This window comes from Sinohyriopsis cumingii, chromosome 3, assembly GCF_028554795.1.
Source record: "Sinohyriopsis cumingii isolate HCF-2022 chromosome 3, ASM2855479v2, whole genome shotgun sequence".
NCBI classification, from domain to species: domain Eukaryota; kingdom Metazoa; phylum Mollusca; class Bivalvia; order Unionida; family Unionidae; genus Sinohyriopsis; species Sinohyriopsis cumingii.
In genome coordinates, this window is record NC_142963.1 from 118288667 (window position 1) to 118360755 (window position 72089).

At 35.6% G+C, this 72089-nt stretch overlaps 2 protein-coding genes across 4 annotated transcripts; both read left to right on the forward strand.

Moving 5' to 3' along the window:
• Positions 1–522: 522 nt before the first annotated feature.
• Positions 523–8856, forward strand: LOC149803672 (dual oxidase maturation factor 1-like). Of its 3 annotated transcripts, XM_089953447.1 has the most exons (10): positions 523–622; positions 838–1073; positions 1611–1668; positions 2820–2954; positions 3828–3920; positions 4324–4477; positions 4873–5087; positions 5598–5714; positions 6641–6882; positions 7694–8856. In XM_089953447.1, exons 2-10 carry the CDS (start codon positions 900–902, stop codon positions 8174–8176), a joined length of 1671 nt encoding a protein of 556 aa, XP_089809573.1. In that variant the 5' UTR covers positions 523–622; positions 838–899; the 3' UTR covers positions 8177–8856. The 3 variants fall into 3 exon arrangements, with proteins under 3 accessions (XP_089809573.1, XP_089809574.1, XP_089809572.1); XM_089953446.1 differs by lacking the exon at positions 523–622 and having other exon boundaries at positions 661–1073; XM_089953448.1 differs by lacking the exons at positions 523–622; positions 5598–5714 and having other exon boundaries at positions 658–1073.
• Positions 8857–29204: 20348 nt separating this feature from the next.
• Positions 29205–38148, forward strand: LOC149803673 (dual oxidase maturation factor 1-like). Its single transcript, XM_089953449.1, has 10 exons — positions 29205–29294; positions 29510–29745; positions 30317–30374; positions 31526–31660; positions 32932–33024; positions 33430–33583; positions 33958–34172; positions 34878–34994; positions 35922–36163; positions 36982–38148. Exons 2-10 carry the CDS (start codon positions 29572–29574, stop codon positions 37462–37464), a joined length of 1671 nt encoding a protein of 556 aa, XP_089809575.1. The 5' UTR covers positions 29205–29294; positions 29510–29571; the 3' UTR covers positions 37465–38148.
• The last annotated feature ends 33941 nt before the right edge of the window (positions 38149–72089 follow it).

Below are 72089 nucleotides of genomic sequence, written 5' to 3' on the forward strand. Positions count from 1 at the left end.
CCGAAATAGGATGGGTTGTTTCTTCAGAGAATGTTCTTAGAATTATTGCTTTAGTGTTGCGATTTAACGGCCAGAGATTGTATTGTAGGAATTCTCCTATCTTCTGGTACATGCTAATCAATTGCTCAGCAAATCCTGGAATGGCACAATAACATTTTGACTTTTGTATTTTTAGATTCCATGCAACATATGCTTCAGATATTTATAGCCTCAAATAGGTATATTTGTTGACAGACTTTATGTTAATAAGTACCAGGTAGGGTCTTTTTAAGAATAATCAAATATCACTAAGGACATCATATTTCGGTATACGCTACCGCAATGATTCTATAACTGAATGAAAAGGAAAGTAGTTGGAAACTAGGACACTTATTATTTGGAAATTTTACCATTTAATGGTATACTTGCGTAATTGCAAAACAGGAAGTCTTTGGAATATACATTGGAAAATAACTTGTTTATAAATAGCATGAGGAAGTCGATGTGCAAATACTTCATAAATTAACTCATTATTCAATAACTCACCAATAAAAACGCTTGCTCGTTTGAAAGTTGTGCATATAAGCACAGCAATTACAAGATAAGTAAACATTAAGCGAAATAGGCAAGAGAACAACTACAGGTATAGGTCCTTTTGAAACATACATATTATTTGTTGATTAGAAGTTCTGTAATCTTTGCATAGTCTTTTACTTTTTCTAGTCTCTCATTGTAAATTGTACACTTAGAACCTTCTTGAAATTTATGTACACACACCTATGAATTTATCAGTTTATACAGGAAATTCAGATGTCAAATTTTCTAACAAGTTTACTTTGATTTTTTCGATCTTTTCAGATATTTTGTAGCAACAGTGGTCTTACTTGCAACATATTTTGTTATTCATTTTTCCAACAAGAATGTCTTCATCCCCGGATCTATATTCAGCATTCCGCACGAATGGTGGCCCCACCGTGTACCCTGAAATAAGGACCGCCTGGCAGGCGGACATCTTGGGATCTGGACTCATCTTTGCGTTTTGCATTCTTGCAGTATCTTTCATTGTTATCATACCTGGCATAAGAGGAAAAGAGGTAAGTTAACCCTACTCCATTATTAATTGAAGTACATTCGTACAACTGTTACTTTGTCATGCATCCATCGTATTTTATCCATTTAAGTATGCAATTATTCAGCGTGGAGAGCGAGAGAGAGCGAGTTAAGAGAGAGAGAGAGAGAGAGAGAGAGAGAGAGAGAGAGAGAGAATGGTTATTGAAAGTAACTACTGTGAAATAGACTGTTCTTTAAATGTTGTGGAAAATGTTTTCCACTGTTTTTCACCATGATAATAAATGTCAACAATAATATTTTTCGCTGCTAATATGGATTCCCCATTTTGATTCGATATGTTTAAAATGTATACATATCGTTCAAATTATTTTGCAGGTTTCACCCAAGGTTATTCCTCCGTTTTCATGTAACGCACAACTTTTATAAAGTGTCCTCTCTCTCTCTCTCTCTCTCTCTCTCTGTGTATATATATATATATATATATATATATATATATATATATATATATATATATATATATATATATATATATATATATATATATATATATACCTTTTCAGAGTGTATTTACCATCGTCAGAGTTCTAACAACTTTGTTTATCGGAGCAGTGATACTACGTAAGTATTCAGTACAAATATTCGTGTTGACTGTATTATGTACGCATTCGTGATGACTATATTATGTACGCATTCGTGATGACTATATTATGTACGCATTCGTGATGACTGTATTATGTACGCATTCGTGTTGACTGTATTATGTACGCATTCGTGATGACTGTATTATGTACGCATTTGTGATGACTGTATTATGTACGCATTCGTGATGACTATATTATGTACGCATTCGTGATGACTGTATTATGTACGCATTCGTGATGACTATATTATGTGCATATTCTTATCAATTAAATTCCAAATACGTGTATCGGGATTGGCTTGTAACCCGGATGTGAATTTCATTGAGAAACCTTATCACGTTAAGACAAATTCACAGACGTGGTGAGATATTGTTTCTAAGAGTAACGCCAGATACCAATATTTACTCCCGGACTTTATTTAAATCATACAAACTTTTGTATTCATTTGTAGCGACGGTCATTAGCAGATAATACAATACATCATTACACTCTGCTGAAGAAACCATTGTTCCTTTAAACGTTATCGATAAATTGTTATCACGTACGACAATACTATGCATGTATTGGTCCTATTTTAATGGAAGCAAATTTCTGAATCACCATTCTGTGTTTGAAAAGAAAAGGTTAGACGTATTGTGTCATTGTGAATGTTATTTCACTGCTTATTTCTGGTGATGAGCTGAATCAACAGGCTTTTTTACATCGAATATTTGAAGTCTTCTTATCATGTGGGTTTATTTCTTCGTTATTTATGCGGTTTGTCTTGTCTGAGATCTCGATTTATTCCAGATTTTATATATATATAAATATTTCAAACAGTATCATGTTATAATGAAATGATTGGATAGCTCCTACTCCACAGTGTAATTTTGTTTTTACGTGTTAATATTTTAATGTTTTTCTAATCATCGTCGCACGAAAATCGCCATTTCAATATTGGAATTTTGTACGGCTTGCACTGAAACTATACATAAACCTGTCGTCTTTTAAATGGTATGCGTTTCTCTTGAAGCAAGAAGTGACACACTAATACAGGCCTTTCTTATAAATTTTAGTAGGTGCGAAAAGAGTTCCTCTTTTCTTAAATAAATATTTTCTTTGCCTACTGAATTTAGTCTTTATTTTCAGTGACCAACTTTGGCTTCACTTGGGATACGGCTGATATATCAACTCATACAAAATACAAGGCTGGTATTAGCGATGGAATACAGGCAGATGTAGGTGTTTTCATTGGATTGAGAGGAATAAACATCACGCTGAAAGGTACAAATTTTACGTTTTCTACCAACAGTCATCACTAGAAACACTCTAATACGACCTAAGCGCAGAATATTAGTAAGCATTTTTTTTTTTTTATTTCGCTGTCACGACAAATGTTTAAGAAATATTGTATAATGTTAGCTGGTGAAACTATCAAAGTTTCCTCAGCATTTCGTTACGCTACCCACTGTGCTACTGATAACGTCCGCGTCCAGGAAGTAGATTTACTAGATATTACAGGGATATGACGATTATTGATTTCCCAAAAAACTTGATATTAATATATATAAAAAACTAAAATTAATCTCCTCATTAGATTGGGATATAAACTAAACATGCTTATATTCATTAGCGTAAGAGAAACTTTAAGCATTGAAAAACAGATGTTTCACAGCATATCTTGCACCTCATGCTGCTAATTAGAAGATGCAGTGTTGTGGTTCTTTGATGCCTACTCTTCATACCTAGTCTGCACCAAAACCTTATCAGCAATTATTAAGTATTGAATTGAAACTTTTACTTCTGTCTAACTTTCGATCACTTCGAACGGGGAAGTCTCTCGGAAAAGGTAGAGACACGAGAATTAAATAATACTGTTGAAATATTGCAAGCCAAATATTCTCGCGACAATTACTTTAGTTCGAATTTAGCGACGAGACAATGTCTGAGGAAAGGTGATTTAATTTAACGGCGGCTAAAATATATTGAATGAGAACCAACACAAGAGAACTTGCATAACTGTGTCGCGAATATGCTGCATTTTGTCTAATCCCTCAAACGTGCTGATGCGAGAAAAATCATGTTTACTAGATTTCATTACGTAAGGATCTGCAACATTCAAGAAAAAATGAACACAAACCCATTTTTAACTTATAGGAAAACCGGAACATCAATTAAATGAGACCATCAACTACAATGAGCACTTCTCATGGGAAGGGACACAGGGTCGTTTTGGATATGGACCGTACGGTAAGACGTGTTCCTAAAGGTCATTACATGACACAGTAAAATTATCAGTCTTGGAGTAGAATAATCAGACACCGTCTTCATCTGCTGATTCTTTCAAGGTTTTCGATATTAATGATTCAATTAGCAATTAAAATTCTTACTTTAGTATGGAGCGAAAATATGTTATTTAGAGACTTAAGTCTGTACAATCTCATCCACATAGGTTACCAGTTAATACAATTTTTACATTTTAATTTCTTTGACCGACATTGATAATTATGATAATTATTCATCATTGGTCAGTCTCGTGATTTTATAAATCACGTTACTACTACCACTATAACTACTTCTACTACTCATATTATTCTTATTGAATGTGTTATTATTGTTATTATTATTTATGTATTAATTGTTTTCATTAAAGCTAGCCGCATCAATCAGGAATACCGTGCCGCACAATTCCGCGGTCTTCCTCAGCCTATCCTCTGGATCGCTGAATACTTTGTCTTCGATGAAGAGGGTGTTCGTTGGGGACGATTTTACAGAACTGCTGGGTTTTATTCAGAAATTCTGTTGTGGTAAGATAGCACAAGATATTAATGCCTTTCCATCAAGACAAATTATGAATACGTTTGCAAATCTTTAAGGCTTACATCCAGTACATATATATACAGCCGTCGGTACAATGATCAAATTATATGCACAGACACACACACACACACACACACACACATATATATATATATATATATATATATATATATATATATATATACTCTTTTCTTCGAAAGTGTTTTAATTATTATTTAAAAGAAACATAAGGTTAACATCATTACCTCGCCTTTGTCTACGTATTATTTGCTTATTAACATTTTGTTTATTATAAACCCGGAAGTAGGTACCGTTCTATGGCTACTTTCTATATATGTTTACTTCTCATTGTATGTAACAGGATCTATATTACTCATTGCAGGCTAGCTTTCGCTCTGTGGCTTCTGGCCAACATACTGTTCTTCTTGACTCTACGCTACGCTGCATATGTTCTGGGACTGTGTGGAGCGTGCATGATCGGAGCCACACTTGTCTGGTCAAACGTTCGAAATCCTTTTGAGCTCATGATTCCATTCACAGATAAAGACATCCTGAGGTTTTCCTATGGAGGCTCCTTCTGGATATGTATGGCTTCAGGTATTATATTCCACGTAACCTTCACTCAAATCATTCGCAGTATGTGGTATCGCAACGTTGTCCGGACCATGTAGCGAGTGTTTCCACCCGGATCTGAACTATTTTGGCTACCGTTTAAACTTATTTGTCTAGTTCATATTATTCTTCTCATAGCATAATGGACAAGGTATTCCCTCTTACAGGAAGAAGATGTTCGTTGCTTCGTTTTTGTATTCTGTGTAGAACTTTCATTTGGATTAGTAAGGTTTATATTTAAGTATGACATGGATAGATACTATTTTAAATTTAATGTATCTATTTGATCCACATTAAACGTCAAGCAAATATATGTACATCAAGTGTGAAATAAATTAATTCAATCACTACATAGATCGACCAATCAATTAATCAATCAACAGTACGGCTGACTGAAAATACCAACTGTATTCTCGTCACTCTTATTTTAAATCAGCTAGATTTTCAAGATAACTGAGAAGTATAAGAAATTATCAAGCATTCATTTTTTTACAGGAATCCTAAGCATTATTATCGCCATTGTCGTCTGGATTGTCAATTGGAAAGCACCTTTAACTGCAGCAGCATTTTTTAGCATAGATGCTCGGTGGGATCAAAGAAAGGATGAAAATGGTTAGTGTTGTGATACTGCTTAGCATGTGTATGAATATCTCGAGAGAGTCGATTTGGAAGCAAACAAACAAACATTATTTAAATTACACAAAGATGTGTATTGTCTGTACAAGCAACGAAACGATGAAACAAAGCAAAACAAAGCTCTAACGAACATTAACATTTCCACCAAACCACAATGTGCTTTATTGATGTTTTCATCTCTAGAATAAAAGAATCATCCATCCAAACAAAATGGGTTATATATTGAAGACTTACGCAGCTGTACGAATGAATATACCCAGTAATGCATCTCATGCTGTGTTATTAATTGCAATGTTAAATAATATCTTTCAATTTATCAATTGCACTGTGAAATAAAGTATTTCATATTTATCACATGTTTGCTTCAAATTGAGTCTTTTAATGTTCACCAATCCTTAGCGCTGACTTAGTTTTGCTCTGAGGTGACGATTCACAGAAAATTATCCAGTTAGATTACAAAAGAACTTCAAACTGGCATAAAAGTATATTTAATATGATACTATTAATTATTATATTTGGACACACCTTTTTATATGACATAATTTTGCGCTATATTGGAAGAAACCATGAACTTTCTATTCCACTCTCCCGAAGTTTTTTTTACGGCTACGGATGACATGAGTAAATATGGAAATATGTTTGATTTGTTTAATGTCACACAAAAATACAATCTGTTACTGAGAACCATACTGAATTCTGGCTTCTACATCATAAAACGTTCAAGTATTTGACTGAGAATAGCCCTTGAACATGTGACTAAAATGTCCTAAATCTAAAATTTCAAAAATTACATTAGATTTGGAGTCTAAGTTATGTATTTTGTTCAATTTTATAAGTTCAGAAACTTTATTCTGAAACTAATGTTGTTGTTATTATCACAGAAAAGTATATTCTTTTATCAGATCACAATGGAACAGTGGAAAGACCAAAACGAGAGAACCTACACCTAGAAGATCTTGATGGTCAACAGTCTGGCAAGAAATCAAACAAGGTTACAAGAAGCTTTGACGACCATGTTCACAATGACTGGGACTCAGACGTCGAGTATTACAGCGATGACGACTTGCCACCTACAGATGAAGAGAATAATGACGGCGATTATTCTTCTGACGAGGGCAATGATAAAGATCATAATCAATGCACGGTAAAAACTGGTCCTCTGTATTGATGATAAGATGATCACATTCTCACTTATTGAGACTCTCAGACTCTCAGACACTCGGACTCTCAGACTCTCAGAGTTTTCCTATTACAAAGATATGCGGTGACTTGGTACTTTAGTTCTTGGGGCCGATAAGGTACGGATTCAAATTGTACCAAATAATCAGTCTGGTCGGATACCGTAGTGTATTTTTGGGCAAGTCAGTTTGCTCCAACTGCGTTAAAGCTAAATTACCTTCATGTGTTGATGTTCGAAAAAAAAACATACCAAACCAAAAGATATTACAGCCAGAAACTCTCGGTTTGCAGGATTGAGTTTTGTATATTCTGATAAAAGACACATTATCATTGATACAAGATATGAAGTTTATACTTTTTACCGTAAACAATTCTGATGAAGGAAAATTGGCCTATTTAAGATATTAGCTTACCTGCATTATACCGTAGATCTACGAGATTGTTTTGAAACTTTCTTCATTGATTTGGTGCCAAGGAAACACGTCCGTTTTGTATTTCATTTCTCTTAGATAAATAAACCTTTGTTTCATGTTTGAGGAAATTTTTCCTCCTCTGTTAGATTATCGCATATGGATCATTGAAAAGAATTTGATATGCTCAAACGTGGATCTGACCAATGTAGACAGAAGGTACCATCAGTTAATGCAAACATAGATCACAAAAAAATCAATTACATTCTACTCATACCTTTTAAATTAATTAAGTTTTTGTATAGGAATCAAATGGATTATACATGTCCTTGAAATTTATACTTTTACTCATTTGTGTAATTTTAGGAGATGACCACGCCAAAAGTTACCCCATATGGACTCGTAATTCCAAGACCGAGGGCGGAGACAAAAATAATTCCATCTACCGGTACACTCACCGATACTTTATTAATAGGCTCGCCTTCGAATGTATCCACCGGCTCATCAGGTATTGGTTCGGAGGCCGGGTCCATATCTGGTACATCAAATGCGTCCACAGGGATCTCCATACCGATCTCAGAAGGCAGTTCATCCGGTGGCAATATAGGAATTTTCCATGATGATAATGGGATTTCGCGGAGCTGCACAGATGGTAGCATTCCACAAGATAGCACTACCTTTAGATATGTTAACGTCGGAAGAACATCGTCAGCTAAACAAGCAAGAAGTCCTAGTGCTGGAAACGTTTGGTCAACACGAGAGTCTACATGGTTTCCAAACGCAAGAAGGAAAAAAGAGAATTCTGGAGTTAGGGTATTTGACAGACATAATCAAGTCTCTCCGGTGTGAAAGCTTCATTGACTAAATTTAGGCGTCAGGACAATTACTGGAAAAACATCTTATGAAGGGAGGGATGAATGAAGAGAAAATCTACTCATCCCTCACATTACTTGCCCATACATATAGATTTAGATATGCGAAATGCATAGTTCCATTTAAGTATTTTGTAACGGTAATTTTCCTACCACAAATTCGTTGACTTGTTCACCAGCTCGTAGAGATTCGCCCTTATGATGCTTTTCTAACAAATAACATTGGATGTAGAAAAGGGCTTGTTTGTGCAGCCAGCATATCCATGGCGTTCAGATGGACAATACTAAACTTGTGTATGTACGTTTGTATTATGCTGCATTTACTTTTGTCTTCGACATACGTTTGGTAGCATACTATTTCGCATACATGGTCTATGACTTGCACAAACCTGTGTTTTCTTTTTCAAGCAGTTTGGGCAAATTGATCTCTTGTTGAGAGAGAGAGAGAGAGAGAGAGAGAGAGAAAGAGAGAGAAAGAGAGAGATATCAGAACGCATAAAAAAGAGCAAATCCCGTATAGGGGTTTTGTATCAAATGCCTAGTCGTTGTGTGCCTTTTGTTATAAATTGTTTTACATGATATTTTATTGATATCCGGTTTGTTTTGAATTATGGTGTCACAGGTAAAATACGTACGCTAATAAACATATTTAATTTACGAGTCTTGCTTTGTTGGTTCGTTACTTAACATCGATATTTTCTGAATTTGTGAAGTGCAATCAAGACTGTTTACAAGGATGAAACATATGATAATACATGTATGCATGTCTGTCTATTTATCGATCTCTTTCTTTTAAAACAAATATATATATATATATATATATATATATATATATATATATATATATATATATATATATATATATATATATATATATATATGATTGCCTGTCAATCATTGTAATTGTATGTGTATGGGTGCTTATGTACTTATTGCAAACTACTTTGAGTAGTGCATTATTTGTAAATTAATGTCGGTTCTAATCAAAACACTGGCATTATACGCAGTAACTGTACTGGCTACGTACATGAAAGTGCGATATCTCCTACAAATTTTAAATGATCCCCATTTCATTTAAAGATGCCATTGCATTGATATACCACTTCTTAATTTCTAAAGAATCTAGATCCTATGTTTATATTTGAGAACAATCTAATCCCACATGCAAATTGGCAACCTATTTGGATGTATGGTCAAAAAATAAATGAATGTTTAGTATAATTCGGATGCAGTCAAAATACAATTAGATGAGGAAAAGAAGTTAAGGATAAAGAAATTAAGGACTTGCTGGAACGTTAACGCCGGAACGCTTTCAAAATAGGCAGGCAAAGCAAAAATGTTCATACGCCTGTCATAACCCTAAAGGCTAAATATGTACACATTTTTCATTCAAATAAAAACCAGAAACTGAACTGACTATTTGCCAAAGGTAATAGAGGCATACGATGATAGTCATTAATAAAAAAAAATACAGATGACAATAGTTGAGCAAAGAATGAAGTCTACATCTCTTTTACAGAGACGAGGTGACACACCTCGCCTTCAGCGGCGACGGAAGCACAGTACTTAGATAACGGTAATTAACGCACGCGAACGCACTGAGTGTTCGAAAGATAACTTCTGGAACGTGACAGATGTAGAACAAACACAGCATTAAAAAAATAACAAGTTTATACATGCGCAATATTAGAATTTGTATTTTCGAAACATCCAGAAGGAAAAAGAAATACACCCAAAACACGAACGTTAAACGACAAAAAATGGTACCTTAGGAAAACGTAATAAGTAAAGACAATGCCCTGCTAAAAATAAAAATGATATAAAATTTAGGAACAGTCAACCAAACTGTGCAATGTGAATGGCACGATCTGTGGAATTCCCACAGGTTTACTGATGGTTAGCTTTGTATAGTAGACAACAATATCTAGTATATTTAGTGTCATTTTAGAAGGAAGTTGATCAAGAAGTAATAACTTAAATGGACCTTACGAGAACTATCCTCCTGTGTTATTCATATCCTTTAAACGCAAATTCAAATGAAATGTATGGCATTTAATGAAAACGCCAAATGGAATCCGGCACTTGCAATCAACCAAACATTGCTTTTGATGGATCTCGTGGTACTTCATTATTTATATGTAGCAAAAACAAATTCAAAGAATCAAATGTTTTGACTGTTCAGCACTTCCTACATTAAGATGGGTCAGGAACAAGATACTCTGATGCATCTTTTTATTGGATCTATGGAATGCCGTTTAATTGGATGCATGTGATGCCTTTTAATTGGATGTATGGTATGACTTTTAATTGGATGGATGGGACTCCTTTAAATTGGATGTATGGTGTTCCTTTTAACTCAGGAGTGGGTAATCTACGGTGCGCGGGCCGCATGCGGCCCGCCAAGGGCTTTCATGCGGCCTTGGAACAAGTCATCATTCGCACTGACTCTGTTTATGTTACTCTGTTTATCAAATAAATGTACTTCTTTTGAAGTTTAAGTTTAAGTTTTAAAATATTAACAACATATTAACAACTGAAAATTAATTAGATGTTATTTAGAAAAACCTTTTGTTTTTGCTATTTCAAATATTAATTATTTTACTTAATGAACTATGCGGCCCGCGACAAGGTGTAAATTTGTGTATGCGGCACTTGCACTGGAAAGTTTGCCCACCTCTGTTTTAACTGGATGTAGGGTACGACTTTTAATTGGATTTATGTCTTCCGCCAGATTTTCGTCTCACTAAAATGGAGCATGCACTGAATGGTTAATAATACCTGACAGAACAGGCTTTTAGAACATGGTGTCGGTGGTAGTCTTGAGTTCGTTCTCGTTATATTCGCATTCCATTGCAATAAGAATTAATTGTCATTGAAGTATTACGCATTATGCTTCGTGTAGTTGTTGGACCAGACATGGAGCTGTCTACAGACCTGGGACCGGTTTCAAGAAGCAACGTATTTTTACGCATAATATTTTCGTACGTTTCAAGCGGAAGAAAGCCTTACGTTATTTCTTATGTGTGTTCACGAATATATCCTTTGCAAAATCTCGCACGTCTAAGGAAAACTTTTGTGTGAGCTACTCTTTTGTATGAGAGATAGGCCGATACAATGTAAAGGGCACCTGAAAGATTCTTACAAAGGACATCAATGAAGCTGACGACAAGAATGCCTTTACCTACTGGAGATAGTGAATGATATACGGTATTATTTCTGCTTAAAGACGATAGGGTGCAACCGGGTCTGTGTGTGTGTGCGTGTGTTTTGTCACGGAATGATATAAACCTATCGTTTTATTTATGTTAAATACATGTACTCAGATTTCGTTTTTATTGTGTACAGTGTTGCCCGATGGTGATTTATGTATATCCATATTATGTCGAAACAGTGAGTTCGGTTTATACCATGCTGCACGAGCGAAGTGCATGCGTTGGGAAAAACGATATTCATCAAGAGCACAGATCGATGTAGGGCTACAAAATCGGGGTATAAGTTACCTCTCCGTAGAGCAAAATGTCATATTACGAGAAGTCTTGTCAGTGAGCAGTCTACTTTAACGACACGCGATCTCCAGATTTAGAGGTATGTAAATATATATTAGTTTCCTATTTGTATTATAGGATATAATTATTATACTACCAAATTTATTTTGTACTTTTGGTAACTCTGGCTTGTTTTGTATACTGCAATGTTATAGCCTTTTTCCTAATTTACTTGTATGTGATTTAACATAACGATTTATATTTGCAATAACGTTGCATTTATTATGGGACGTTTAGTACTATAAGAGTATTGTCATACACGGGTTCGCTTCTGATCCTGCTTGTCGCTTTGTATCGTTGTACCGATAATAAAATTTGTATATAAGATTCAGCTCAAGTTTACAGTCCATAACAAGGGGCAGACCATTGGTGGTGGCTCCTCAACCTCCCGGCAAAGCGTTAGGGCTTAGGAGATATTTTGCATTTCATGATTTGAATGAAAATTCGCAAATCATATTTCATACATTTCACTGTTTTATTGAAACGGAACATTTTACTATTTAAGTAAAGCATATCATATCTCATTGAACCATATCATTTATTATTATTTGTGTAAAAACTGTCGACGTCTACTTGAATCGTTTGATTTCATTGCGTGAAATCACTTTGCATCGTAAAAATGTAAATCTCGGTACTGTGTAATGGTCTTTTCTTACATTACATTACATTATCAGGTTCGTGCATATTATTGTCCAACATTTGGATCTTGTATGTGCACGAATCTTTTCCACTGAATCATTAATAAATAAACATTGTATTTTTGTTACCAACATTGGTTTTCGTTATAATCCTACCATGACCAGGTTATTTTGTTTGATCTCTCTCTATCTCTCTCTCTGTTTGTGTGTGTGTGTTTGTTTGTGTGTGTGTGTGTGTGTGTGTGTGTGTGTGTGTGTGTGGTGACATAGTTGTGATTTTGTTAGTCGTAGTCACTGTCACTGTGGCCTTTGCCACTGCTAAAAACAAGACCTTAAAACTAAAGCCTTTAAAGACATTTACATCCATTAATAATGGGAGAAAATTAAACATTAAAATAAATTTTACATTGAGAGATCTCGCTACTATGTACTGTAGTGTTACAATCAGTCGAACAAATTCAGCTGTACTGTGTATAGGAATAATATTTATAGGTTACTGCATTTGTATGGAAAAATATTAACGAGTTTTTCGGATGGATACTGCACGACCTTGGGAATGCAGCATATCCATCCGAAAAAAAACTAGTTCATATTTTCCCATGCAAATGCAGTTAGCAATTCATTTTATACTCATTTTCTTCTACCTAAGGCTTAATTATATAAACAACAATACACTACACTGAATTTATGCTGTATTACAAAACTAATTAACAAGGGTAGATTCATCATTACACAACAACAATATTAATGTGCATATAACTCCGCAAAGCGAAATTTGAATGTAGTCGCGCGCTCGTGATCACTTTCGAAAGAAATTGTCATTATGGCCTACTTAAAATTGAAATTTAAAGTCATATTGTGAATTAATGTGCATTGCAGCAACTTTTTTTATTTGGTCTTTAATCAAAGGAATTTGGTATTTTTTTTCAATTTCACTAAATTTTGTGATTATGAACTGGATTTATCTGTGTCATTTCTACATGAATTATCTGATTGATTTTCTGCCATTGAATGTTTGGAATCGTGCGTGAAAAATATGAACCCTTCAATTGTAAATACCAAAAGACCAAAAAGACGCTATGGAATATCAGGTTCATTTCATTTTGAGTGCAGTAAGGAGGATGTTATTGTACTTGGAATATAGTCGAAATTACAGTACAATTTCGAAATGCGTAATCAAACTTTAGAACCCATGACATGGCTGATGTAATTCGGATTTGCCTTACTAAGATGGTACATTTTGAGGAAATTCAGGATGTAAAACTGTAATTATATTTTTTGCCATTCTTATTTCGAGCTAAAGAAGACACGTTTATGCCTTGTCACTTGCATGCTCTTGGTAGGAACCCCAGCAGTGTTAATGTTAAGACATGTATGGCTTATATCGATAGCCTAAATCCGAATCATTGTATTAAACAAGTTAACGCGGAATATTGTAAAGCAGCTATTATGTGGCAGTCCACGAAACAGCTGCTTTAGATCATTCAGAAACAAAGTTAATCAACCCAAACCTAAAGCTGCTACCTCATGAGTGTACATGATTTGTTTATAAAGTAGTTCTTAATACACTAGGGCACACGTATCTTGCATGTGCGTGTAATATGAACGTGTTCAATATCATACCGTACTGCACAATTTTGACAATATAAAGCTAATGGAGACGAAAATGAGCATATAATAACATTTATTTAAATATGAAATTGCATATTATAAACTTGACCTTCAGCGTTTATATAAACAATTGTGAGCTTAGCATTATACGAAGCTGATAGTGTTGTGACAAACACTGTTGATGTAAGTACTATGCTATTGTAAAATGCTTTACGAACTCAACATTGGGGTGGTCACACACACACACACACACACACACACACACACGCACACACACATGCCTCAGGATCGAATGTGTGTAACAACCATATAGATAGATAGATATATCTAATACATAATCTTTTACACATCCAGGGAGCGGATCAAGTTAACAAATTTGTATTAATATTTGTCCACTAATTTACAAGATTAACAATATAGAAATGCAAATACCGTGGCATCTAGTTCCGTATCTTCCTTTGCCTGTCTGTCATTTTTCTCTCTACTGTATGTTGCAGACATAAGGAGGTAAAATTTATATATCCAATGCATACATACTTCCTAATTCGAACGCTATCATACTGTCTAAATGTTATATGTCTTTGTTATGCATGGATGTTGAACATAATATCTTTAAAAATAAAATTATGAATACAGTTCAATCCAACCCAGCAAAAAGAGTATCTCTGGCAAAGAAAAGAAAAGTGATATATATATATATATATATATATATATATATATATATATATATATATATATATATATATATATATATATATATATATATATATGGGGGGTAGTGTGTGTGTATAACTTGATAAATCAATGAAAGAATTAAATATTTCCCAAATATTTTATTGTTCTTTTACAAAATTAGCAGCGAAGTATCTGACGCGAATATTCATTTCAGACAAAAAGGAATGAAGTCCGAGAAAATCAATATTATGTCTTTTGAGCGTTATATTCAGTTTTAACACATCATGAATCTGGTGTATTTGTTCACATCAAGTCAAAATACCCTTAACTAATGATCACTGCTGGTAGCTGGAGGCATGGGATAATAATGCATGCAAAATCTAAGTACTTCTTGTCGGATCATTGAGATTTTTTTCTATCGTTTATAATGCAAAAGCATACTACAAAATATCGAACGTGTACAATGACATTGTAGGAGGTAAGTTATAGTCTGAAGTCTAAACATGTAAGTATCGTAAAGCACACGCACTTCCTTTTCCAGAAATCGACAACTATATTATCATTCTATATCAATTACAGGTAACTTGAGGGCAAAATGGTATTGAATACATTCGTGTGCAAGTCTTTATTTACTTTTGTCAATAATATAATCATTGAATGATTATCGACAATGTCTTAAGAACACTTCTGTGCTGAGAACTCACACAGGTCTTATTATGTTTTAATTACAGGTACAAGGGGTTCCTAGTTATAAATGTCCTTCAATGAACTAGTTTTAGTCGGAATATATCTTGCAATTTAACAGAGTTTTAAGTTAAGCCTCATCTGTATAATGGATAATAATAATAATAATAATAATAATAATAATAATAATAATAATTTTAATGGCCTTGCAAAAGAAAATTCCCTCGATTTCCATTTTAATTCGAATAAGCAGGCAAAAAACCAATGAACCCGATCACCCATTGATGATGATGATGATGGTGATGCATTATACGACAATAACAAATCAATTATAAATTAAGGATTGAATATAATCTTTAATCAATATTGATAGGTATTTGCAAGGTGTTTTTAATAGAATAGTAATTGCATCTAAACAATCTGTCTCAAGCATTGCACTACAGATCAGTCAATTTTCAACTTGCATTCGATTTGTGTCTCAAGCATTGCCCTACAGATCAGTCAGTTTTCAACTTACATTGGATTTGTGTCTCATGCATTGCTCTACATATCAGTCAATTGTCAACTTGCATTCGATTTATGAAATGTTTCTCAAGCATTGCCCTACAGATTAGTCAATTTTCAACTTCCACTCAATTTATGAAATGTGTCTCAAGCATTGATCTAAAGATCAGTCAATTTTCAACTTGCATTCGATTTGTGTCTCAAGCATTGCCCTACAGATCAGTCAATTTTCAACTTACACTCGAATTGTGAAATGTGTCTCAAGCATTGCCCTACAGATCAGTCATTTTTCAACCTGCACTCTATTTGTGTCTCAAGCGTTGCCCTTCAGATCAGTCAGTTTTCAACCTGCACTCGATTTGTAAATTATTATCTGCATGTTCGGTCTCACCTAGCCAAATTTTGCTACATGTGCACTTACAAATCTTGCTAGTGATACGTAGTACAATATATACTCTTGATCACTTGCGTATACTGTACTTATAAATATGTCATATATTATATATATATATATATATATATATATATATATATATATATATATATATATATATATATATATATATATAAAGACAGAGACACTGCATCGGCAGGTAGGTAAGTAGGTAGATAGGCAGAAGGTTAGATGCATATGTAGCTGTGTTGTTTTTGAGTCACTTTATGAGTGTGTGTGCATTTAACAAAACTTCTTTGTTATTCATGCTTTTCGTGCTGACTATATATGCACAATTTATTAATATACATGACGTAGACAGTTTCAACTCAATGACCAGTATAACTATATTTGGAAAACTTAATTGCATGCTTCCAATTATCGGTGAACACATTGTGCATGAGAATTTAATGCCATAATGGTGAATGAGCAGCTAGAAAACAATGACTTTAAAACATCTATCGCAACAAAAGTTTTTTCATGAAAGAAATTTGATGAATTCCCCTAACTAAAAGTTATTATTTACGTTTTAGTGATCCGCACCAAAAAATAGATGCGAGTTAAATTAAGTCACTTAAAACTGGCAGTGGCAGGTTGTGCCCCTTTCTATCTCTCTCTCTCTCTCTCTCTCTCTCTCTCTCTCTCTCTCTCTCTCTCTCTCTGAGGAAGATAGTGAACGAATAAGTTCATGATTTCCAAAAGTCAATATCGTTTGAATTTCCAACTGATGGATTGATTTTAATATCAAATGATATTATTATAATCCTTTAGAAATTTTTTTGAAAGAATCGATCTGACAAAGTGTCCCCTCATTCTGTGGAACCACTTCTGCATTTGTTCAGATATAAAGTGAGGGGAATCATATGATTACATTTTTTAGAGGAATTACAAATTGCTATTGGATTTCTCTGTAGAACAAGATCATTGTGAATTCATTGAAAAAAAAGTGTCATTATTATCATTGTGATGCATCAATAAGTTTGGTGCACCAACCTATTGAAGACTATTGGCACATCAGCACATTCAATACTGGAATTAATTCGGAACACGTTTGACATACCCTATAGGATTATTTTCGATTTAATTCACAATCTGTTGATTTTACTGAACGTGTTGGTATTGCTTCTTTCTGTTACATAGTTTAAGAACATAAAGACGTAGCAATAGATGTAGGCAATGGGTTAGAAGAGCAGGGCGATCAAGAAATGATATCATGGATACGTAGGTCACAAATAACGATGCAACATTCGGATGGGGATATTAAACGTAGTGGCTACGACATAAATGGAAAGTAAGAGCTGTCTAGGTGACATCCTTACACATGCTTGACAATTATCCTTTTGTCCGAGGTCTATTCACTTCCTTAGCTCTCTTATCATATGTATTGACATGTATATTAAAACCGACAGCATCTTCAGAAGCAATGGCAAATAATTCACCGTCGCCTTTCTTTTGAATGGTATCAACCATTTATAAGTAAATGGAAGGAAGGAGTGATCAGTTGATAGATAAAAAGAATTAACTGACCGACGGACATAAGGCTTGTAGAATGGAGGGACGTGTTGATAGGTAATAAGATGGATTGATAGACAGGCATATGTTCAGACAGGTACGGATAAATGACAGGAAGAAAAATGAAAAATAAAGATTGGTCGACATAGACGGACAGACGAAGATAGATTTATTGGTGACTAAGTGATCTACCTGTGCAAAGAGCGTGAGAAGTGCGTTCGAGCCAAGAATAAATGTATCAACATATTCAAACCATGGCCTTATAAACATCTTAGATCTGATGGGAAATTGAAGATATAATTCCTTTCAATTGATATCACACACATACACACACACACATCACAGCAGAAGTTTTATCAGGAAACTGTCCATTTTACGGAAGCAAAATCTTCAGTTGTAGAGATACATGGAGAAAAACAACAATTGCATTCTTTTATATGAGAATTGTTTGATACATTGGATAATCAAGTTTTATTCTAAATGCTATAGACAGTCAGACCAATTTCATATAACATGATTTTATTAGATACACTTTAGTCTGTTTTCAAGTTAGTCATTATATAACTGTACAGAAGAATTTAGCTCTTTTAGCTGTTGAATACATTAAGGGATGAGAAAATGTTTTAGTTCTTACAGTTCTGTAAGATTCGTCTTGTCGGACACTGATTCATATACGAACTTGGCTATTATGATAATAATCTTGAACAGTAGTTCCGATGAAATGATGAATTATGTAATGGTGAACTACACATGATCACATGCTTCGGCAGACTGGGAGGGGCGGTCCATGCGTGGTGACTCCTTGATCATCCGACAGAGCTGTCGGACAGAAGATAGATTGGAGTCGTCATCTGGACGCTGCATGTTATATGTCCAGGGTTTCTGTAAAAATACTCAGTATCACTATTTAAGTGAAAAGCCAAAACTGACCACATATATATTGAAAGATCATCGGCTTCACATACAAAGACCGTGTCACCAATGAAGAAATACGGCAAAGGATCAAAAAGCCATTGGGCCTCACGAAGAGCTCATAATCACAGTGAAAAACGTAAACTGCAGTGGTATGTGCATGTCTCACTATCATCAGCACTTGCCAAGACAATCCTGAAAGGCATTGTACAAGGAAGAACAAAGAGAGGCAGGCAAAGAAAGAAGTGGGAAGATAACCTTTCGAGAGTGGATAAGCATGACATTGAGCGACTCATTGAGAAAGACGGAAAATTGAGAGGAATGAATGAAGCTGGTGTTTCGGTCTTGTGCGGTGCCCCAACGGTCTACCAGACTACGGGGACCGATGATGATGATGATGATGATGATGATGAAGACGATGATGGTGATGGTGATGATGATGATATTGAAAGAACTAATTGCAATGTGAAGATCAAATTAATTCCATAAAAGCATCAATTGCCTGCATCCTTTTAAACGAAACAAAACCGAGAGACCCGAAACATTCATTTCGTTAGCATCCTTTATCTAAAGGAAATAGATTATATACTTGTGAATGTTTCCAAAACGTTTGCTGTTTAATTTGTAACTTTAACAGAATAATATCACACGCGAATTATACTTTTTTGTTTTTAAAAAAGAGACACAATAACAAGAAAACGATATATTCACTATTTTATATATGAGTTAGTTCATGCGAGTACCGGAGCTAGATGAGATTAAGCAAAAAATGTTGGGAAACTCCCAACAAAATCATGACGTCACAATATTCGTACTTCATGATTGCACGAAAGAGATTTGCCAATTTCACGAGTGACCGGTACTGGATTCAAGAGATCTCTTTCCACGTTTTTCATGCATTCTGGAAAGGAGAATATTATTAATATAAGTTAATATTAAAATAATATTTAAAAACTCACAACTTAAGAAATGTATATAATATAATTTTTCATGTATTTATCGTAACTGATCAATTTGATTATTCTTTTCTGATCGACTAATGAATCCAAACGTAAAATACCTGAATATACACGATATTTTGAGAAAAATCTCTTATATGTACTTAGTAAATTACAAATTATTAAATCTAATAAGTATTTCATATATTTGTTATCACTTATACCTTCTGTCACACTGGGAGGAGGAGCCAATCGAAGACTTTATTTCCGCGAAATAGTGCAAAGTGGGCAGAAGAGTTGTGTAAAATAAAAATGATTATGTGCAACAATTTAGGTTCTGTGGCACAACCATTAGAACTGTAAGTACACTTCATATGTTTACATGGCTGTCCGTGCGAAACCGATACAAATCCCATTATCGCATGTTTGTCCACTATTTTTCCTTATTCCTTCAACTAAATTTATATTTAGGAAAATTTACATTGTAAAAATTAGAATATGACAAAATTAACCTGTTTATCTGCGATATTATAATCAAGCCTTTATGTAATGAAAGTTTGTAGAAGTACAATCAGTCATTAAAAGATAGCGAGAAGGCTTAATTACAAGAAATGAAAAGTGTAAATTGTGTTCATTTTAATAGGAGGATAAACTTATGGAACACTTTTGGTAGGATTTCTGCACCACATCTCATTCTCTTTCGTTATTATCGAATGATAAACATAAAGACGTAAAATCCAACACTGGGGAGGAAGTGAATATGACGACGTAGTCATTGAAAACAAAACAGAACTGAGGTCAGTTCAAGGAAAGTGGACAATTTTATCAGAAAGAGGTGGCATTGCGGGGAAAATTATATTGCCAGTCGGAACCAACATGCTATTTATGACATCTTAAACATGAGACGAATGTTAAGTGATGAGAAAGAGGAGGCAAACTATTGCCAGTCTGCTGGAGATACTACATGACAGTGGAGTGACCGGAAGGGATATATCGACCAGTTTTGCAAGCACCTACTCTGCTTATCAACTTGAAGCAATCAGAAATAGCGCACCCTATTTTCTTGCAATAGGTGTACGTCGGAAGAGATAAAGATTTCTGGTGAGTCTTTTCGGACGTTTGATTCTTATTAGTTGTACTGGATTGAAATTTGTAAGTACTTGCTTGAGACTGAGTTGGTGGCTTACTATTCATCTGCTGAGAAGAAAACTTTCTGACAAATGAAACTTTGTGAGCCAAGGAATATTCGTCAGTTATACGAACAGCGTCTTCTAAAGTATCTGTCTTGTTTTCATCAAAGTGAATTTGACGTCACTATCGACGCACTTCTTTAACTCTTCGACGAATCTGAGTTTTCTAAGTTTGTTATAATCTTTGTCAATCTCTTTAGATGTACATACATGTCAGATAGTTGTTATTTTCACTAGCAAACTCGACATAGGTTTGCTATTTTCTTTTCATCAATCCCAAACCTCTGTCGAGATGCCTCAAATTCTAGCTCATAACCCTTCAAGACGCATTCTTTAACCAAACCATAATCAACACTTACTTCTTCTGACAATAAAGTATAAACCTCACGCGGTTTGCCAATAAGTACACTCTGTAAGTACCAATCTGCTATTTATGTTAACATCAAAACTGAACTTCCATGAGCGGGGTGTATTATGCTTGCCAGATGAAATTCATTTAGTTTGATAGCCTTTACATCTCTCTTTCTTCTTTTTGTATTGACAATTTCGTTTGAATAACTCCATCTTCATTTGAATCTCTCTCTCTCTCTCTCTCTCTCTCTCTCTCTCTCTCTTCCTGCACTTGTAACTGCATTTTCTTCTCTTCTCTGTTTCCGTCAAAGTCCATAACAAGTCTTATTATCAAAAGTTTTAGTAGTAATTGTCAACACATACGTAAGCATCTATTTATAGATCCTATGTTATTTTACGCTCTTAATATTTCTAAAACAGGTCCACGTCACTTAGGCAAAATCTAACTAAATCTAATGTGAAATTGCTACAATTTACAGCCATTAATAATAATAATTGCACACACAATTAAGCCGGAACTAAGTTGTCCTTTCAATGTCCGTGGTATGCCTATTTAATCATAGGTTAATCGGACTTCTGTTTTAAGAACAAGTTAGAACAGAAATTACTGCAGATTACTGTAATGTTTTTACATGGAAAAAGTCATTATTTTACTTTAGTGTGCAAAATAGTATGAATTTGATAGGGACTATTTTGGACAACTCAGTTAATCGTCAGTACTGTCACTTTTCCATTTTGTACATTTTTACTTAATCAAAGGTATGAATGTATAAACAAGAATAATATTAAATACGCATAACACGTACATTGAGAGGACAACTTAGTTCTGTCTTAATTTTGTGTTCAGATGAATTTTCCTGGGCAGTCTAAACGGTTGGCTTGGTTACCGCCATAGATGAAGCCGAGATGGACAAGTATCGATTAACCAGAAGAGGTCATTTGGCGTAAACATGAGTCTACAAATACGGGTGCAGAGAGTGTAGTGGCAGACAGTTGACAGAGTGGCAACGTATGAACAATCAGGTAGAACAGAATTGCGGCCTTATATTTAAAATCAATTCAAAAGCAGACATTATTTATCACGTACCCATTATTAAACTTTGTTTAAGACTAGAAAAGTCCAAAACTAAATCAAATTATTATCGTCAAGTAATTTTAAGTAAATTTATTACGACATTGCCGTTGAATTTACTGCCATATAATTAGTATGCAATATTCTTTATAAAACCACGGCTATATCTCACCATACTGCTGACATACACAAACACTAAAATTAATTTTATATTGACGGCTCCCGCTACAGTGTATATATGGGTTACAGTCAATACAATACATTAAGCTGGTATTGTGTATTGGAAGAATATAAACTATTCAATTTAAGATTGCTTATTATATGCATTGTCTCCGGATTTAGATGTTTGATAGTTTCTTTTCAAAACATAGAGAATTAAATCATAATTTTCTCCAGCATTGAGTGACCTGGTTATGTTAACTGTAACAAAGATAGTATTTTATTTTTCCATTAATTTGCAAGATGAACATTAAAGAAATGCAAATAACATGCTATTTCTATCTCTTCCTTTGTATGTCTGTGTCTTTTTGTCTCATTTCTGGAAGTTTCAGATATATGGAGGTCAAATTGATATACGCAATGCATAATTATTCGCTAATTCTGAATGTTCATACTTTGTAATCTATGTACGTCTTTGTTATGCATAGATGTTGAACACTATCTTTTTATATGAAAGGTAAATACATTGAACTCCAACCCGGCCTCTGTGCTCTGGCAAAGAAAAGAAAATTAAACAAATAAATATAAAAAAAAACTAACAACAAAAAATCAAACGTTTCACCAATGTTTATTCTTATTTTACAAAATTAACAATGAAATATCAGATCAGAATATTCATTTCTGAAAAAGAGGCACTAATTTAAAATAAATGAATATATTGTCTTTTAAATATCATATTCATTTTTCACATATCTGTATTTTGTATTTTCTTAACCGAGGTTCAAATACTCATAGCTAATGATCATTACTGGTAACAGTAAGACAGCAGAATAATAATGTAGCCCAACGTTAAGTACTTCTTGTATGATCATTGGTATTTATTAATATCGGATATAATGCAAAAGGATACTAGAAAACAATTTTGTATTTTAAGATATTTACATGTGAAGACTGGAGACTAAACAATGCCTGCTATGATCTATTTTTACACTTTGAAGAGTATGAACTTCCATTTTTAGAATTCAAAGACTACGTCAGAATTTTACGTCTATAATAGACTGGGACGGATTAAGGCTTTTGGAGGCTCTGGGCACAGCCAACATAGGGACCCATAGCTATCCTGTCTTGTCCATAGATATGGTTACAGTACCATTAACAAAACTCCTGTGAAATCAGACGATAATATGCGGGCCCCTTGAGCTTCGGGGGCCATGCCTGTGAAATCAGACGATAAAATGCGGGACCTCATGAGTCTCGGGGGTTCTGGGCACGTTGCCCACTTTGCCCTATGGATAATCCGGCCCTGCGAATAGGTAATTCAAGGGCAGTGATTACATTCATGTGAAAATCTTTATTTACTTTTATCAATAATCTATTCCTTGTTTCTATATCGACAACGCCTTACAGACACTTCTTTGCTTGAGAACTCCCGCGCGTGTTATTGTTTCGTTTCGATTACGTGTAAAATAAAGTGCACAGGGTTTAGAAATGTAAAACAATGTACTAATTTCGGTTAGAACATATCTTGCAATGAAGCCATGTTTCTGAGTTAATCGAACATAATAAATAATAATAATAATAATAATAATAACAATAAGTAGAGCAATTATAATAGGTTTGCAATTGCAAAATCCCTCGCTTTACTATATATTACAATCCAGCTGGCAACAAAACAAAACCCCGACCACCCAATTATTATTATTATCATTATCATTATTATTATTATTATTATTATTATTATCATCAAAGCTAAAACAAGAAATCAGTTATAAATAAAGAATTGAATAGAATCTTTCATCAGTGTTGATAGATGTTTGCAAGGTGTTGTACTTGTAATGAAAGAATGGGACCCTAGCATTGTCTACAGATCCGACAATTTTCAACTTGCACTCGATTAATTAATTTTAACACATTAATTAAAACCTACCAACTGCATATTCTGTCTAACCATTGGCATATGTGTGCATTCATACACTACTACCACTTGGGTGCACATAATATTTCGGTCAAGGGCCAGATTGCGTTTTCTAACACCCTTCGAGGGCCGCAAACACTAATTTCTTTAATATAATTACTGTTCACAGGCCAGATTTCTGTGTTGTTTTAATTTGCCATGATCGCAGGACAGAACATGTTCGCGGGCCGGATCCACGGGATATGCACTCCTGCACTAATAGGAACACTTAAGTTGTTCATTCCAACATACTCGCTCACGTACGTATACATGTATTTACAAAGAGGTATTATGTGAACGATTGACAATCGTAGTGGAATGGTAGGTACAGTATATTTAGATGTATGGGTAACAAGGCGAGCGTCTAATCCAGCTTTGTTGTTTTGAGTCACTTTATACATGCGTGCAATTAACACAACTTCCTTGTTATGCGTACGTTTAGTACTTTATGTATGATGTGTACGTTTATTAATATGGATGACGCATAGGGCTGGCGCACGGGTATGTTTACCCCCTAGGGAAAGCTTCCACCATACGAACACCCCCCCCCCGGGGTGTCGCTTACGTTACACGTTAGGCCTCAAAATTTATTATTTTCGTTATTTAGTCTACATATTTAAAGACAATACATGAATAATTTGACTTTGTACTTCGTGTATGTCTCTCTCTCTCTGTGTGATTTGGATTTTTAACGCAGCTTTTAACATTTTTGCAATCATATCGCTACGATGTATGCAGCGAGGCAGTTTATAGTAATGTCTAGAACTAGGGCATCATGCCGCAGACATGTAGCATGATGTCCCACAGAGTCACATTATCCTGACACCAGGCCGACTAGTCCTAACACTAATCTCTTAATGCTGAGCGCCAAGCGAGGCAGCTATTGTACCATTTTGATAAAATTTTGGTATGACTCGGCCGGGGTTCGAACCCACAATCTTCTGCATCCGATGCAGATGCTCTAACCACTGGGACACCGGAGCGGTTTGTACATCGTTTTTGGCGCCTCAAAATATTGGCGTCCTAGGCGGACGCCTAGTTCGCCTATTGGGTTAAACCGGCCTTGCATGATGCAAATAGTTTCAACTCAACGACTAGTATAACTATAATGTATTTGGACACGTAATTGTATGCTTCAAATTATCAGTGAACAAGGTTTAAAATCTGCATGCGAATTAGTCATGACTTTAAAAGTGATTTGCAATAAAAGTTATTTGTTGAAATAAATTTCATGAATTCCCCCAAACGAAAGTTACAGCAGACTTCTAATAATCTGTACTTAAAAATGGATGCAAACTAAATTAAGTCACTGCATTTGCCAGTGACAGGATGTGCCCCTCCTTCCATCACTCTTTCTCTTTCTCTCTCTCTCTCTCTCTCTCTCTCTCAGCAAAAAAGTGAACGAATGAATTCATGTTTTGCAAAGGCCACAGCGTTTGTGTATCCAAAGAGTAGACTGATTTTGAGATCGAAATGGAAAACACTATAGTATGCTTTTCTTTTGGTACAATAAGTGCGAAAAAAAGTCGGCTTTTTAGGCATGGCTGCACTGTTTACTTTCTCTACTGACTGTGTAATCAACATCAAGTGGCCTATGATAACCAAGTTCTTTCATGGCAACATGCTATAACCGTCTCGACTGGTTCTCCAAAATTCATATTCGACGTTGGAGGCTGCTACTTTCAATCTGTGTACATATGACCATTCGAAGTCTTAAAACACGAAAATAAACTAGAAAAGGAACTCAAGATATAAACATTAAGCGGAAATAAAACCAATTAGCCAGTTTAACCTTAAATATTACTGTACTCATTGGGGTTTAAAAAAGCCGATCAAACAAGAAATGTAATCATTGATAAAATAGTTAACATATCGAATTAACAATCGGGGTACGATATTACATATTGCGGTTAAGGCATATATGAAACGTTTATGCTGTCTTGGTGATATTCTTGTCCTTCACATGCATGTAAATTATCTTTTATTCGCTTCTTTAACTCTCTCATCATCTGTTCTGACATTGCATGTCAACACTGAGAGAATCTTCAGAAGCAACGACGAATAATTTACCTTCACTTAAATTTGGAACAGTATGAACCGTTTATAAGTATATAGAAGAAACGAGTAATGAATGGATATATCAAAACACTGACAGACGGACAGATGGCTTGGGGAATGAAGGGACTTACGAATAAAAGGAGAGAGATTGATAGATACGTATGTGTGCATATAGATATGGGGATAGACATATAAATAAAACGAAGAAAACTGAATTTTGCTCGATAAATATAGACATACCTATATGTCGATTTATTGTGTTACTAAATGATCTACATCTGCCATGCACATAAAAAATTGTTTATGCAAAGAATAAATTAAAACAGTTAAACCAAGACTTCCTGTCAGTTTTTGATTACATGCGGAATGGAAGATTATAATTCCATCAAATTGTTCGTAATCTCTCTCTCTCTCTCTCTCTCTCTCTCTCTCTCTCACACACACACACACACACACACAGCAAAGAACATCACGTCACACTCGAATTAGATGAAAATGTCAGAGTAGAGAGACTCCATAGACAATTTGTGCCATTTGAAATAAGTGTCAAAATATGAGTGTTTCCATACTATTTATTAACAAAGGCGGAAAAGAGGGAATTATATTAACTTTGATGTGCGTATTAAATTTTTGGCTGTTAGATAAAGTTAATCCTGATTGTTTAAACTAATCGAGGGGTGTGGGTTTCCCAGAAAAATTCAAGGTTTTAGGTCTTCTTCCTAGCGACATTAGTCAGTCCAAGTTTGTGAATATCTCAGTCTTATGTGATATGTATCATATATCCTTGGAATGGATTTTACTATATATTGAAATGTTAAGTCAAGGAATTGCTAGTTATCAAGTAATATACTTAAGACAAGACTTGAGGTTCATTCATTCATTAGTGTAATAAAGCTGTAAATTCTTTTCCAAGCAAGAAATCGGCACATGGCGACAGAGATAATCCAGTTATTGATTTATAGCGTATTGGGTCGCATTACTAATTACTAAGATGTCTAGTTGCGTCATGGTTCCAGTTAGAAATGCGGCCAGCAGTTAGGAAAAATACATTAATTTTATGATGATAGGGTTGTATTATACAAGTTGCTAACCTACCATATTAGCCTAAGTCAGCTGGGTTAAGATAAGGCGATATCTGACATAACAAACTTGGGAATATTGTTAGACTCCAGAAGAAAACAGAACAATGTTTATGTTGCGTTTTGTTTATTTGAAAGAAACAATAGCTCCATATGTGTACCACACAGTGGGAAATGAGAGCAGACAGCCAAGTTACGGTTGATGACCGTAAGAGGCTGGAGAGAGAGAGAGAGAGAGAGAGAGAGAGAGAGAGAAGGAATAGAAATACAGAGACTCTGACCTATTAAAAATGTTGACTTTGAGAAGACCCACAGCTAATGATCATTACTGACGTTGGAAATTCAAAACAAGAATAAAGTTGGAAGAAACGAAGTACTCCATGTATGAGCCATGGTATTGGTCACTTGCTATATGACGCAAAAATCTACTGGAAGAAAACGCCTGTATTAATTCTATACGAGTGAGTTCGAGTCTCGGGAAAGACGGATGTAGGTATGTGAGAAAGATTGCCAGTAGTTTCCCGTGCGTCGTAATCTGCCCTGGGTTTTTCACGATTGTGACGTTTCTGCATGGCAACATGAAGTGCAAACAAACAAGTTTAAACTTCCTTTTACAGAAATCAGTGCCTAGATTACAATTTCACGTCAGTGACAGGTGATTTAAGAAGCCAGTGGTAATGAATACATGCATATAACGTTGTATCTCGAATAAGCTTATGTTGCACATATATCTGCAACTGTATTGAATGGCAGAATTACATTGAAGGGCCGTAGTAAATATTTATCACGATAAATCTAAATCTTTTAAGACAACTATGTATTTCGCTTGTAAAAGTGAGTAATTTGTTTAGTACGTGTAGAAAACAAACGAGAATGCAAAATATACCTTGCTGCCCAATACCAATAAGCATAAAGCGGTACATAGAAACAAATGCGTACAAAAATCAAAATAAAATGAACTAAAATAAACTAAAGCATGTCAGGAATGAATTATATAAGTTTTTGTTATATGCATTAAATTATTGCCACACGTTATTTATGGTCTATACACATATTTTTAAAATATATTTATGTAAAGTCATTTGTAATATAAATGGCTACACGAATGAAAAAATTAATAAGCCGATTTAGGATGGGTTGTTTCTTCAGAGAATGTTCTTAGAATTATTGCTTTAGTGCTGCGATTTAACGGCCAGAGATTGTATTGATACAGTTAGAAACCGGGGTAGTTTGAAAATTAATTGCAGGAATTCTCCTATCTTCTGGTACATGCTAATCAATTGCTCAGCAAATCCTGGAATGGCACAATAACATTTTGACTTCTGTATTTTTAGATTCCATGCAACATATGCTTCAGATATTTATAGCCTCAAATAGGTATATTTGTTGACAGACTTTATGTTAATAAGTACCAGGTAGGGTCTTTTTAAGAATAATCAAATATCACTAAGGACATCATATTTCGGTATACGCTACCGCAATGATTCTATAACTGAATGAAAAGGAAAGTAGTTGGAAACTAGGACACTTATTATTTGGAAATTTTACCATTTAATGGTATACTTGCGTAATTGCAAAACAGGAAGTCTTTGGAATATACATGGAAAATAACTTGTTTATAAATAGCATGAGGAAGTCGATGTGCAAATACTTCATAAATTAACTCATTATTCAATAACTCACCAATAAAAATGCTTGCTCGTTTGAAAGTTGTGCATATAAGCAGCGCAATTACAAGATAAGTAACCATTAAGCGAAATAGGCAAGAGAGCAACTACAGGTATAGGTCCTTTTGAAACATACATATTATTTGTTGATTAGAAGTTCTGTAATCTTTGCATAGTCTTTTACTTTTTCTAGTCTCTCATTGTAAATTGTACACTTAGAACCTTCTTGAAATTTATGTACACACACCTATGAATTTATCAGTTTATACAGGAAATTCAGATGTCAAATTTTCTAACAAGTTTACTTTGATTTTTTCGATCTTTTCAGATATTTTGTAGCAACAGTGGCCTTACTTGCAACATATTTTGTTATTCATTTTTCCAACAAGAATGTCTTCATCCCCGGATCTATATTCAGCATTCCGCACGAATGGTGGCCCCACCGTGTACCCTGAAATAAGGACCGCCTGGCAGGCGGACATCTTGGGATCTGGGCTCATCTTTGCGTTTTGCATTCTTGCAGTATCTTTTATTGTTATCATACCTGGCATAAGAGGAAAAGAGGTAAGTTAACCCTACTCCATTATTATTTGAAGTACATTCAAACAACTGTTACTTTGTCATGCATCCATCGTATTTTATCCATTTAAGTATGCAATTATTCAGCGTGGAGAGCGAGAGAGAGAGCGAGTTAAGAGAGAGAGAGAGAGAGAGAGAGAGAGAGAGAGAGAGAGAGAGAGAGAGAGAGAGAGAGAATGGTTATTGAAAGTAACTACTATGAAATAGACTGTTCTTTAAAGGTTGTGGAAAATGTTTTCCACTGTTTTTCACCATGATAATAAATGTCAACAATAATATTTTTTGCTGCTAATATGGATTCCCCATTTTGATTAGATATGTTTAAAATGTATACATATCGTTCAACTTATTTTGCAGGTTTCACCCAAGGTTATTCCTCCGTTTTCATGTAACGCACAACTTTTATAAAGTGTCCTCTCTCTCTCTCTCTCTCTCTCTCTCTCTCTATCTATCTATCTATCTATCTATCTATCTATCTATCTATATATATATATATATATATATATATATATATATATATATATATATATATATATATATATATATACCTTTTCAGAGTGTATTTACCATCGTCAGAGTTCTAACAACTTTGTTTATCGGAGCAGTGATACTACGTAAGTATTCAGTACAAATATTCGTGTTGACTGTATTATGTACGCATTCGTGATGACTATATTATGAACGCATTCGTGATGACTATATTATGTACGCATTCGTGATGACTGTATTATGTACGCATTCGTGTTGACTGTATTATGTACGCATTCGTGATGACTATATTATGTACGCATTCGTGATGACTGTATTATGTACGCATTCGTGATGACTGTATTATGTACGCATTCGTGATGACTGTATTATGTACGCATTCGTGATGACTATATTATGTGCATATTCTTATCAATTAAATTCCAAATACGTGTATCGGGATTGGCTTATAATCCGGATGTGAATTTCATTGAGAAACCTTATCACGTTAAGACAGATTCACAGACGTGGTGAGATATTGTTTCTAAGAGTAACGCCAGATACCAATATTTACTCCCGGACTTTATTTAAATCATACAAACTTTTGTATTCATTTGTAGCGACGGTCATTAGCAGATAATACAATACATCATTACACTCTGCTGAAGAAACCATTGTTCCTTTAAACGTTATCGATAAATTGTTATCACGTACGACAATACTATGCATGTATTGGTCCTATTTTAATGGAAGCAAATTTCTGGATCACCATTCTGTGTTTGAAAAGAAAAGGTTAGACGTATTGTGTCATTGTGAATGTTATTTCACTGCTTATTTCTGGTGATGAGCTGAGTCAACAGGCTTTTTTACATCGAATATTTGAAGTCTTCTTATCATGTGGGTTTATTTCTTCGTCATTTATGCGGTTTGTCTTGTCTGAGATCTCGATTTATTCCAGATTTTATATATATATAAATATTTCAAACAGTATCATGTTATAATGAAATGATTAGATAGCTCCTACTCCACAGTGTAATTTTGTTTTTACGTGTTAATATTTTAATGTTTTTCTAATCATCGTCGCACGAAAATCGCCATTTCAATATTGGAATTTTGTACGGCTTGCACTGAAACTATACATAAACCTGTCGTCTTTTAAATGGTATGGGTTTCTCTTGAAGCAAGAAGTGACACACTAATACAGGCCTTTCTTATAAATTTTAGTAGGTGCGAAAAGAGTTCCTCTTTTCTTAAATAAATATTTTCTTTGCCTACTGAATTTAGTCTTTATTTTCAGTGACCAACTTTGGCTTCACTTGGGATACGGCTGATATATCAACTCATACAAAATACAAGGCTGGTATTAGCGATGGAATACAGGCAGATGTAGGTGTTTTCATTGGATTGAGAGGAATAAACATCACGCTGAAAGGTACAAATTTTACGTTTTCTACCAACAGTCATCACTAGAAACACTCTAATACGACCTAAGCGCAGAATATTAGTAAGCATTTTTTTTTTTTTTTCTGATCTCGCTGTAACGACAAATGTTTAAGAAATATTGTATAATGTTAGCTGGTGAAACTATCAAAGTTTCCTCAGCATTTCGTTACGCTACCCACTGTGCTACTGATAACGTCCGCGTCCAGGAAGTAGATTTACTAGATATTACAGGGATATGACGATTATTGATTTCCCAAAAGACTTGATATTAATATATATAAAAAACTAAAATTAATCTCCTCATTAGATTGGGATATAAACTAAACATGCTTATATTCATTAGAGTAAGAGAAACTTTAAGCATTGAAAAACAGATGTTTCACAGCATATCTTGCACCTCATGCTGCTAATTAGAAGATGCCTGGTATGCCCCTGATAGCAAAAGCGCGGTTGAAGAGTCCATATTGCTAATTTGTCATTAGGAACTTACATTCAGGATATAAAAAAGTCAATATTTTGCTGGCAACTATGTTGCATAGATTAAAGTTTACGAAATGTTAAATTGACACAATTAAAACCATTTACAAGCCAATTTTCAATTTTTGCATCTCTAAAATATTGAATACTCTGTTTTGTATTTATCCACCAATAAAGTGGTTCTCTGCCTGTAAAATAATTCGCGGTCCGATGCTTATATGTATCGTTACAACCGAAGTCAACTTTCTTGCAGTGTTGTGGTTCTTTGATTTACACGAAGATAAGTGTTGAGCCAAACACGAAGGTTCCTACGCTTTTATTTCTTATTGTAATATCACCAAATTTCTTCACGGATGCCTACTCTTCATACCTAGTCTGCACCAAAACCTTATCAGCTATTATTAAGTATTGAATTGAAACTTTTACTTCTGTCTAACTTTCGATCACTTCGAACGGGGAAGTCTCTCGGAAAAGGTAGAGACACGAGAATTAAATAATACTGTTGAAATATTGCAAGCCAAATATTCTCGCGACAATTACTTTAGTTCGAATTTAGCGACGAGACAATGTTTGAGGAAAGGTGATTTAATTTAACGGCGGCTAAAGTATATTGAATGAGAACCAACACAAGAGAACTTGCATAACTGTGTCGCGAATATGCTGCATTTTGTCTAATCCCGCAAACGTGCTGATGCGAGAAAAATCATGTTTACTAGATTTCATTACGTAAGGGATCTGCAACATTCAAGAAAAAATTAACACAAACCCATTTTTAACTTATAGGAAAACCCGAACATCAATTAAATGAGACCATCAACTACAATGAGCACTTCTCATGGGAAGGGGCACAGGGTCGTTTTGGATATGGACCGTACGGTAAGACACATGTTCCTAAAGGTCATTACATGACACAGTAAAATTATCAGTCTTGGAGTAGAATAATCAGACACCGTCTTCACCTGCTGATTCTTTCAAGGTTTTCGATATTAATGATTCAATTAGCAATTAAAATTCTTACTTTAGTATGGAGCGAAAATATGTTATTTAGAGACTTAAGTCTGTACAATCTCATCCACATAGGTTACCAATTAATACAATTTTTCCATTTTAATTTCTTTGACCGACATTGATAATTATGATAATTATTCATCATTGGTCAGTCTCGTGATTTTATAAATCACGTTACTACTACCACTATAACTACTTCTACTACTCATATTATTCTTATTGAATGTGTTATTATTGTTATTATTATTTATGTATTTATTGTTTTCATTAAAGCTAGCCGCATCAATCAGGAATACCGTGCCGCACAATTCCGCGGTCTTCCTCAGCCTATCCTCTGGATCGCTGAATACTTTGTCTTCGATGAAGAGGGTGTTCGTTGGGGACGATTTTACAGAACTGCTGGGTTTTATTCGGAAATTCTGTTGTGGTAAGATAGCACAATATATTAATACCTTTCCATCAAGACAAATTATGAAAACGTTTGCAAATCTTTAAGGCCTACATCCAGTACACATATATACAACCGTCGGTACAATGATCAAATTATATGCACACACACACACACACACACACACACACACACACACACACATATGTATATATAGTTTCCTTCGAAAGTGTTTTAATTATTATTTAAAAGAAACATAAAGGTTAACATCATTACCTCGCCTTTGTCTACGTATTATTTGCTTTTTAACATTTTGTTTATTATAAACCCGGAAGTAGGTACCGTTCTATGGCCACTTTCTATATATGTTTACTTCTCATTGTATGTAACAGGATCTATATTACTCATTGCAGGCTAGCTTTCGCTCTGTGGCTTCTGGCCAACATACTGTTCTTCTTGACTCTACGCTACGCTGCATATGTTCTGGGACTGTGTGGAGCGTGCATGATAGGAGCCACACTTGTCTGGTCAAACGTTCGAAATCCTTTTGAGCTCATGATTCCATTCACAGATAAAGACATCCTGAGGTTTTCCTATGGAGGCTCCTTCTGGATATGTATGGCTTCAGGTATTATATTCCACGTAACCTTCACTCAAATCATTCGCAGTATGTGGTATCGCAACGTTGTCCGGACCATGTAGCGAGTGTTTCAACCCGGATCTGAACTATTTTGGCTACCGTTTAAACTTATTTGTCTAGTTCATATTATTCTTATCATTATTATCCATACATGACGAGTTACCATGTAATGATTCGGAAAGAATACAAAAGAAATGTATATTATAAAGATACCAAATTTTATTATTGCCATCTGGGATCCACATATATTTTTGTTCTTGGTGCTACAAGCTATCGATGATAATGCGCTTGAGTTGTCGACATATACCTTGTATGGAAAAAACCCTTTGCCACAGCATGATTGACAAGGTATTCCCTCTTACAGGAAGAAGATGTTCGTTGCTTCGTTTTTGTATTCTGTGTAGAACTTTCATTTGGATTAGTAAGGTTTATATTTAAGTATGACATGGATAGATACTATTTTAAATTTAATGTATCTATTTGATCCACACTAAACGTCAAGCAAATATATGTACATCAAGTGTGAAATAAATTAATTCAATCACTACATAGATCGACCAATCAATTAATCAATCAACAGTACGGCTGACTGAAAATACCAACTGTATTCGCGTCACTCTTATTTTAAATCAGCTAGATTTTCAAGATAACTGAGAAGTATAAGAAACTATCAAGCATTCATTTTTTTTACAGGAATCCTAAGCATTATTATCGCCATTGTCGTCTGGATTGTCAATTGGAAAGCACCTTTAACTGCAGCAGCATTTTTTAGCATAGATGCTCGGTGGGATCAAAGAAAGGATGAAAATGGTTAGTGTTGTGATACTGCTTAGCATGTGTATGAATATCTCGAGAGAGTCGATTCGGAAGCAAACAAACAAACATTATTTAAATTACACAAAGATGCGTATTGTCTGTACAAGCAACGAAACGATGAAACAAAGCAAAACAAAGCTCTGACGAACATTAACATTTCCACCAAACCACAATGTGCTTTATTGATGTTTTCATGTCTAGAATAAAAGAATCATCCATCCAAACAAAATGGGTTATATATTCAAGACTTACGCAGCTGTATGAATGAATATACCCAGCAATGCATCTCATGCTGTGTTATTAATTGCAATGTTAAATAATATCTTTCAATTTATCAATTGCACTGTGAAATAAAGTATTTCATATTTATCACATGTTTGCTTCAAATTGAGTCTTTTAATGTTCACCAATCCTTAGCGCTGACTTAGTTTTGCTCTGAGGTGACGATTCACAGAAAATTATCCAGTTAGATTACAAAAGAACTTCAAACTGGCATAAAAGTATATTTAATATGATACTATTAATTATTATATTTGGACACACCTTTTTATATGATATAATTTTGCGCTATATTGGAAGGAAACCATGAACTTTCTATTCCACTCTCCCGAAGTTTTTTTTACGGCTACGGATGACATGAGTAAATATGGAAATATGTTTGATTTGTTTAATGTCATACAAAAATACAATCTGTTACTGAGAACCATACTGAATTCTGGCTTCTACATCATAAAACGTTCAAGTATTTGACTGAGAATAGCCCTTTAACATGTGATTAAAATGTCCTAAATCTAAAATTACAAAAATTACATTAGATTTGGAGTCTAATTTATGTATTTTGTTCAATTTTATAAGTTCAGAAACTTTATTCTAAAACTGATGTTGTTGTTATTATCACAGAAAAGTATATTCTTTTATCAGATCACAAGGGAACAGTGGAAAGACCAAAACGAGAGAACCTACACCTAGAAGATCTTGATGGTCAACAGTCTGGCAAGAAATCAAACAAGGTTACAAGAAGCTTTGACGACCATGTTCACAATGACTGGGACTCAGACGTCGAGTATTACAGCGATGACGACTTGCCACCTACAGATGAAGAGAATAATGACGGCGATTATTCTTCTGACGAGGGCAATGATAAAGATCATAATCAATGCACGGTAAAATCTGGTCCTCTGTATTGATGATAAGATGATCACATTCTCACTTATTGAGACTCTCAGACTCTCAGACACTCGGACTCTCAGACTCTCAGATCTCAGAGTTTTCCTATTACAAAGATATGCGGTGACTTGGTACTTTAGTTCTTGGGGCCCGATAAGGTACGGATTCAAATTGTACCAAATAATCAGTCTGGTCGGATACCGTAGTGTATTTTTGGGCAAGTCAGTTTGCTCCAACTGCGTTATAGCTAAATTACCTCCTTGTGTTGATGTTCGAGAAAAAACATACCAAACCAAAAGATATTACAGCCAGAAACTCTCGGTTTGCAGGATTGAGTTTTGTATATTCTGATAAAAGACACATTATCATTGATACAAGATATGAAGTTTATACTTTTTACCGTAAACAATTCTGATGAAGGAAAATTGGCCTTTTTAAGATATTAGCTTTACTGCATTATACCGTAGATCTACGAGATTGTTTTGAAACTTTCTTCATTGATTTGGTGCCAAGGAAACACGTCCGTTTTGCATTTCATTTCTCTTAGATAAATAAACCTTTGTTTCATGTTTGAGGAAATTTTTCCTCCTCTGTTAGATTATCGCATATGGATCATTGAAAAGAATTTGATATGCTCAAACGTGGATCTGACCAATGTAGACAGAAGGTACCATCAGTTAATGCAAACACAGATCACAAAAAAATCAATTACATTCTACTCATACCTTTTAAATTAATTAAGTTTTTGTATAGGAATCAAATGGATTATACATGTCCTTGAAATTTATACTTTTACTCATTTGTGTAATTTTAGGAGACGACCACGCCAAAAGTTACCCCATATGGACTCGTAATTCCAAGATCGAGGGCGGGGACAAAAATAATTCCATCTACCGGTACACTCACCGATACTTTATTAATAGGCTCGCCTTCGAATGTATCCACCGGCTCATCAGGTATTGGTTCGGAGGCCGGGTCCATATCTGGTACATCAAATGCGTCCACAGGGATCTCCATACCGATCTCAGAAGGTAGTTCATCCGGTGGCAATATAGGAATTTTCCATGATGATAATGGGATTTCGCAGAGCTGCACAGATGGTAGCATTCCACAAGATAGCACTACCTTTAGATATGTTAACGTCGGAAGAACATCTTCAGCTAAACAAGCAAGAAGTAATAGTGCTGGAAACGTTTGGTCAACACGAGAGTCTACATGGTTTCCAAACGCAAGAAGGAAAAAAGAGAATTCTGGAGTTAGGGTATTTGACAGACATAATCAAGTCTCTCCGGTGTGAAAGCTTCATTGACTAAATTTAGGCGTCAGGACAATTACTGGAAAAACATCTTATGAAGGGAGGGATGAATGAAGAGAAAATCTACTCATCCCTCACATTACTTGCCCATACATATAGATTTAGATATGCGAAATGCATAGTTCCATTTAAGTATTTTGTAACGGTAATTTTCCTACCACAAATTCGTTGACTTGTTCACCAGCTCGTAGAGATTCGCCCTTATGATGCTTTTCTAACAAATAACATTGGATGTAGAAAAGGGCTTGTTTGTGCAGCCAGCATATCGCTGGCGTTCAGATGGACAATACTAAACTTGTGTATGTACGTTTGTATTATGCTGCATTTACTTTTGTCTTCGACATACGTTTGGTAGCATACTATTTCGCATACATGGTCTATGACTTGCACAAACCTGCGTTTTCTTTTTCAAGCAGTTTGGGCAAATTGATCTCTTGTTGAGAGAGAGAGAGAGAGAGAGAGAGAGAGAGAGAAAGAGAGAGAAAGAGAGAGATATCAGAACGCATAAAAAAGAGCAAATCCCGTATAGGGGTTTTGTATCAAATGCCTAGTCGTTGTGTGCCTTTTGTGATAAATTGTTTTACATGATATTTTATTGATATCCGGTTTATTTTGAATTATGGTGTCACAGGTGAAATACGTACGCTAATAAACATATTTAATTTACGAGTCTTGCTTTGTTGGTTCGTTACTTAACATCGATATTTTCTGAATTTGTGAAGTGCAATCAAGACTGTTTACAAGGATGAAACATATGATAATACATGTATGCATGTCTGTCTATTTATCGATCTCTTTCTTTTAAAACATATATATATATATATATATATATATATATATATATATATATATATATATATATATATATTTATGATTGCCTGTCAATCATTGTAATTGTATGTGTATGGGTGCTTATGTACTTATTGCAAACTACTTTGAGTAGTGTATTATTTGTAAATTAATGTCGGTTCTAATCAAAACACTGGCATTATGCGCAGTAACTGTACTGGCTACGTACATGAAAGTGCGATAACTGCTGCAAATTTTAAATGATCCCCATTTCTTTTAAAGATGCCATTGCATTGATATGCCACTTCTTAATTTCTAAAGAATCTAGATCCTATGTTTATATTTGAGAACACTCTAATCCCACGTGCAAATTGGCAACCTATTTGGATGTATGGTCAATAAATAAATGAAGGTTTAGTATAATTCGGATGCAGTCAAAATACAATTAGATGAGGAAAAGAAGTTAAGGATAAAGAAATTAAGGACTTGCTGGAACGTTAACGCCGGAACGCTTTCAAAATAGGCAGGCAAAGCAAAAATGTTCATACGCCTGTCATAACCCTAAAGGCTAAATATGTACACATTTTTCATTCAAATAAAAACCAGAAACTGAACTGACTATTTACCAAAGGTAATAGAGGCATACGATGATAGTCATTAATAAAAAAAATACAGATGACAATAGTTGAGCAAAGAATGAAGTCTACATCTCTTTTACAGAGACGAGGTGACACACCTCGCCTTCAGCGGCGACGGAAGCACAGTACTTAGATAACGTTAATTAACGCACGCGAACGCACTGAGTGTTCGAAAGATAACTTCTGGAACGTGAGAGATGTATAACAAACACAGCATTAAAAAAAATAACAAGTTTATACATGCGCAATATTAGAATTTGTATTTTCGAAACATCCAGAAGGAAAAAGAAATACACCCAAAACACGAACGTTAAACGACAAAAAAATGGTACCTTAGAAAAACGTAATAAGTAGAGACAATGCCCTGCTAAAAATAAAAATGATATAAAATTTAGGAACAGTCAACCAAACTGTGCAATGTGAATGGCACGATCTGTGGAATTTCCACAGGTTTACTGATGGTTAGCTTTGTATAGTAGACAACAATATCTAGTATATTTAGTGTCATTTTAGAAGGAAGTTGATCAAGAAGTAATAACTTAAATGGACCTTACGAGAACTATCCTCCTGTATTATTCATATCCTTTAAACGCAAATTCAAATGAAATGTATGGCATTTAATGAAAACGCCAAATGGAATCCGGCACTTGCAATCAACCAAACATTTCTTTTGATGGATCTCGTGGTACTTCATTATTTATATGTAGCAAAAACAAATTCAAAGAATCAAATGTTTTGACTGTTCAGCACTTCCTACATTAAGATGGGTCAGGAACAAGATACTCTGATGCATCTTTTTATTGGATCTATGGAATGCCGTTTAATTGGATGCATGTGGTGCCTTTTAATTGGATGTATGGTATGACTTTTAATTGGATGCATGGGACTCCTTTAAATTGGATGTATGGTGTTCCTTTTAACTCAGGGGTGGGTAATCTACGGTGCGCGGGCCGCATGCGGCCCGCCAAGGGCTTTCATGCGGCCTAGGAACAAGTCATCATTCGCACTGACTCTGTTTATGTTACTCTGTTTATCAAATAAATGTACTTCTTTTGAAGTTTAAGTTTAAGTTTTCAAATATTAACAACATATTAACAACTGAAAATTAATTAGATGTTATTTAGAAAAACCTTTTGTTTTTGCTATTTCAAATATTAATTATTTTACTTAATGAACTATGCGGCCGCGACAAGGTGTAAATTTGTGTATGCGGCACTTGCACTGGAAAGTTTGCCCACCTCTGTTTTAACTGGATGTAGGGTACGACTTTTAATTGGATTTATGCCTTCCGCCAGATTTTCGTCTCACTAAAATGGAGCATGCACTGAATGGTTAATAATACCTGACAGAACAGGCTTTTAGAACATGGTGTCGGTGGTAGTCTTGAGTTCGTTCTCGTTATATTCGCATTCCATTGCAATAAGAATTAATTGTCATTGAAGTATTATGCATTATGCTTCGTGTAGTTGTTGGACCAGACATGGAGCTGTCTACAGACCTGGGACCGGTTTCAAGAAGCAACGTATTTTTACGCATAATATTTTCGTACGTTTCAAGCGGAAGAAAGCCTTACGTTATTTCTTATGTGTGTTCACGAATATATCCTTTGCAAAATCTCGCACGTCTAAGAAAAACTTTTGTGTGAGCTACTCTTTTGTATGAGAGATAGGTCGATACAATGTAATAGGGCACCTGAAAGATTCTTACAAAGGACATCAATGAAGCTGACGACAAGAATGCCTTTACCTACTGGAGATAGTGAATGATATACGGTATTATTTCTGCTTAAAGACGATAGGGTGCAACCGGGTCTGTGTGTGTGTGCGTGTGTTTTGTCACGGAATTATATAAACCTATCGTTTTATTTATGTTAAATACATGTACTCAGATTTCGTTTTTAGTGTGTACAGTGTTGCCCGATGGTGATTTATGTATATCCATATTATGTCGAAACAGTGAGTTCGGTTTATACCATGTTGCACCAGCGAATGCATGCGTTGGGAAAAACGATATTCATCAAGAGCACAGATCGATGTAGGGCTACAAAATCGGGGTATAAGTTACCTCTCCGTAGAGCAAAAGGTCATATTACGAGAAGTCTTGTCAGTGAGCAGTCTACTTTAACGACACGCGATCTCCAGATGTAGAGGTATGTAAATATATATTAGTTTCCTATTTGTATTATAGAATATAATTATTATACTACCAATTTTATTTTGTACTTTTGGTAACTCTGGCTTGCTTTGTATACTGCAATGTTATAGCCTTTTTCCTAATTTACTTGTATGTGATTTAACATAACGATTTATATTTGCAATAACGTTGCATTTATTATGGGACGTTTAGTACTATAAGAGTATTGTCATACACGGGTTCGCTTCTGATCCTGCTTGTCGCTTTGTATCGTTGTACCGATAATAAAATTTGTATATAAGATTCAGCTCAAGTTTACAGTCCATAACGAGGGGCAGACCATTGGTGGTGGCTCCTCAACCTCCCGACAAAGCGTTAGGGCTTAGGAGATATTTCGCATTTCATGATTTGAATGAAAATTCGCAAATCATATTTCATACATTTCACTGTTTTATTGAAACGGAACATTTTACTATTTAAGTAAAGCATATCATATCTCATTGAACCATATCATTTATTATTATTTGTGTAAAAACTGTCGACGTCTACTTGAATCGTTTGATTTCATTGCGTGAAATCACTTTGAATCGTAAAAATGTAAATCTCGGTACTGTGTAATGGTCTTTTCTTACATTACATTACATTATCAGGTTCGTGCATATTATTGTCCAACATTTGGATCTTGTATGTGCACGAATCTTTTCCACTGAATCATTAATAAATAAACATTGTATTTTTGTTACCAACGTTGGTTTTCGTTATAATCCTACAATGACCAGGTTATTTTGTTTGATCTGTCTCTATCTCTCTCTCTGTTTGTGTGTGTGTGTTTGTGTGTGTGTGTGTGTGTGTGTGTGTGTGTGTGTGTGTGGTGACATATTTGTGATTTTGTTACTCGTAGTCACTGTCAGGGATGCCGCACGCCTTTGCCACTGCTAAAAACAAGACCTTAAAACTAAAGCCTTTAAAGACATTTACATCCATTAATAATGGGAGAAAATTAAACATTAAAATAAATTTTACATTGAGCGATTTCGCTACTATGTATTGATGTGTTACAATCAGTCTAACAAATTCAGCTGTATTGTGTATAGGAATAATATTTATAGGTTACTGCATTTGTATGGAAAAATATTAACGAGTTTTTCGGATGGATACTGCACGACCTTGGGAATGCAGCATATCCATCCGAAAAAAACGAGTTCATATTTTCCCATGCAAATGCAGTTAGCAATTCATTTTATACTCATTTTCTTCTACCTAAGGCTTAATTATATAAACAACAATACACTACACTGAATTTATGCTGTATTACAAAACTAATTAACAAGGGTAGATTCATCATTACACAACAACAATATTAATGTGCACATAACTCCGCAAAGCGAAATTTGAATGTAGTCGCGCGCTCGTGATCACTTTCGAAAGAAATTGTCATTTTGGCCTACTTAAAATTGAAATTTAAAGTCATATTGTGAATTAATGCGCATTGCAGCAACTTTTTTATTTGGTCTTTAATCAAAGGAATTTGGTATTTTTTTTTCAATTTCACTAAATTTTGTGAATATGAACTGGATTTATCTGTGTCAATTCTACATGAATTATCTGATTGATTTTCTGCCATTGAATGTTTGGAATCGTGCGTGAAAAATATGAACCCTTCAATTGTAAATACCAAAAAGACCAAAAAGACGCTATGGAATATAAGGTTCATTTCATTTTGAGTGCAGTAAGGAGGATGTTATTGTACTTGGAATATAGTCGAAATTACAGTACAATTTCGAAATGCGTAATCAAACTTTAGAACCCATGACATGGCTGATGTAATTCGGATTTGCAGAACTAAGATGGTACATTTTGAGGAAATTCAGGATGTAAAACTGTAATTATATTTTTTGCCATTCTTATTGCGAGCTAAAGAAGACACGTTTATGCCTTGTCACTTGCATGCTCTTGGTAGGAACCCCAGCAGTGTTAATGTTATGACATGTATGGCTTCTATCGATAGCCTAAATCCGAATCATTGTATTAAACAAGTTAACGCGGAATATTGTAAAGCAGCTGGTATGTGGCAGTCCACGAAACAGCTGCTTTAGATCATTCAGAAACAAAGTTAATCAACTCAAACCTAAAGCTGCTACCTCATGAGTGTACATGATTTGTTTATAAAGTAGTTCTTAATACACTTGGGCACACGTATCTTGTATGTGCGTGTAATATGAACGTGTTCAATATCATACCGTACTGCACAATTTTGACAATATAAAGCTAATGGAGACGAAAATGAACATATAATAACATTTATTTCAATATGAAATTGCATATTATAAACTTGACCTTCAGCGTTTATATAAACAATTGTGAGCTTAGCATTATACGAAGCTGATAGTGTTGTGACAAACACTGTTGATGTAAGTACTATGCTGTTGTAAAATGCTTTACGAACTCAACATTGGGGTGGTCACACACACACACACACACACACACACACACACACACACACACACACACACACACACGCCTCAGGATCGAATGTTTGTAACAACCATATAGATAGATAGATATATCTAATACATAATCTTTTACACATTCAGGGAGCGGATCAAGTTAACAAATTTGTATTAATATTTGTCCACTAATTTACAAGATTAACAATATACAAATGCAAATACCGTGGCATCTAGTTCCGTATCTTCCTTTGCCTGTCTGTCATTTTTCTCTCTACTGTATGTTGTAGACATAAGGAGGTAAAATTTATATATCCAATGCATACTTACTTCCTAATTCGAACGCTTTCATACTGTCTAAATGTTATATGTCTTTGTTATGCATGGATGTTGAACATAATATCTTTAAAAATAAAATTATGAATAGAGTTCAATCCATCCCAGCAACAAGTGTCTCTGGCAAAGAAAAGAAAAGTAATATATATATATATATATATATATATATATATATATATATATATATATATATATATATATATATATATATATATATATATATATATATATATATATATATATATATATATATGGGGGTGAGTGTGTGTGTGTGTGTGTGTGTATATATAACTTGATAAATCAGTAAACGAATTAAATATTTCCCAAATATTTTATTGTTCTTTTATAAAGTTAGCAGCGAAATATCTGACACCAATATTCATTTCAGACAAAAGGCATGAAGTTCGAGAAAATCAATAGTATGTCTTTTAAATGTTACATTCAGTTTTAACGCATCATGAATCTGGTGTATTTGTTCACATGAAGTCAAAATACCCTTAATTAATAATCACTACTGGTAGCTGGAGGCATGGGATAATAATGCATGCAAAATCTAAGTACTTCTCGTCGGATCATTGAGATTTTTTGCTATCGTTTATAATGCAAAAGCATACTACAAAATATGAACGTGTACAATTACATTGTTGGAGGCAAGTTATAGGCTTGAGTCTAAACATTAAGTATCGTAAAGCACACGCACATCCTTTTCCAGAAATCGACAACTATATTATCATTCTATATCAATTACAGGTAACTTGAGGGCAAAATGGTATTAAATACATTCGTGTGCAAGTCTTTATTTACTTTTGTCAATAATATAATCCTTGAATGATTATCGACAATGTCTTAAGAACACTTCTGTGCTGAGAACTCACACAGATCTTATTATGTTTTAATTACAGGTACAAGGGGTTCCTAGGTATAAATGTTCCTCAATGAACTAGCTTTAGTCGGAACATATCTTGCAATTTAACAACGTTTCAAGTTAAGCAGCATCTGTATAATGGATACTACTATTACTACTACTACTACTACTACTAATAATAATAATAATAATAATAATAAATTTAATGGCATTGGAAGAGAAAATTTCCTCGATTTCCATTTTAATTCGACCAAGCAGGCAAAAACCAATGAACCCGATCACCCAATGATGATGATGATGATGATGATGATGATGAATTGTACGACAATAACAAATCAATTATAAATTATCAATAACAAATCGATTATAAATTAAGAGTTGAATATAATCTGTTATCAATATTGATAGGTATTTACAGGGTGTTTAATAGAATAGTAATTGCATCTAAGCAATCTGTCTGAAGCATTGCTCTACAGATCAGTCACTTTTCAACTTGCACTCGATCTGTGAAATGTGTCTCAAGCATTGCCCTACATATCTGTCAATTTTCAACTTGCACTCGATTTATGAAATGTGTCTCAAACATTGCCAATTTTCAACTTGCACTCAATTTGTGTCTCAAGCATTGCCCATACAGATCAGTCAATTTTCAACTTGCACTCGATTTGTGTCTCAAGCATTGCCCTACGGATCAGTCAATTTTCAACTTGCACTCGATTTGTGTCTCAAGCGTTGCCCTACAGATCAGCCAATTTTCAACCTGCACTCGATTTGTGTCTCAAGCGTTGCCCTACAGATCAGTCAGTTTTCAACCTGCACTCGATTTGTGAAATATTATCTGCATGTTCGGTCTCACCTAGCCAAATTTTGCTACATGTGCACTTACAAATCTTGCTAGGGATACGTAGTACAATATACACACTTGCTCACTTGCGTATACTTATAAATATGTCATATGTGATATATATATATATATATATATATATATATATATATATATATATATATATATATATATATATATATATATATATAAAGACAGAGACACTGCATCGGCAGGTATGTAAGTAGGTAGATAGGCAGAAGGTTAGATGTATATGTAGCTGAGTTGTTTTTGAGTCACTTTATGAGTGTGTGCATTTAACAAAACTTCTTTGTTATTCATGCTTTTCGTGCTGACTATATATGCACATTTTATTAATATGCATGACGTAGACAGTTTAAACTCAATGACCAGTATAACTATATTTGGAAAACTTAATTGCATGCTTCCAATTATCAGTGAACACATTGTGCATGAGAATTTAATGTCTTAATGGTGATGAGCAGCTAGAAAGCAATGACTTTAAAACATCTATCCCAACAAAAGTTTTTTGTAGAAAGAAATTTGATGAATTCCCCTAACTAAAAGTTACTATTTACGTTTTAGTGAACCGCACCTAAAAACATATGCGAGTTAATTAAGTCATTTAAAACTGGCAGTGGCAGGTTGTACCCCTACCCATCTCTCTCTCTCTCTCTCTCTCTCTCTCTCTCTCTCTCTCTCTCTCTGTGTCTCAGGAAGATAGTGAACGAATAAGTTCATGATTTCCAAAAGTCAATATCGTTTGAGTATCCAACTGATGGATTGATTTTGAGATCAAATGATATTTTTATAATCCTTTAGAAATTCTTTTGAAAGGATCGATCTGACAAAGTGTCCCCTCATTCTGTGGAACCGCTTCTGCATGTGTTCAGATATAAAGTGAGAGGAATCATATGATTACCTTTTTTAGCGGAATTACAAATTGCTATTGGATTTCTCTCTACAACAAGATTATTGTGATTTCATTGAAAGACATTTTGGTTATTATCATTGTATTGCATCAATACGTTTGGTGCACCAACCTATTGAAGACTATTGGTACATCAGCACATTCAATACTTGTATTCATTCGGAACGCGTTTGACATACCCAATAGGATTATTTTCGATTTAATTCACAATCTGTTGATTTTACTGAACGTGTTGGTTTTGCTTCTTTCTGTTACATAGTTTAAGAACATAAAGACGTAGCAACTGATGTAGGCAATGGGTTAGAAAGGCAAGGCGAACAAGAAATGTTATCATGGATACGTAGGTCAAAAACAAGGATGCAACATTCGGAGGGGGAGATTAAACGTAGTGGCTACGACATAAATGGAAAGTAAGAGCTGTCTAGGTGACATCCTTACACATCCTTGTCAATTATCCTTTTGTCCGAGGTCTATTCACTTCCTTGACTTTCTTATCATATGTATTGACATGTATATTAAAACCGACATCATTTTCAGAAGCAATGGCAAATAATTCACCGTCGCCTTTCTTCTGAATGGTATCAACCATTTATAAGTAAATGGAAGGAATGAGAGATCAGGTGATAGATAAAAAAATTAACGGACGGACGGACATAAGACTTGTAGAATGGAGGGACGTATTGATAGGTAATAAGATGGATTGATAGACAGGCATATGTACAGACACGTACGGATAAATGACAGGAAGAAAAATGAAGTTTGGTCGACATAGACGGACAGACGAAGGTATATCTATTGGGTGACTAAATGATCTACCTATGCAAAGAGCGTGAGAAGTGTGTTCGAACCAAGAATAAATGTATCAAAAAATTACAACCATGGCTTTATAAACATCTTAGATCTGATGGGGAAATTGGAGATATAATTCCTTTCAATTGATATCACACACACACACACACACATATACATACATACATATATATATATATATATATATATATATATATATATATATATATATATATATATATATATATATATATATATATATATATATATATATATATATATATATATATACACAAACAAAGGCATTCACGTAACCAAATCCAATGTCTACTCCGCCAATTAATGTACATAAGAACACAAATATTTTGTCAGTTTTATCTATAATCGTGTTGGTTCATTGGTTCATGGTGATACGCTTACATTTTGGATATCATTAGTTCAAAACAATTCTCACAGAACTGTGTGTAATCAATGTGTCTCCATTATGTCTGAACTGAAGTGTATGCCGGTTTCGTTCCGCGTACAGCGTTGCCCGAGATGGTTTTATTCACTTGTTACTTTTTCAAAACACTACTTTTAGTTCAGTCCATGCTGCATGAGCAAATGTTTGCAGTGAGAAAACCAATAAACTTACGCTCCTTGACCATGGACTGCAATATAGCCAGTGTACTTATAGACTAGACTTATATTGTAATGTCTCATCACAGCAGAAGTTTTATCAGGAAACTGTCCATTTTACGGAAGCAAAATCTTCAGTTGTAGAGGTACATGAAAAAAAAAAAAAAACCACAATTGCATTATTTTATATGAGAATTGTTTGATACATTGGATAATCAAGTTTTATTCTAAATGCTACAGACAGTCAGACCAATTTCATATAACATCATTTTATCAGATACACTTTAGTCTGTTTTTAAGTTAGTCATTATATAACTGTACAGAAGAATTTAGCTCTTTTAGCTGTTGAATACATTAAGGGATGAGAAAATGTTTTAGTTCTTACAGTTCTGTAAGATTCGTCTTGTCGGATACTGATTCACATACAAACTTGGCTATTATGATAATAATCTTGAACAGTAGTTCCGATGAAATGATCAATTATGTAATGATGAACCACACATGAGCACATGCTTCGGCAGATTGGGAGGGGCGGTCCATGCGTGGTGACTCCTTGATCATCCGACAGAGCTGTCGGACAGAAGATAGATTGGAGTCGTCATCTGGACGCTGCATGTTATATATCCAGGATTTCTGTAAAAAAAATACTCAGTATCACTATTTAAGTGAAAAGCCAAAACTGATCACATATATATTGAAAGATCCTCGGCGTCACATACAAAGAGCGTGTCACCAATGAAGAAATACGGCAAAGGATCAAAAAGCCATTGGGCCTCACGAAGACCTCCTGATCACAGTGAAAAAACGTAAACTGCAGTGGTATGGATATGTCTCACTATCATCAGCACTTGCCAAGACAATCCTGCAAGGTATTGTACAAGGAAGAACAAAGAGAGGCAGGCAAAGAAAGAGGTGGGAAGATAACATTCGAGAGTGGATAGGCTTGACATTGAGAGACTCACTGAGAAAGATGGAAGATCGAGAGGAATGAAGGAAGCTGGTTGTTCGGTCTTGTGCGGTGCCCCAACGGTCTACCAGACTACGGGGACTGATGATGATGATGATGATGATGACGGTGATGGTAATGATAATGATATTGAAAGAACTCATTGTAATGTGAAGATCAAATTAATTCCGAAAAAACATTAATTGCCTGCATCCTTTTAAACGAAACAAAACCGGGATACCTGAAACATTCATTTCGTTAATATCCTTTATCTAAAGGAAATAGATTGTATACTTGTGAATGTTTCCAAAACGTTTGCTGTTTAATTTGTGGCTTTATCAGAAAAATGTCAGACGCGAATTATACTGTTTTTGTTTTTGTTTTTTGTAAAAGAGACACGAATAACAAGAAAACGATATATTCACTATTTTATATATGAGTCAGTTCATGCAAGCATTGGGGCTAGATGAGACTGAGCGAAAAATGTTGGGAAACTCCCAACGAAATTATAACGTCAAAATATTCGTACTTTATGATTGCACGAAAGAGATTTGAAGAGTGACCGGTACTGGATTCAAGAGATCTCTTTCCACGTTTTTCCTGCATTCTGGAAAGGACAATATTATTAATATAAGTTAATATTAAAATAATATTTAAAAACTCACAACTTAAGAAATGTATATAATATAATTTTTCATGTATTTATCGTAACTGATCAATTTGATTATTCTTTTCTGATCGACTAATGAATCCAAACGTAAAATACCTGAATATACACGATATTTTGAGAAAAATCTCTTATATGTACTTAGTAAATTACAAATTATTAAATCTAATAAGTATTTCATACATTTGTTATCACTTATACCTTCTGTCACACTGGGAGGAGGAGCCAATCGAAGACTTTATTTCCGCGAAATAGTGCAAGGTGGGCAGAAGAGTTGTGTAAAATAAAAATGATTATTTGCAACAATTTAGGTTCTGTGGCACAACCATTAAGTACACTTCATATGTTTACATGGCTGTCCGTGCGAAACCGATACAAATCCCATTATCGCATTTTTATCCACTATTTTTCCTTATTCCTTCAACTAAATTTATATTTAGGAAAATTTACATTGTAAAAATTAGAATATGACAAAATTAACCTGTTTATCTGCGATATTATAATCAAGCCTTTAATGTAATGAAAGTTTGTAGAAGTACAATCAGTCATTAAAAAATAGCGAGAAGGCTTAATTACAAGAAATGAAAAGTGTAAATTGTGTTCATTTTAATAGGAGGATAAACTTACGGAACACTTTTGGTAGGGTTCACCACATCTCACTCTCTTTCGGTATTATCGAATGATAAAAATAAAGACGTAGAATCCAACACTGGGGAGGAAGTGAATATGACGACGTAGTCATTGAAAACAAAATAGAACTGAGGTCAGTTCAAGGAAAGTGGACAATTTTATCAGAAAGAGGTGGCATTGCGGGGAAATTTATATTGCCAGTCCGAACCAACATGCAATTTATGTCATCTTAAACATGAGACGAATGTTAAGTGATGAGAAAGAGGAGACAAACTATTGCCAGTCTGCTGGAGATACTACGTGACAGTGGAGTGACCGGAAGGGATATATCGACCAGTTTTGCAAGCACCTACTCTGCTTATCAACTTGAAGCAATCAGAAATAGCGCACCCTATTTTCTTGTAATAGGTGTACGTCGGAAGAGATAAAGATTTCTGGTGAGTCTTTTAGGACGTTTGATTCTTATTAGCTGTGCTAGATTGAAATTTGTAAGCACTTGCTTGAGACTGAGTTGGTGGCTTACTATTCATCTGCTGAGAAGAAACTTTCTGACAAATGAAACTTTGTGAGCCAAGGAATATTCATCAGTTATACGAACACCGTCTTCTAAAGTATCTATCTTGTTTTCATCAAAGTGAATTTGACGTCACTATCGACGCACTTCTTTAACTCTTCGACGAATTTGAGTTTTCTAAGTTTGTTATAATCTTTGTCAATCTCTTTAGATGTACATACATGTCAAATAGTTGTTCTTTTCACTAGCAAACTCGATATAGGTTTGCTATTTTCTTTTCATCAATCCCAAACCTCTGTCGAGATGCCTCAAATTCTAGCTCATAACCCTTCAAGATGCATTCTTTAACCAAACCATAATCAACACTTACTTCTTCTGACAATAAAGTATAAACCTCACGCGGTTTGCCAATAAGTACACTCTGTAAGTACCAATCTACTATTTATGTTAACATCAAAACTGAACTTCCATGAGCGGGGTGTATTATGCTTGCCAGATGAAATTCATTTAGTTTGATAGCCTTTACATCTATCTTTCTTCTTTTTGTATTGACAGTTTCGTTTGAATAACTCTATCTTCATTTGAATCTCTCTCTCTCTCTCTCTCTCTCTCTCTCTTCCTGCACTTGTAACTGCATTTTCTTCTCTTCTCTGTTTCCGTCAAAGTCCACAACAAGTCTTATTATCAAAAGTATTAGTAGTAATTGTCAACACATACGTAAGCATCTATTTATAGATCCTATGTTATTTTACGCTCTTAATATTTCTAAAACAGGCCCACGTCACTTAGGCAAAATCTAACTAAAGCTAATGTGAAATTGCTACAATTTACAGCCTTTAATAATAATAATTGCACACACAATTAAGCCGGAACTAAGTTGTCCTCTCAATGTCCGTGAGTAGTTAAGTGGGGCACATTAGGGACAATGGGACTTAGCATTAAAAAGACCCCTGGGTCAGATTAGGGACAATGGAAATTTAACATGGAGAGAAATCGTGGGTCACTCTAGCGACAAGGGGAATTTCACATGGAATTATAGTGTGGGTCTGTCTAGCGACAAGGGGAAATTAACATGGGAATAGAGTTTGGGTCTGTCTAGGGACAAGGGGAATTGAACATATGGAAATTGAACATGGTGGGTCTGTATAGCGTCAAGGGGAATTGAACATGGTGGGATTGTCTAGGGACAATGATGGTAGAGGGTCAAACACAACAGAGACAGAAACATACATACACTAGTACAAGCGAGAGATTTATATATAAAGCATTACCAAGACCTGAAATCTTGCTGGGGTGTTCAAAAATTTGCATAATTGTAATGATGCTATAAATAGCTATAATCAAGGAAATGCTCAACGACAAAATGGATGTGACTAAAAGTAACGCTAAAATGACGAAATTGTTCCAGAATTTAAAGGAAAATAAACATATCCCCGAAAATTAAGTTACAATGGTTTAGACTAAAATGGATAAAATTACTAACTACTTACAATATCAACTTCTGTGACGATCGTGAATAAATGCCTATGTATCTATAATCAGCTGAAATTCCTATGAAATCCCACTATCTATTTATAGCTCCAACTTGTGGGTTTTTCCTTTGGAAAATCCCACTATCTTTTTATAGCCTCAGCTTGAGTGACGTTCCTGTTTATGAATTCTAGTATATATGTATAGCTACAAAATGTGAAAATCCCCAACTCGATATTTATAGTCTCAAAATTTCCAGCGTCAGTGACGTCACTGTACTGAACACTAGGGGATAAATGTCAACAGTGTTGCAAGTGGCTGACCTGAATACACGCTACTGCAGGTAGGTAGGTAGAGTGTATCTGATAGGGATAAAGTGAGTTTTTATAGGGACAAACAGAGACCAATACACACACACACACACACACAACATACGCGCGCAGACTCACACACACACACACACACACACACACACACAGAGAGGGAAGAGGAAAAAACAAACCCCAAAATATACTATCCACACTCGGGAGGAAGAAAAAATACAACCAAATATACGATCTAAACAACGTACGCGAACACACACACACACACACAACATACGCGCGCAGACTCACACACACACACACACACACACACACAGAGGGAAGAGGAAAAAACAAACCCCAAATATACTATCCACACTCGGGAGGAAGAAAAAAAACAACCAAATATACGATCTACACAACGTACGCGAACACACACACACACACACACACACACACACACACACACACACACACACACACACACACACACACACAACATACGCGCGCAGACTCACACACACACACACACACAGAGGGAAGAGGAAAAAACAAACCCCAAATATACTATCCACACTCGGGAGGAAGAAAAAAAAAAACAACCAAATATACGATGTACACAACGTACGCGAACACACACACATACACACACACACACACACACACACACACAGAGGGAAGAGGAAAAAACAAACCCCAAATATACTATGAACACAGAAGGGAGATAATACAAACCCCAAATAAACTATCCACACAAACGAACGCGAACGCATACAAACCCCAAATATACTATCAACACAGAAGGGAGATAATACAAACCCCAAATAAACTATCCACACAAACGTACGCGAACGCATACAAACCCCAAATATACTATCAACACAGAAGGAGATAATACAAACCCCAAATAAACTATCCAGACAAACGTACGCGAACGCATACAAACCCCAAATATACTATCAACACAGAAGGAGATAATACAAACCCCAAATAAACTATCCACACAAACGTACGCGAACGCATACAAACCCCAAATATACTATCAACACAGAAGGAGATAATACAAACCCCAAATAAATTATCCACACAAACGTACGCGAACGCATACAAACCCAAAATATACTATCCACACAACGTCGCTAACGCATACAAACTCCAAATATGCTATCCACACTCGGGAGGAAGAAGAAAAAACAACCAAATATACGATCTACACAACGTACGCGAACACACACACACACACACACACACACACACACAGAGAGGGAAGAGGAAAAAACAAACCCCAAATATACTATGAACACAGAAGGGAGATAATACAAACCCCAAATAAACTATCCACACAAACGTACGCGAACGCATACAAACCCCAAATACACTATCAACATAACGTCGCTAACGCATACAAACCGCAAATATACTATCCACACTCGGGAGGAAGAAGAAGAAAAACAACCAAATATGCGATCTACACAACGTACGCGAACACACACACACACACACACACACACGCACACCACAGAGGGAAGAAGAAGAAAACCATTATACACTATCCACACGCAGTGAAGAAATAACCCTTTATATATACTATCAACAGAGAGTGAAGAAAATAACCCATTATATTCCATCAACACAGAGTGAAGAAGAAAAGGTTTTTTGAAAGCACCTAAGCCCTCACCTGCAATGACCAACTCTGCCAAACACCTACACCCCACCCACCCCCACTCCCAACACTACAAAACCCATTTAACCCGTTATTTTATGGCATCAGTGTGTGATTTAGGAAACATCAAGACACAAAATGATGGACGAATAGACTGACTATTGTTTACGGACTTGCATGCCTAAAGAGCGTGCGTGAAGGAAAACATCCTTCCATTTCAATTCTAACTAAAACATGATCCAGAGGGATAGAGAGAGGTGAAAGAGCACAATTTCATAAAGTGTGAGTAAAAACAAAACACGCCATCCTTATTATACAATGTCAAGACCAAGAGACACTTACGTTTTCTTTCTGGTCTATTCTCTTTTAGAAGGTAGTATGAAATTTCACATCAGGGCCAACGCATCGGCTCACATTGTCAATTTTTCCATTTCCATGTTTTTACTGGCACAAGTTCTTCATCATCTTCAATTTCTTCTTCTTCTGAATCCCTCTTCTCTGTTTCGTCTTGTTTTTGTTTCTTCTCTTTTCTCGTAGGGCACTCTGAATTCCAGTGTCCTTTCTCCTGACAACGATATTAGGTATCTTGACTTTTGTCTCTCTTTCTTAGACGAAGCAGGTATTCTGGAGACAAATACCCATTTACCTTTGCAGATATAGCAAACTTCATTAGCACTTACACACTTTCGTATGACTCTCATCAAATCAACGACCAAAAGAGTAAGTTTTGTTGCCACTTTCCCATGTGAATTATGCTTTCGTATGACTTTTAGCAAATATTTGACCAGCAGGTCGATCTGTGCTGACTCTTCCATCTTCTTGATCGTTTGAGAGCGGAATGAATACTCTGACGCTAAGACACTCTCCTTACATACATGGACCTGCTGCGTATGAAACCTAGTCAAATGTAATTTTGCAGTAAGATGAAACGATTTCATTGAGGAAGTAAAAAGCAATGATGTACCGTATCGCCTCACACAAAACCTGAAGTTTTAGTTCAAATCCGTGTCAGCGATTTCGAAGACGACATAACTGAGCTTTAATCAATGCTCTCCAATTATGACACAAAACCACGAGTCCTGATTCACGCCAAAAGAAATTTCGTTCGGTCCATAAAAAATAGTATCACATCTGAGAAACGCAAAAACGAACTTCCAGAAAACTGAGAACGACGGCTTACACCTACAACGTAAATGTGTGAGTTCAAGTAGTGCGTAAAACTTAGTCAAATTAGATTTTTATAGTCAAGACGAAACGATCTCTTTTCGAACAAGAAAGCAGACACCAAGCGACAATGGCGATCCGTGTCACACAACACTTTTCAAAATGTATATTATCAGAGGTTTGTTCTAGCGATCTGCATGGTTAAATTAAATGTTGATGTATTTTGCAATAAGACGGACACAATTTCCATGGGATCGCCCATGGTACGATTGTTCGTGCATTAGTTTAATTTTTAAAAATATTTTTTTATATAAATCGCCTATAGGATAGACCCAGTAAAGCATGGCCATTCTCGTCACTGTCTGAATAGCTACTTAAGTCAATTCGAAGCGAACGCGGTAAGAAAATAAGTATAGCCAATGAAATGGCTTACAACGGGTGATGCATTGTTTTGTTCTAGGGCTGTGTGGCATAATAATCCCTATGTTCTTGCGTTGTTACCATTACAGTGCAGACAGACTGAAATGTGAACTTACAAGCCCTCTTTGTGTGTGTTGTACCATTTCCTGTTACCACATCAAAATACTGAGCGTCACAGTATTGGTTCGCGTTTTCAAGCTGACCATTTTTTTATATTTCACTTAAACATTTCGACATAAACACTCACATCGGTAGAGTCAGAACAGACGTGTTACAGTATTGAGGGGCATGTTATCTTTTCTTTTTCAAACTAATAAATTTGGGGTTTGTATGAAGTAAAGAACCGAAAGTACAGTGAAACTCAAGGATGATGACCCAATCTGTCTGTCTATTGATGCGTGTATTTACTTAAGAAGAAATATGACCTCTAAAACACAAACAGATACGGCAAGCATGATTAGATTAAACACAACGATGTTTTCCTTCACGCCCGTGTAATTTAGAGTTTCAATCGTCTTTGAAGACAAACTTGGTCTCCTTTTGTAGGGCTTGAAATAATAAAAAAACTGAAAAATCTTAAGCACTTTGCTATAGATAATTTCATCAACAGACCAAACAACATAAATACCGTTACAACAATAGAAAGCCTTAAATCTTCTATCAAAAAGAAATGCATGAAAAAAATTAAAGATTAACGATAACTAACCAATGAAACCGAATTTAACAAAGGCAATGACATGTGAAGAAATGCCTCTCACTTTGGAAAGGTAGGCGAATGTACTCTGTCATGCACCGTCAACTTGAAAAAAATTATAAACAGAGAGAAACCTGAATTCAAAATTCAGTTGTTTCTTTTTCTTCAAAATTATTTCGTTTCTTTTTTTTTTTTTTTTTTTTTGTTTTTGGAACAAATCTAAGCACTAATATAGAGTGGAAAAGGGAAAATGCACATACAAGCTTTGATATTTCTGAAAAAAGGAGGGGATATTCCTAACGTTCATAACCACCTATATATGCTTGGACTTGTCTGTGACTTATCCACAAAACAAGATATACATATTTCTGGTCAAGCTGCAAGTGTGTGCGTGTTTTTGAAAATGGTAAAAATTGGATATACAATTTTCTCGTGACACTTATAAAGTGAAGAGTCTGTGCAAGTGTCAAAAGCCAAAGTCATATAAGTTTTGTATTTTGTACGGCTTGTAAAGATTTCTACTTTAGAAAATGTGAAGTATCACAAGTTATTATCACAAACAGAAGTGGAACATAGGGGCTTGCAAGAAAGAAAATAACCCAGACAGTTGGTGTCATCAAGAGTGCTAGAGACGGTACCCGAACTTGCTTGCCTGCTTACTTGAATTAAAGTGATTTTCGCTCTAATGGAGCATGTATCACTGGTTTAATAACGCACCGCGTGATTTTTAATTACTCCTGGGGAAGGAAAGAGAGCCTCATCCCCCAGGCTTTTATGTACTCACAGACTATTTTTAAATTTAGCCACTCAGGTGTAGGACTAACTAGTCCTTAACAACCTGACTGAAAGACTTTAAACATGAGTGGGAATTGTCTCACCACACACTCATTTTTCTGTCCGAGCGTGGTAAAGGAGGAAAAAGGTGCTCAGCAAGACAGCCATGGATGTTAAGTACTCACCAAAACGCTAGCCCGTACTTATTTCAAATCAAGTCCCGTTTTTGCTAATGGACAATAAAAGGTACCAATAATGTGTTAACCACCTGTGCAATTAGTTCAAATCTAACGAGTCTGTTAAATTTCCTACTTCCTAACATATCTGTCTAATATTAGTACTTAGTGTACATAAAAATAGCCATACTGATCTTATTTTAAATTATTATGTCTAAGCGACATATACCAGTTTGGTCACTGTTAGGTTTAAAAAATTAAGTTTGTTGTGGTGTTCCAATGGGTCAAGTTTGTTTCGAGAATAGTTTAGTCAAGGAGGGATACCAAGCCAAATATGGTTCCCTATTTAATAAAAAGCAATCTTTTGGAGCCCTAAAAAAAGGTCTGTTTTTTCTGTTAGAAGGTAACACGTCTCTCTTTTGCTTTCACGTTCTTTCCCGCACTCCTAGCCTCATGATTCTTGATATCAGGAAATGCGTAGCCATGATGGGCGGTAATGTAAGCAGCGGTTTCTACCAGTTGACTGAGGGGGTATCCAGTGTAGGCTTGTCTGTAGAATTGGGGAAGAACTCTGACGCCTAATCCCCATTGAGAAGGTCTTGGTTTAAAGGTGTCTAGAGATTTGTAGGCAACGTATTGTATGGCTGTAATAAACTGCCCTGCTATGTTGACGTCATACAATGCTTGATCTAGCCCCATTTCGGTGTACTTCTCAACGAGGGTCAGCGTCCCCCTCCTCCTCAACCGCCTCAATTTCCTCTTCTGGTTCTGATACTAATTCTTCAGTTGAGGTAGATAGTTTCAAATCCGCTGCTATGGTGTCTGTCGCTGTTATTGTTGTTGTGGTTGTTCTTTCAGCTGAGATTGCCTGTAGTATCGGAGTGAGAAAAGAACGTAGTGCCTCCGATAATTACATTTGAGTTTGCCATACCGTTTGTGTAACATAATTGGACCTTTGTTTTGCCACCACTCTTTCCGGGACGGGTTGTTTGTTAGGTATAGTCGGCTGTTGACTAGCTGTTATTTGTGTTCTCGAGGTGGGTGGAGTGCTAACTGGCTAGATCTGCATTTCTTGCTCCCGCTGCTGTTGCGTATATTTCTTCCCTCCACACCGAGTTCTGGACCTAATTCTTTAAATTTCGTTGTACCCGAACTTACATTATCCATATTATCACCAACAAAAGAAAACAAAACGCACAGACCTAAAAGAAACACTCATTCACTTTTTACAGAACATTACTATTTTTAAAATTTTGATAAGCGACGGAAACGAACAACTTAGAGTCACACTTTCTAACCAAGATAAAGAAATCATGTGCTGATAGACTCACTTCTGTATTTTTTCTTCTAACTGACTAACGTATCATAGGCAATGGAATGTGATTTCTTTTCTAGAGTATGGGGTAGCCCTGAAATTGTTTTTTGGGAAGTTGAAGCTATGGCGATCGCTTAGGTTATAAGATGACGGCCTCCTGTGACGACAGGCTTTCTCACAGGATAAGGTCTGCTTCTTCGGAAAGAGAAGAAGAACTCTTTGGTGTCGATAAAACTGTTAACAAAGCCTCTGCCAGGTTCATGCTGCTGCTGCTGTTGCTGCTCTCTCTGCTGTTTATGAAGTCTGTACTTCTCCGTCCATTCTTCTTTCTCCTTCTTGAATTCCTCCTTGAAGAGCTCTTCTTTCAGGTCTTCAGTGACTTTCAACATTATGATATTGTCTATCTCTTCAGGTCTCGGTATCAGACTTGTCATGACCCTATGCAAATTCACATAGGCTTCGTTCAACTTGGATGATCTTGAGCACATCTTCGTAGGAAGATGAGTCGACAATGGATGGACAGACTGGAGACACAACACAACACAACAATTTTGAATTCAAAATTGTTGTGTTGTGCTGTGTCTCCATTGTCGACTCATCTTCCTACGAAGATGTGCTCAAGATAAGCCAAGTTGAACGAAGCCTATGTGAATTTGCATAGGGTCATGACAAGTCTGATACCGAGACCTGAAGAGATAGACAATATCATAATGTTGAAAGTCACTGAAGACCTGAAAGAAGAGCTCTTCAAGGAGGAATTCAAGAAGGAGAAAGAAGAATGGACGGAGAAGTACAGACTTCATAAACAGCAGAGAGAGCAGCAACAGCAGCAGCAGCATGAACCTGGCAGAGGCTTTGTTAACAGTTTTATCGACACCAAAGAGTTCTTCTTCTCTTTCCGAAGAAGCAGACCTTATCCTGTGAGAAAGCCTGTCGTCACAGGAGGCCGTCATCTTATAACCTAAGCGATCGCCATAGCTTCAACTTCCCAAAAAACAATTTCAGGGCTACCCCATACTCTAGAAAAGAAATCACATTCCATTGCCTATGATACGTTAGTCAGTTAGAAGAAAAAATACAGAAGTGAGTCTATCAGCACATGATTTCTTTATCTTGGTTAGAAAGTGTGACTCTAAGTTGTTCGTTTCCGTCGCTTATCAAAATTTTAAAAATAGTAATGTTCTGTAAAAAGTGAATGAGTGTTTCTTTTAGGTCTGTGCGTTTTGTTTTCTTTTGTTGGTGATAATATGGATAATGTAAGTTCGGGTACAACGAAATTTAAAGAATTAGGTCCAGAACTCGGTGTGGAGGGAAGAAATATACGCAACAGCAGCGGGAGCAAGAAATGCAGATCTAGCCAGTTAGCACTCCACCCACCTCGAGAACACAAATAACAGCTAGTCAACAGCCGACTATACCTAACAAACAACCCGTCCCGGAAAGAGTGGTGGCAAAACAAAGGTCCAATTATGTTACACAAACGGTATGGCAAACTCAAATGTAATTATCGGAGGCACTACGTTCTTTTCTCACTCCGATACTACAGGCAATCTCAGCTGAAAGAACAACCACAACAACAATAACAGCGACAGACACCATAGCAGCGGATTTGAAACTATCTACCTCAACTGAAGAATTAGTATCAGAACCAGAAGAGGAAATTGAGGCGGTTGAGGAGGAGGGGGACGCTGACCCTCGTTGAGAAGTACACCGAAATGGGGCTAGATCAAGCATTGTATGACGTCAACATAGCAGGGCAGTTTATTACAGCCATACAATACGTTGCCTACAAATCTCTAGACACCTTTAAACCAAGACCTTCTCAATGGGGATTAGGCGTCAGAGTTCTTCCCCAATTCTACAGACAAGCCTACACTGGATACCCCCTCAGTCAACTGGTAGAAACCGCTGCTTACATTACCGCCCATCATGGCTACGCATTTCCTGATATCAAGAATCATGAGGCTAGGAGTGCGGGAAAGAACGTGAAAGCAAAAGAGAGACGTGTTACCTTCTAACAGAAAAAACAGACCTTTTTTTAGGGCTCCAAAAGATTGCTTTTTATTAAATAGGGAACCATATTTGGCTTGGTATCCCTCCTTGACTAAACTATTCTCGAAACAAACTTGACCCATTGGAACACCACAACAAACTTAATTTTTTAAACCTAACAGTGACCAAACTGGTATATGTCGCTTAGACATAATAATTTAAAATAAGATCAGTATGGCTATTTTTATGTACACTAAGTACTAATATTAGACAGATATGTTAGGAAGTAGGAAATTTAACAGACTCGTTAGATTTGAACTAATTGCACAGGTGGTTAACACATTATTGGTACCTTTTATTGTCCATTAGCAAAAACGGGACTTGATTTGAAATAAGTACGGGCTAGCGTTTTGGTGAGTACTTAACATCCATGGCTGTCTTGCTGAGCACCTTTTTCCTCCTTTACCACGCTCGGACAGAAAAATGAGTGTGTGGTGAGACAATTCCCACTCATGTTTAAAGTCTTTCAGTCAGGTTGTTAAGGACTAGTTAGTCCTACACCTGAGTGGCTAAATTTAAAAATAGTCTGTGAGTACATAAAAGCCTGGGGGATGAGGCTCTCTTTCCTTCCCCAGGAGTAATTAAAAATCACGCGGTGCGTTATTAAACCAGTGATACATGCTCCATTAGAGCGAAAATCACTTTAATTCAAGTAAGCAGGCAAGCAAGTTCGGGTACCGTCTCTAGCACTCTTGATGACACCAACTGTCTGGGTTATTTTCTTTCTTGCAAGCCCCTATGTTCCACTTCTGTTTGTGATAATAACTTGTGATACTTCACATTTTCTAAAGTAGAAATCTTTACAAGCCGTACAAAATACAAAACTTATATGACTTTGGCTTTTGACACTTGCACAGACTCTTCACTTTATAAGTGTCACGAGAAAATTGTATATCCAATTTTTACCATTTTCAAAAACACGCACACACTTGCAGCTTGACCAGAAATATGTATATCTTGTTTTGTGGATAAGTCACAGACAAGTCCAAGCATATATAGGTGGTTATGAACGTTAGGAATATCCCCTCCTTTTTTCAGAAATATCAAAGCTTGTATGTGCATTTTCCCTTTTCCACTCTATATTAGTGCTTAGATTTGTTCCAAAAACAAAAAAAAAAAAAAAAAAAAGAAACGAAATAATTTTGAAGAAAAAGAAACAACTGAATTTTGAATTCAGGTTTCTCTCTGTTTATAATTTTTTTCAAGTTGACGGTGCATGACAGAGTACATTCGCCTACCTTTCCAAAGTGAGAGGCATTTCTTCACATGTCATTGCCTTTGTTAAATTCGGTTTCATTGGTTAGTTATCGTTAATCTTTAATTTTTTTCATGCATTTCTTTTTGATAGAAGATTTAAGGCTTTCTATTGTTGTAACGGTATTTATGTTGTTTGGTCTGTTGATGAAATTATCTATAGCAAAGTGCTTAAGATTTTTCAGTTTTTTTATTATTTCAAGCCCTACAAAAGGAGACCAAGTTTGTCTTCAAAGACGATTGAAACTCTAAATTACACGGGCGTGAAGGAAAACATCGTTGTGTTTAATCTAATCATGCTTGCCGTATCTGTTTGTGTTTTAGAGGTCATATTTCTTCTTAAGTAAATACACGCATCAATAGACAGACAGATTGGGTCATCATCCTTGAGTTTCACTGTACTTTCGGTTCTTTACTTCATACAAACCCCAAATTTATTAGTTTGAAAAAGAAAAGATAACATGCCCCTCAATACTGTAACACGTCTGTTCTGACTCTACCGATGTGAGTGTTTATGTCGAAATGTTTAAGTGAAATATAAAAAAATGGTCAGCTTGAAAACGCGAACCAATACTGTGACGCTCAGTATTTTGATGTGGTAACAGGAAATGGTACAACACACACAAAGAGGGCTTGTAAGTTCACATTTCAGTCTGTCTGCACTGTAATGGTAACAACGCAAGAACATAGGGATTATTATGCCACACAGCCCTAGAACAAAACAATGCATCACCCGTTGTAAGCCATTTCATTGGCTATACTTATTTTCTTATCGCGTTCGCTTCGAATTGACTTAAGTAGCTATTCAGACAGTGACGAGAATGGCCATGCTTTACTGGGTCTATCCTATAGGCGATTTATATAAAAAAATATTTTTAAAAATTAAACTAATGCACGAACAATCGTACCATGGGCGATCCCATGGAAATTGTGTCCGTCTTATTGCAAAATACATCAACATTTAATTTAACCATGCAGATCGCTAGAACAAACCTCTGATAATATACATTTTGAAAAGTGTTGTGTGACACGGATCGCCATTGTCGCTTGGTGTCTGCTTTCTTGTTCGAAAAGAGATCGTTTCGTCTTGACTATAAAAATCTAATTTGACTAAGTTTTACGCACTACTTGAACTCACACATTTACGTTGTAGGTGTAAGCCGTCGTTCTCAGTTTTCTGGAAGTTCGTTTTTGCGTTTCTCAGATGTGATACTATTTTTTATGGACCGAACGAAATTTCTTTTGGCGTGAATCAGGACTCGTGGTTTTGTGTCATAATTGGAGAGCATTGATTAAAGCTCAGTTATGTCGTCTTCGAAATCGCTGACACGGATTTGAACTAAAACTTCAGGTTTTGTGTGAGGCGATACGGTACATCATTGCTTTTTACTTCCTCAATGAAATCGTTTCATCTTACTGCAAAATTACATTTGACTAGGTTTCATACGCAGCAGGTCCATGTATGTAAGGAGAGTGTCTTAGCGTCAGAGTATTCATTCCGCTCTCAAACGATCAAGAAGATGGAAGAGTCAGCACAGATCGACCTGCTGGTCAAATATTTGCTAAAAGTCATACGAAAGCATAATTCACATGGGAAAGTGGCAACAAAACTTACTCTTTTGGTCGTTGATTTGATGAGAGTCATACGAAAGTGTGTAAGTGCTAATGAAGTTTGCTATATCTGCAAAGGTAAATGGGTATTTGTCTCCAGAATACCTGCTTCGTCTAAGAAAGAGAGACAAAAGTCAAGATACCTAATATCGTTGTCAGGAGAAAGGACACTGGAATTCAGAGTGCCCTACGAGAAAAGAGAAGAAACAAAAACAAGACGAAACAGAGAAGAGGGATTCAGAAGAAGAAGAAATTGAAGATGATGAAGAACTTGTGCCAGTAAAAACATGGAAATGGAAAAATTGACAATGTGAGCCGATGCGTTGGCCCTGATGTGAAATTTCATACTACCTTCTAAAAGAGAATAGACCAGAAAGAAAACGTAAGTGTCTCTTGGTCTTGACATTGTATAATAAGGATGGCGTGTTTTGTTTTTACTCACACTTTATGAAATTGTGCTCTTTCACCTCTCTCTATCCCTCTGGATCATGTTTTAGTTAGAATTGAAATGGAAGGATGTTTTCCTTCACGCACGCTCTTTAGGCATGCAAGTCCGTAAACAATAGTCAGTCTATTCGTCCATCATTTTGTGTCTTGATGTTTCCTAAATCACACACTGATGCCATAAAATAACGGGTTAAATGGGTTTTGTAGTGTTGGGAGTGGGGGTGGGTGGGGTGTAGGTGTTTGGCAGAGTTGGTCATTGCAGGTGAGGGCTTAGGTGCTTTCAAAAAACCTTTTCTTCTTCACTCTGTGTTGATGGAATACAATGGGTTATTTTCTTCACTCTCTGTTGATAGTATATATAAAGGGTTATTTCTTCACTGCGTGTGGATAGTGTATAATGGTTTTCTTCTTCTTCCCTCTGTGGTGTGCGTGTGTGTGTGTGTGTGTGTGTGTTCGCGTACGTTGTGTAGATCGCATATTTGGTTGTTTTTCTTCTTCTTCCTCCCGAGTGTGGATAGTATATTTGCGGTTTGTATGCGTTAGCGACGTTGTGTGGATAGTATATTTGGGGTTTGTATGCGTTCGCGTACGTTTGTGTGGATAGTTTATTTGGGGTTTGTATTATCTCCCTTCTGTGTTGATAGTGTATTTGGGGTTTGTATGCGTTCGCGTACGTTTGTGTGGATAGTTTATTTGGGGTGTGTATTATCTCCCTTCTGTGTTGATAGTATATTTGGGGTTTGTATGCGTTCGCGTACGTTTGTGTGGATAGTTTATTTGGGGTTTGTATTATCTCCCTTCTGTGTTCATAGTATATTTGGGGTTTGTTTTTTCCTCTTCCCTCTGTGTGTGTGTGTGTGTGTGTGTGTGTGTGTGTGTGTGTGTGTGTTCGCGTACGTTGTGTAGATCGTATATTTGGTTGTTTTTTCTTCTTCCTCCCGAGTGTGGATAGCATATTTGGAGTTTGTATGCGTTAGCGACGTTGTGTGGATAGTATATTTTGGGTTTGTATGCGTTCGCGTACGTTTGTGTGGATAATTTATTTGGGGTTTGTATTATCTCCTTCTGTGTTGATAGTATATTTGGGGTTTGTATGCGTTCGCGTACGTTTGTGTGGATAGTTTATTTGGGGTTTGTATTATCTCCTTCTGTGTTGATAGTATATTTGGGGTTTGTATGCGTTCGCGTACGTTTGTGTGGATAGTTTATTTGGGGTTTGTATTATCTCCCTTCTGTGTTGATAGTATATTTCGGGTTTGTATGCGTTCGCGTACGTTTGTGTGGATAGTTTATTTGGGGTTTGTATTATCTCCCTTCTGTGTTGATAGTATATTTGGGGTTTGTATGCGTTCGCGTTCGTTTGTGTGGATAGTTTATTTGGGGTTTGTATTATCTCCATTCTGTGTTCATAGTATATTTGGGGTTTGTTTTTTCCTCTTCCCTCTGTGTGTGTGTGTGTGTGTGTGTGTGTATGTGTGTGTTCGCGTACGTTGTGTAGATCGTATATTTGGTTGTTTTTTTTTTTCTTCCTCCCGAGTGTGGATAGTATATTTGGGGTTTGTTTTTTCCTCTTCCCTCTGTGTGTGTGTGTGTGTGAGTCTGCGCGCGTATGTTGTGTGTGTGTGTGTGTGTGTGTGTGTGTGTGTTTGTTCGCGTACGTTGTGTAGATCGTATATTTGGTTGTTTTTTTTTTCTTCCTCCCGAGTGTGGATAGTATATTTTGGGGTTTGTTTTTTCCTCTTCCCTCTCTGTGTGTGTGTGTGTGTGTGTGTGTGTGAGTCTGCGCGCGTATGTTGTGTGTGTGTGTGTGTGTGTATTGGTCTCTGTTTGTCCCTATAAAAACTCACTTTATCCCTATCAGATACACTCTACCTACCTACCTGCAGTAGCGTGTATTCAGGTCAGCCACTTGCAACACTGTTGACATTTATCCCCTAGTGTTCAGTACAGTGACGTCACTGACGCTGGAAATTTTGAGACTATAAATATCGAGTTGGGGATTTCCACATTTTGTAGCTATACATATATACTAGAATTCATAAACAGGAACGTCACTCAAGCTGAGGCTATAAAAAGATAGTGGGATTTTCCAAAGGAAAAACCCACAAGTTGGAGCTATAAATAGATAGTGGGATTTCATAGGAATTTCAGCTGATTATAGATACATAGGCATTTATTCACGATCGTCACAGAAGTTGATATTGTAAGTAGTTAGTAATTTTATCCATTTTAGTCTAAACCATTGTAACTTAATTTTCGGGGATATGTTTATTTTCCTTTAAATTCTGGAACAATTTCGTCATTTTAGCGTTACTTTTAGTCACATCCGTTTTGTCGTTGAGCATTTCCTTGATTATAGCTATTTATAGCATCATTACAATTATGCAAATTTTTGAACACCCCAGCAAGATTTCAGGTCTTGGTAATGCTTTATATATAAATCTCTCGCTTGTACTAGTGTATGTATGTTTCTGTCTCTGTTGTGTTTGACCCTCTACCATCATTGTCCCTAGACAATCCCACCATGTTCAATTCCCCTTGACGCTATACAGACCCACCATGTTCAATTTCCATATGTTCAATTCCCCTTGTCCCTAGACAGACCCAAACTCTATTCCCATGTTAATTTCCCCTTGTCGCTAGACAGACCCACACTATAATTCCATGTTAAATTCCCCTTGTCGCTAGAGTGACCCACGATTTCTCTCCATGTTAAATTTTCATTGTCCCTAATCTGACCCAGGGGTCTTTTTAATGCTAAGTCCCATTGTCCCTAATGTGCCCCACTTAACTACTTCCGTGGTATGCCTATTTAATCATAGGTTAATTGGACTTTTGTTTTAAGAACAAGTTAGAACAGAAATTACTGCAGATTACTGTAATGTTTTTACATGGAAAAAGTCATTATTTTACTTTAGTGTGCAAAATAGTATGAATTTGATAGGGACTATTTTGGACAACTCAGTTAATCGTCAGTACTATCACTTTTCCATTTTGTACATTTTTACTTAATCAAAGGTATGAATGTATAAACAAGAATAATATTAAATACGCATAACACGTACATTGAGAGGACAACTTAGTTCTGTCTTAATTTTGTGTTCAGATGAATTTTCCTGGGCAGTCTAAACGGTTGGCTTGGTTACCGCCATAGATGAAGCCGAGATGGACAAGTATCGATTAACTAGAAGAGGTCATTTGGCGTAAACATGAGTCTACAAATACGGGTGCAGAGAGTGCAGTGGCAGACAGTTGACAGAGTGGCAACGTATGAACAATCAGGTAGAACAGAACTGCAGCTTTATATTTAAAATCAATTCAAAAGCAGACATTATTTATCACGTACCCATTATTAAACTTTGTTTAAGACTAGAAAAGTCCAAAACTAAATCAAATTATTATCGTCAAGTAATTTTAAGTAAATTTATTACGACATTGCCGTTGAATTTACTGCCATATAATTAGTATGCAATATTCTTTATAAAACCACGGCTATATCTCACCATACTGCTGACATACACGAGCACTAAAATTAATTTTATATTGACGGCTCCCGCTACAGTGTATATATGGTTTACAGTCAATACAATACATTAAGCTGGTATTGTGTATTGGAATAATATAAACTATTCAATTTAAGATTGCTTAATATATGCATGGTCTCCGGATTTAGATGTTTGATAGTTTCTTTTCAAAACATAGAGAATTAAATCATAATTTTCTCCAGCATTGAGTGACCTGGTTATGTTAACTGTAACAAAGATAGTATTTTATTTTTTCCATTAATTTGCAAGATGAACATTAAAGAAATGCAAATAACATGTTATTTCTATCTCTTCCCTTGTATGTCTGTGTCTTTTTATCTCATTTCTGGAAGTTTCAGATATATGGAGGTCAAATTGATATACGCAATGCATAATTATTCGCTAATTCTGAATCGTTCATACTTTGTAAACTATGTACGACTTTGTTATGCATAGATGTTGAACACTATCTTTTTGTATAAAAGGTAAATACATTGAACTCCAACCCGGCCTCTGTGCTCTGGCAAAGAAAACAAAATTAAACAAATAAATATAAAAAAACTAACAACAAAAAATCAAACGTTTCACCAATGTTTATTCTTATTTTACAAAATTAACAATGAAATATCAGATCAGAATATTCATTTCTGAAAAAGAGGCACTAATTTAAAATAAATGAATATATTGTCTTTTAAATATCATATTCATTTTTCACATATCTGTATTTTGTATTTTCTTAACCGAGGTTCAAATACTCATAGCTAATGATCATTACTGGTAACAGTAAGACAGCAGAATAATAATGTAGCCCAACGTTAAGTACTTCTTGTATGATCATTGGTATTTATTAATATCGGATATAATGCAAAAGGATACTAGAAAACAATTTTGTATTTTAAGATATTTACATGTGAAGACTGGAGACTAAACAATGCCTGCTACGATCTACTTTTACACTTTGAAGAGTATGAACTTCCATTTTTAGAATTCAAAGACTACGTCAGAATTTTACGTCAATAATAAACTGGGACGGATTAAGGCTTTTGGAGGCTCTGGGCACAGCCAACATAGGGACCCTTAGCTATCCTGTCTTGTCCATAGGTATGGTTACAGTACTATTAACAAAACTCCTGTGAAATCAGACGATAATATGCGGGCCCCTTGAGCCTCGGGGGCCCTGCCTGTGAAATCAGACAATAAAATACGAGGCCTCTTGAGTCTCGGGGGTTCTGGGCACGTTGCCCACTTTGCCCTATGGATAATCCGGCCCTGCGAATAGGTAATTCAAAAGCAGTGATTACATTCATGTGAAAATCTTTATTTACTTTTATCAATAATCTATTCCTTGTTTCTATATCGACAACGCCTTACAGACACATCTTTGTTGAGAACTCCCACGCGTGTTATTGTTTCGTTTCGATTACGTGTGAAATAAAGTGCACAGGGTTTAGAAATGTAAAACAATGTACTAATTTCGGTAAGAACATATCTTGCAATGTAGCCATGTTTCTGAGTTAATCGAACATAATAAATAATAATAATAATAATAATAATAATAACAATAAGTAGAGCAATTATAATAGGTTTGCAATTGCAAAATCCCTCGCTTTACTATATATTACAATCCAGCTGGCAACAAAACAAAACCCCGACCACCCAATTATTATTATTATCATTATTATTATTATTATTATTATTATTATCAAAGCTAAGACACGAAATCAATTATAAATAAAGGATTGAATAGAATCTTTCATCAGTGTTGATAGATGTTTGCAAGGTGTTGTACTTGTAATGAAAGAATGTGACCCTAGCGTTGTCTACAGATCCGACAATTTTCAACTTGCACTCGATTAATTAATTTTAACACATTAATTAAAACCTACCAACTGCATATTCGGTCTAACCATTGGCATATGTGCGCATTCATACACTACTACCACTTGGGTGCACATACTATTTCGGTCAAGGGCCACATTGCGTTTTTAACACCCTTCAAGGGCCGCAAACACTAATTTCTTTAATATAATTACTGTTCACAGGCCAGATTTCTGTGTTGTTTTAATTTGCCATGATCGCCGGACAGAACATGTTCGCGGGCCGGATCCACGGAATATGCACTCCTGCACTAATAGGAACACTTAAGTTGTTCATTCCAACATACTCGCTCACGTACGTATACATGTATTTACAAAGAGGTATTATGTGAACGATTGACAATCGTAGTGGAATGGTAGGTACAGTATATTTAGATGTATGGGTAACAAGGCGGGCGTGTAATCCAGCTTTGTTGCGTGCAATTAACACAACTTCCTTGTTATGCGTACGTTTAGTACTTTATGTATAATGTGTACGTTTATTAATATGGATGACGCATAGGGCTGGCGCACGGGTATGTTTACCCCCTAGGGAAAGCTTCCACCATACGAACACCCCCCCCCCCGGGGTGTCGCTTATGTTACACGTTAGGCCTCAAAATTTATTATTTTCGTTATTTAGTCTACATATTTAAAGACAATACATGAATAATTTGACTTCGTACTTCGTGTATGTCTCTCTGTGTGTGCGTGATTTGGATTTTTAACGCAGCTTTTAACATTTATGTAATCATATCGCTACGATGTATGCAGCGAGGCAGTTTATAGTAATGTCTAGAACTAGGGCATCATGCCGCAGACATGTAGCATGATGTCCCACCGAGTCACATTATCCTGACACCAGGCCGACTAGTCCTAACACTAATCTCTTAATGCTGAGCGCCAAGCGAGGCAGCTATTGTACCATTTTGATAAAATTTTGGTATGACTCGGCCGGGGTTCGAACCCACAATCTTCTGCATCCGATGCAGATGCTCTAACCACTGGGACACCGGAGCGGTTTGTACATCGTTTTTGGCGCCTCAAAATATTGGCGTCCTAGGCGGCCGCCTAGTTCGCCTATTGGGTTAAACCGGCCTTGCATGATGCAAATAGTTTCAACTCAACGACTAGTATAACTATACTGTATTTGGACACGTAATTGCATGCTTCGAATTATCAGTGAACAAGGTTTAAAATCTGCATGCGAATTAGTCATGACTTTAAAAGTGATTTGCAATAAAAGTTATTTGTTGAAATAAATTTCATGAATTCCCCCAAACGAAAGTTACAGCAGACTTCTAATAATCTGTACTTAAAAATGGATGCAAACTAAATTAAGTCACTGCATTTGCCAGTGACAGGATGTGCCCCTCCCTCACTCACTCTTTCTCTTTCTCTCTCTCTCTCTCTCTCTCTCTCTCAGCATCTCAGCAAAAAAGTGAACGAATGAATTCATGTTTTGCAAAGGCCACAGCGTTTGTGTATCCAAATAGTAGACTGATTTTGAGATCGAAATGGAAAACACTATAGTATGCTTTTCTTTTGGTACAATAAGTGCGAGAAAAGTCGGCTTTTTAGGCATGGCTGCACTGTTTACTTTCTCTACTGACTGTGTAATCAACATCAAGTGGCCTATGATAACCAAGTTCTTTCATGGCAACATGCTATAACCGTCTCGACTGGTTCTCCAAAATTCATATTCGACGTTGGAGGCTGCTACTTTCAATCTGTGTACATATGACCATTCGAAGTCTTAAAACACGAAAATAAACTAGAAAAGGAACTCAAGATATAAACATTAAGCGGAAATAAAACCAATTAGCCAATTTAACCTTAAATATTACTGTACTCATTGGGGTTTAAAAAAGCCGATCAAACAAGAAATGTAATCATTGATAAAATAGTTAACATATCGAATTAACAATCGGGGTACGATATTACATATTGCGGTTAAGGCATATATGAAACGTTTATGCTGTCTTGGTGATATTCTTGTCCTTCACATGCATGTAAATTATCTTTTATTCGCTTCTTTAACTCTCTCATCATCTGTTCTGACATTGCATGTCAACACTGAGAGAATCTTCAGAAGCAACGACGAATAATTTACCTTCACTTAAATTTGGAACAGTATGAACCGTTTATAAGTATATAGAAGAAACGAGTAATGAATGGATATATCAAAACACTGACAGACGGACAGATGGTTTGGGGAATGAAGGGACTTACGAATAAAAGGAGAGAGATTGATAGATACGTATGTGTGCATATAGATATGGGGACGGACATATAAATAAAACGAAGAAAACTGAATTTTGCTCGATAAATATAGACATACCTATATGTCGATTTATTGTGTTACTAAATGATCTACATCTGCCATGCACATAAAAAATTGTTTATGCAAAGAATAAATTAAAACAGTTAAACCAAGACTTCCTGTCAGTTTTTGATTACATGCCGAATGGAAGATTATAATTCCATCAAATTGTTCGTAATCTCTCTCTCTCTCTCTCTCTCTCTCTCTCTCTCTCTCACACACACACACACACACACACAGCAAAGAACATCACGTCACACTCGAATTAGATGAAAATGTCAGAGTAGAGAGACTCCATAGACAATTTGTGCCATTTGAAATAAGTGTCAAAAAATGAGTGTTTCCATACTATTTATTAACAAAGGCGGAAAAGAGGGAATTATATTAACTTTGATGTGCGTATTAAATTTTTGGC

Bases quoted from the DNA above. Each gene is read 5' to 3' on its own strand.
- LOC149803672 (XM_089953447.1), top strand. From the start codon at position 900: ATGTCTTCATCCCCGGATCTATATTCAGCATTCCGCACGAATGGTGGC. The intron at 1,669-2,819 runs GTAAGTATTCAG...CTTTATTTTCAG, and splicing joins TATCGGAGCAGTGATACTAC to TGACCAACTTTGGCTTCACT. The intron at 5,715-6,640 runs GTTAGTGTTGTG...TTCTTTTATCAG, and splicing joins TCAAAGAAAGGATGAAAATG to ATCACAATGGAACAGTGGAA.
- LOC149803673 (XM_089953449.1), top strand. From the start codon at position 29,572: ATGTCTTCATCCCCGGATCTATATTCAGCATTCCGCACGAATGGTGGC. The intron at 30,375-31,525 runs GTAAGTATTCAG...CTTTATTTTCAG, and splicing joins TATCGGAGCAGTGATACTAC to TGACCAACTTTGGCTTCACT. The intron at 31,661-32,931 runs GTACAAATTTTA...TTTAACTTATAG, and splicing joins AATAAACATCACGCTGAAAG to GAAAACCCGAACATCAATTA.